The sequence below is a fragment of the Prosopis cineraria genome, unplaced genomic scaffold, assembly GCF_029017545.1.
Source record: "Prosopis cineraria cultivar Desert tree isolate PC_DT_omini unplaced genomic scaffold, ASM2901754v1 PC5, whole genome shotgun sequence".
Taxonomy (NCBI): Eukaryota; Viridiplantae; Streptophyta; class Magnoliopsida; order Fabales; family Fabaceae; genus Prosopis; species Prosopis cineraria.
The window spans coordinates 40728352-40783056 of NW_026555336.1; the positions used below are offsets into that span (position 1 = coordinate 40728352).

Sequence of the window (54705 nt, forward strand, 5' to 3'; positions counted from 1 at the left end):
AACGAGATATCCTCCAAGTGATTTTCGATCATCCAGGCAGGTAGCTCAATCAGCATCAGAGTAAGCAACAAAGTCCAGAAAATTTGAGCTTTTTATATGAAGACTCAAAGTAGTTGTCTATTGTAAATATCGCAGCAATCTTTTAGGTGCTTGCCATTGTAAAACGGTTAGCCTTAATAAGAATTGACTTAATTTACTCACAACAAATGCAATGTCTAGCCTTATATTAGCCAGATATTGAAGAGAACCCACTATTCATCTATATGAAACACTATCATCATCAGACAAGACATTGCTATCTATAAGAGACAAAGTATAACCAGTTTACATGAGAGTTTTACATGCTGAAGAGGAAGTCACATTCCATTATTGTAACAAATCATTTATGTATTTTCCTTGGTTGAGACAAAAACCATTAGCATCTCTTGTAATTTCGACAACAAGGAAATAATGAATTAGACTAAGATTCTTTAGAGCAAAAATTTCATTTAACTTCATAGTAAACTTATACATGCTCTTTTGATTACTTTCAATAAAAAGTATATCATCAACATATGCAAGAATAATCAAATTTGGTCATGATTCTAAAAAAAAAAAAGTAGGGATGTATCACTCTTACTATTCTAAAACTCCTAAGAAACAAGTGTTGATTGCAAGCGCTCAAAACCAAGCTTGTAGAGCTTGTTTTAAAACCACATAATGCTTTCATAGTCAAAAAAACATAAAAAGGTTTAGACAAATCAACAAAACCTTCTGGTTGAGACATATAAACTATTTCTATGAGAAAACCATTAAGGAAGGCATTGTTGATGCCTAATTGCTTCACATCCTAATTTTTAGAAGCTGCCAAGGCTAAAATAACTCGGATGACATAGCTAAAAGTTTCCTCGCAATCAATTCCTAGAGATTAAAGATATCCTTTTGCTACAAGTCAGCCTTTATAGTGAGCCATAGTATTAGCTGGATTTAACTTGATCTTAAAGATCTAGTGACACCCAACAACATCATACACAAGACAAATAGGAACTAGATCCCACATATGATTCTTGATAAGAGCGTTATATTTTGCCAACATCGCACTTTTCCAATGATCAAGTTTGAGTGGTTGAGAAACAAATGTAGATTCCACCCAATAACACATTAGATCTACTTGAACATAACCAATATAAGGTCTTTTTAGTTTCACAATAACATGTTTAGACCTAGTAATCATAGGATGAGCATTTATTGGCCCAGCAATAGGAAAAGACTCAATTGTGATGCTCTGTTTTATTGTATGTGAATCATTTAGAGCAAACAAGCATTCGTCAAATGGCCTTGAATCACTGTGGACAAAAAGGCTTAAAGAAGTTAAGCTTTGAACCAGTAAATATATGACATTGTGTTCAAGCCCATGCTGTGTGGAAGGTAACGACATCGTTTTATTAAACAACTCACAATGTTGACCATGCGTCTCTTCCATTTCATTTTCTGAATGTGCATGCTCTATTTCTTCATTATCAGAGCAAAGTATAATAGAGGGTATCAATGATTGCATTTCTGATTGTGAATTCTAGCCAGCATCTGTCTTGGCTTGTTGAGGGCATCTTGTGAAGGGAAAATCATTCTCATTGAATACAACATGCCGTGAAATAAAAACATGACTAGAGGGATTAAGGCAGTTGTATCCTTTATAGGTTAGACTGAGATCTAGATAAGTACATCTCTCACTTTGGAACTTAAGCTTGTACTTGTTATAGGACCTCAAACATGAGAAATAAGCACAGGTAAAAATTTTAAAACCCCCATAAATTGGCTTGGTTTCAAACAAAACCTCAAATAGTGATTGATTATCAACACAGGTGTTGGTAACCGATTGATTGTGAAAATTGAATTCATAAAGGCCTCCCACCAATAATACAATGGCATAAAAGCTTGGCCAAACATTACTAAACCAACCAATACTATATGTCTATGTTTATGTTCTTCTTAACCATTTCGTTTTGAAGTGTGTGGGCAAGCATGCCGAAATTGAATTCCAAGACATATCAAGACAAATGAAAAACTTTTAAACTCACCACCCAGTCACTTTGTACAGCTTTAATCTTCTTATCAAATTAATTTTCAACAAGTTTCTTAAATTAGATAAATGCTAGAAAAGCTTCTGCATTGAAGAGGATAAAGCCAAGTAAATTGATTGTAGTCATCCATAAAATTAATGTAATATTTGAAACTAGATTTAGAATTAATGGGAGCCAGTCCCCACCAATCAATAAAAATAAGATCCAGTGGTGTTTTGGAATGTGATTTAAATAACAGAAGTAGTTGTTTATACATCTCTCCATATTGGCATGCATCATAAAAATCAACATTATCATTATTATCTAATTGAATATTACAACTCTTCAATACATTTTTGACAATATTAAAAGAAGCATGACATAATCGTCTATGCCATGTGTTTAATGCAGTTAGAAGAGCTACAGATTTAGTATTATTTGACTGAAAAAGTTGATAGATCTAAGGGTGCCATCTGTAATGTCCCAAAAAATTTACCTTTAATTAACTAAGCTTAATTAGGATGATTAAGTAAATTAATGTGGTGTGTAGCCAGAGAGTTTTAATAAATGTGCTTGATTGTGATTTCAACCATAAATATGAGTTCGAAATAAAGTAGGGCTACCTAAGTATTAAAAAGTAAGAAAAGTTGAAGAAGGAATCGTTGTGCCCATGCCACAATGTATAGCATGTCCACCACGATGCATAAAGGTAGCGGATAGTGCATGCACCATAGCATATGGTTAGTTTTTCTAATAAATGACTCAACAAACGGTTCAAAAATCATAAGATAATAAGAAGGAGAGAATGAGGGCACACTATTTGCTATGCTAAGCCATGATTTTGGGGACTATTAGAGATAACTTGGAGCTTTCTGATATTAAATATAAGTCCTATATGCCATCTACTTCCTTTTTCTTCTATTTCTTGAAGGTTTGAGTTAGGGTTTAAATGAAAAAAGTGATTTTTAATCTATAAGAGTTATGAGTCTTAACATTAACATACTGGCTAAAATAGTATTAACTGGAGTTGTTTACGTTATTTAAATATAGTATAAATGGTTTTGAGTTGTTAGTTGGTGAGAGCCATTAATGGATAAATTTTACATTTATGAGAGTTGTTGGGAGTGTTCAATGGCTATTAAAGGTGGTTTAACAGTTCATTAATGACAATGTGAGTTAAAAAAACTTAGCAGACCCAATGGACATGATTAGGAGTGAATTTGTGATTTTGGTAAAAGAAGATTGTTGAGTTGAAGGATATAAATTATTTGAATAAGGATATTAATGATTATTCTTGTGATTGGATTGTAGATTAACCAACTTAGCACCATTCAAGCTTGAGGACAAGCTTTGAAAGTTTGTATTTTAAGGGATAAACTTTTGACCTTTCATAAGTTTGAGGTAACTGAGGAAAGATTTAATATGTATAATTGTTTGTTAATTAATTAAGTGTTGAATTAAATTGTTTGAAAACTCATTATTATTGTAAGCTTATGTTTGATGCAAAGCTTAGCAAGTTGTTATGATATGTATGGTTATATGTTGACAAAATGACAAATGTGATTTATGTATCTTGCATGTGTTAATCATGCCATTCAATAGAAACATGCTTGTGATGTATAATGAACAAGGCCACAGTTAAAGTTATACAATTACAAACAAATCATGCATAATGAATTTGAAGGTAAAAAATTTCTTAAACCAACTGAAAGTAGTTTGTTAAAAGTTATAATATTAAAACTATTATTATCCACTTATGTACCAACCGAATAATGTAATGAATAGCCTTTCCATCTAACCCTTACTTGTCTACTCTTTTCTATTATTGTTCCCTGTATGTTATATCTCTCTCATTTCAAACTTATTATGACCTTTTATTATTGATGACTTTCAATATTTTATTAAATTTATTAAAGTTTTTAATGTAATTGAAATATAATTGATGATATATGTTGCATGCTTAGTCTAATGGTTACTATTTGTGTGGTCGAGCTGTATTTGATATTTATGCATATAATGAATTAATGATTGTGTGTTGCCATTCGCATTTAAATTTAATTGATATAAAACTGTATAGGTTAGGTTGACCTTAGTTACTTAGTGGTTGTATTCACCCTTCATTCTTCAATATTTCAAAGCCTAGCTCATCGGACTATAATTGGGAAATACAATTGGAGGCATAGGATTCTAAGTAAATCTTACTTGAAAGCCTCTTAGTTTTAATTATGTGTATTGATTATTGTTAATTTATCAACTAAGATTTTATTCCATTATTTTGACTACTTGCATTATAGTTGAGAAAATGTTTATAGTGTTTTTTGTGCCATGAGCTATTGATATGAAATTGTAGAGAGTGCAAGTAAGATATGATGCATTTGATTATCATGAGATGAATATTTGAGATTTTATGCAAAGTAATCTCCTCCTTGTGTTTTTGTGAATCAAGGGGTTGAGTGGTGAATATATGATATATATGTATTGGAATGGCTGTGATGCATTGCACGAGTTCTAAATAGTCCATTGAATATGGTCTAAAGGTAGTTATAATTTGGGCACCCTAGTTGCGAGTTTTTATGGAAAAGGAGTAAATTTTGTTAAGGGTATCCAACTTTTAATAGAAAAATAATTTGATTGTAAAACTCGTGTCATTAGCTAGAAATAGAAAAAAGCTCTTTATAGATGCCCATATCACTTTAATCAAACATCAAATGGAGAAATAAGACATGTTGAAAGTTCGTCCCAAGTATTGCGATTCAATAGCAAAATTGCTGTTAAATTCATGCAATGCACCTGTAGTAAGATGCGGCGCAAGTGCCTTTTGGAAGAAAATGAATTCTAATTTCTTCTACAAATGCTTTTACCTATTTTGAAATCTCATGCTTTCACACATGTTTTACTCTCTGACTTGTGCATGTTTGAAAGTTTATGGGAGTATTTTACATTATGAAAACTTGATATCCCCATTTGTGTAATTTGACAAACTTGATAATTCTTATTAGGTTTAGATCCTTAGTTACCTTGGATTTGGTAGTTAATTATGTTTAAATAGGCAGAAGTTATAGAAAAGATGAAGAGACAAATACAGGTGAGCTAGATATGGAAAGGACGAGGAAGGTCACCATGAATTGTTGCTTCTCTGATACCAAGAAGGAATGCGGAGGAAATGTAGTCACTCTCACAATGCGTGAGGTGAGGAGCAAACACAATAATCATTTATAGTTCAAAAAGGGTTACAACAACCTACCATATCATAAGAGAGGGAATGCAACATGATAAGCTCAAAACAATGCAAAATAAGCAAAAGAAAATACATCAAAAAATGTATACAACTATGACTTATTGGGCCTGTGTGGTTTTATATCAAACAGTGAGAATCACTCCTTATGTTTTGGCTTAGAACCATTCTTTTTAATCTTGATAGACTTTGTTTAACCTCCACTACTATTGGACTTGGTTTTATCTTTATCAATTATAAGCATGAATGTGAATGTTGTATTTTCTCTTGATGATTATTTGCAAGTCTAGCATGGATTTGTCCCTCGCACAGAAATATATAGTCCATATGTTTTATTTTCTATGATTGTTATTTTGAACTTTTCATTTTATATCTCTCTCTGTTTTTTTTAATAAATTATAAGAGTATCTCTTGTTTCTATTTTTTACTATTTGAACGTGAGTTTTAACCTTATCATATAAAATTTATTAAAAATAAATATATTATAATTCAATAAAATAATTTATGATCTACTCATTACCCCTTATCATATTTATATGGTAGTGAAGGGAAACAAATTATCCTAATTATAAGGCATATTATTAATTTTTCATAACAAGTCTTTTCTTTTACCTTATTATAATTTAATGAGAAAAATATATTATTAAAATATATGTACTTAATAAAATTAAAATTAAATATTTATTGAATTTTTAGACCCAATCAATAAATTTTAATTTTTTTATTTCTAATAAAAAATATTGAAACTAACTTATAAATATCATGTAAAGAATTATTATGTATAAAAATAAGTAAAACATAACTTTAAATCCTTGCATCTTGCTCGAATTTTGTTATTAATCCCTACACTTTCTTTTCATTGTTCTAAATCTCTAGACTTTATTCTGTCTATACTTTAGGTCTCTACACTTTATTTTCATTGTTTTAAATCCTTAGATTTTATTTCATTTACACTTTAAGTCTCTATACTTTCGAAGGATTGTTGACGTGGCACTAATGGTGTTACTCATGTTGTATAGATAATAACATTATTAATTATATAGTGACGTGTCATTTAGTAGCTGATGTGTTTTTTTTTACGGGAAAAAAAAGATTATGTGTATTTTTAATAATCAAAAAATGAAAAAAAAAAATCCCATCCAAGTGTGCGAACAAAACTATCTGCATTTCCAACCATCCACCTCTTTGATTATTGCACTTCTTTATCCCACCTTTTGCAGAGTCATGGACACATAATGCACTCATCTTGGTGCTTCTCAACCTTCACACTATTTTCAGTAAATGTGGGTCTCCAAATGGTTTTGTTGGCATTCATGGGTGGAATTTTTTTTATTTTTTGATTATTAAAAAATACACATTTTTTTCTCACAAAAAAAAAATACACATCAATCACTAAATGATCCATCATCATATAATTAACAATATTATTGTCTACATCAACATAATTAACACCATCAACACTATATCAACACCTCTTCAAAAGTGTAAGAATTTAAAGTGCAAATAGAGTAAAATTTAAGAATTTACAATAAAATACAAAGATTTAAAGTTGTGTTTTTTTAAAATCTAAATAGCTAAATGGATTACAAATAGTGGCGCAGTACCCATTAATCTTCTCTCATGCCCCATGCCTAAGTGCTTTCCAATTTGTTCAGCAATTACCCCTTTACAATTTTGCACAAGTGTATGCATTTAGAACTCCGAAAGGTTGAAACCTTGACACAAAACACTGACCTTTGTTTTCATCAGCTCTCACGGGTACGAACTCAACCACACCCTGGGTCCTACTTTTCATTTACCTCTCAACAGCTTTGGTCATTTTTTAATCGGCAGACGGTCTGATCATTGGTAAATTATATCAAGTCCAGACAAAGTGACAAAGGCTTTTCTTAATAAGTGCATCGCTAGGAAGAAGAACTTGGTGGATCAGCGAAAGTAAATGCGAGAACTCGGCGCCCAGTACTGCATATACCTTATCTCCAAGACAAAAACAAAGCAGCAATATCTCATTGAAGAAAGAGACACACACTGGCAGACGCGGGACAGACAAAACACTATAATTGAAAAACAACATAAACTCTGCCCCGGCCTTGTCACTCGCCTGCATACGTTAATAGTAGTTCCCAACAGTGGAAAGGAAAGATAGGCGTGGAGTCACATTCCTGCCAAAAACCCATCTCATCCTATTCTTCACGAAACAGAACAGGTTCTCTGGTATGGATGGGGGAGACAGTTTATGAGCACTGGGCAGTAGTAACACACTAAAGAGGGAATTCAATATTAATCTCGGTCTCCCTAACTCATACACGAAAGCGCGTTCGTGTCAACCAAGAAAAAGAAAGCAGGAAAGTGAACAATGGAGGGAAAACGGAAAGAAATAAGTGGGACTAGACTGCTGGAGCTCAACTGTAGCGGGTAGGCTAGTGTAAGTTCATCCCGTGTCCTGAGAGGAGCAGTCAGCAGAAGAAGCCAAAATTGCCATTGTCGAAGTTGAGGGAGTAACTAAAAGGATCGTAGTGGAAGTTAAAGTTCTTCTTGGTGCGATAGCAGCCAGGCTTGATTTGCCTCTTGATCTCCGCTCGAAGCTTCCAAAACAAGCTCCGGAGCTTCCTCTTCCCACGAGCAAGCACGGAGGGAGCTTCAAAGTAGCAGCAGCAAGTCATCACATCCACACCCATCATGAATTGAAGCACGCAGGTGGGTGGATATGAGGCGAGTGAGAAGGGGTTTTAATGGATGGATGGATGGCTTGAAGAAGAAGAGTGGAGGGGTGGCTTTATGGGTGTTTCTCCGGAAAGGCTATTATAGGAAGTGAGAGAGAGAGGGGGGGGGTTAGGTGAGGAGTGGCAGGAAACGAGGGAGGCAATGGCGCAGCTAGGCTTGCTCTCTCCATTGTGCTGTCGCTGCTGTGGGGGCATACGGCGCTCTCAGAGAATCGCCCCAAACAAGGGCATTCTCACACCCCAACTCACATGCCAACGCCCCCACTCTCTCTCTCTCTCTCTCTCTCTACTCTTCTGAACGTCATGTGATAACAAGCTTTGCTGAAAAATTTTATTTATCACCTCTTTAAAAACAACGGACTCCGTTTTTTATCATTTATCTTTAAACTATTGTCTTCACTGTGGTCCAATCATGATTAAACCTGATCCGCTTTTTAGTACTTTGTTCTCAAGTCAAAATCAAATTTAGATAAAACAGGGTTCCATGCGCTATGTCCCTTAATCAACATTGAATTGATCTATTGACGGAGAGGTGCAAGTTTTCCGTTATCTCCTCTGTTCAAGTCCGGCTTATGTGGGTTGCTTCATATTTATTTCCTTTTTCCCGTCCTCCGCGGGGATACTTTGAGTATATATACACGGGTCCTTCTGCTGAGAACATGAACAGAAAACTAGATCAGTGTACCGTGGCCATTTACTATCAAATCAAGGGTTTTAATCGATTCTTTCCACCTTTCTTCTTGGAAAAATCTTTAAAAAAGGCTGGAACGGATCTGAGAAATAACAATGGTTATCATTGCCCATCTTCGTCGGTGATTCGATTGATAGATTCTCCTGCTTGAGATCTGATGGACGGATGATTATATCACACGGGATTCGATTTTCTCTCCTAATATATGTCCTTTTTTTGTTTTTTCTTGACATTCATGGTTTAATAGTAGACTCGATAGTTAACAAAATTGTCTGGCTCGCGAACAATGTTTTTTTTTTTTTAAGTGAATAGTGTAATTAAAGGACGCTGAATTTTGGTGGGGCTCAGATCACCCGTTTTAAACTTTAAATGGAGAAGGGTTAATGTAAATAGAGTACATAGAAGTTTGCGTTTCTATGTTTCTATATCATAGCCAGAATAGTATTTGTATTTTTTTTCCAACATATCAAATTCCATACTACTTACAATTTTTTATACATATTATTTAATTTAATATATAAAAATTACATTTTTAATTATGTAATTCATTCCTCGTATTAAAGTTTATTTTTTTTAACAAATAAAGTCTTGTATAACAAATTTTTTTGCCACCTGCATGACAAAATTTAATGACGTAAAATTCATGTCTTTTTTATAATTGTACAATTAGGAGTACTCTTTAATGATATATCTTTCGGACGATATTTTAAAAATGTACTCAAATGTAAAACTTGCAATGACTATTAACTTTTACAGGATAAATTTTTGGCAAATGAATGTGGAATTTTAGAAATATGATTAATTATTTAATTATAATGATGTTGAAGGCAGGGGTTTGTTGACGTGTTGGTCATGGATCGAAGAGCCCGCTGATGGAAGGTCCACGACCGACGACAAGTCTTGGAGACCAGTGGGGCCCGCTCCAGCCTCCACATTCTTCCTCCCTGACTCTCTCGATTCCCCCGCAACCCTACCTGCTTGGCTACATTCAAGTGCCACGCCCCACTATTCCCTCCCTTCTTCCCTCTTCTAATCCTAACCTCTAATATTTTTAAAACATTATCTATTTATTCCTTAAAACATCTTTGATTTCTTAAAGATTCACAGTTTATTCGCTGTCATTTTATTTCAATATTTTTAAAATTGTATTTGTCAAACAAATAAAGTTAAAATTCTATTATATTTCTTATTGAGTTCCCTAAATCTAATAAAACCTTAACAAACATGGTTATCATTTTTTTAACTTCAATAAAAATTTTACTAAAATAGTCGTCAAGCCTGTAATAACATATTGAATGACAAAAAAAAAAAATTTGTCTCTCTGATACACGTGACAGGTAAGTTTAATTTCTCATATTTTTGTTGCTTAAATTTTGAACAAAATTTTTATAAAAAATTCTAAAAACATATCTAAATGTTAAAAATAGGAGGGGAGAAGAAAAGAGGCAATGTGAAAATTATTAAACTTTCCCTATTTTCCTATATGATATTTTGGGGGAAAAATCACTATTCAACTCTGTTTATGAAACTTTTTTGTATAGATGCACTAAAATAGCATGTCTCCAAAATATATGATATTTCTGACTTTTAAAATTAAGTTGTGAGTTTTTGGGATTTTTTATCACAATTTTTTTGATACAAATGTTTAAAAATAAATTGAATAAAGAAATAAATATGGAGAAGCATGTTAGGATTGCATGGTGAGAGTAGCTGTGATATTGATAATGATAAAAAGGATACTACAAGAAATAAAAGATAAAAAAACTACAAATAAAAACATTGGCATGCTGTTATTACTATTCTACTAAAAGTTGGCATTTTGCTGGTTGCTAAAAAATTCGTTGCCCTTTGCCAAGTATGTGGCACCATTGTGTTAAATGATAAAAAAAATCACATTGAGTGGAGTAAAGGACAACGCAAGAAAGGTTTTTGCATTTGTCGCACCCGAAAAAATGCGACGCAGACGGCGCGCGAGCGGAGGTCCCGGCCTTCACGGCGGGAACCGGATAGAATGAGGAGTCGCCACCAAGATTTTGAGGTAAATCTCGAGAAACCGATTAAAAGGAGGATAAGGGTGATCTGCGAAATCAGAGAATAGGTTCGGGAGTCGGTTGAATGTGGGGAAGGTGTTAGGCACCCCACAACACCCGTTCGTGAGAACGGTTACCTAAAGTTTGTTGTGCTCTATTAATATGGTTTTAAAATTATTTTAATTATCCCTTTTACATTCACGTGTCTGATATAAAAATGATGATAATTGAGTGAGAAATGTTTATTTATTTACGAGGGAGGACGGACTTGACTCAGAATCTAACTCTGAGGCCTACGTACCCTGTGATGGGGATCAAAGTCCACGTAGTTCAGGCTCAAAAGTTTGTTGATGAAAATATTTTTTGAAGAGAAATTAATTAGAAATAATTCACCATTTTGCAAATAAAACCATTTCTGAAATTTTGATATGTGTGTTTTAAATTACAAAAGGTAATTTAATTTTAATTATTTTCTCCATTTTTGAATTTTTGGAATAAAAAAAGAAAATGGTTTAAAATTATTTTTCTTTATGATTGAGGATTTAATCGCAGTACCTGCAGAACCTAATTGGTTCATACGATAATGCAATTGCTCTAAATATCTGCGGAGATTCTAAAATCTCACACGATAAAAGAGTTTGGCAATTTAATTTATTGATTTATATTCTTGTGTATATTTTAAGTGTTAAAAAAATATATTTTAAGTGTCTATATACATATTTTAAAGGTTCTTAATCATCATACCTGCAAAGCCTTATTAACTTATACGGTAATATGATTATCCTAAATATCTGCGGAGATTCCAAGATCTCACTCGATAAAGGAATTAAATTTATTTAAATTTTTAATGTGATTATATTAATATATAATTTATACGTATTTTAAAAACTTAATCGTTATATCTGCAGAGTCTTATCGACTCATACGATAATACGATTATCTTATAAGTCTACAGAGATTCAAAAATCTCTCATGACTAAAAGATATAATTGATAAATATGATTACCATTTAAACATATTAATTTGGTTAATTAATTTTTCTAAATTGTGTATTATATGATTATTTACAAAAAATATTTATTTATTATAGAAATTGATAATCACTACATCTGCAGGGACTTATTATCCCCACGATGAGGTGATTAATTCAAGTCTCTACGGAGATTCTTGAAACATCACATGAGACTTAAATAAATTATTAATTTGAATTATAAAAGGAGAGTTAATTTAATGGTGGGCCTTTAGAACCCATATTAACATATAAGTTTTACTCTCGTATCTGTGAAATCTCATTGATTTGCACGATACGAGATTATCCTGAATATCTGTAGAGATTCAAAGTCTCACACGATAAAATGATTAAATAATATTCACTTTGAATATATTTTAATGTGTAATTATATAACACATATATATTTTTTTTATTATAGAAATCTTATAACCTGCGAAGTCTTATTGACTTACACGGTAGTACGATTATCTTAAAGGTCTACAGAGTTTCAAAAACCTCACATGACCAAAAGATCTAATTAGAAAATGTGATTATAATTCAAATTTATTAATTTAATTAATTAAAATCATAAAAACATTTATTATTTTATTTACAAAATTTTTTTATGTAATATATACAAATTGAGAATCACGATATCTACGGGGATATATTATCCCACACGATAATATGATTAATTTAAGTCTCTACGAAGATTCTTAAAATCTCACATGAGACTTAAATATTTATTATAAGATTGATCCTCATGCCTGTGAAATCTTATTGATTTACACGGTATAAAATCATTCTAATGCCTACGGAGATTCTTAAAATCTCACACGACAAATAGATAACCAAAATATTTGTATTTGCAATCGGTGCATAATATTATAGTTGGCTAAACAATTTATGCAATAAAGGCAATGGAAAGAATAAATTAATTTGATAATTTGTTATTCTTTTGACTTGAGGATATATTCTAAAAAAAATTAGATTTGGCATAAACTTTTAGCAAGATCATAACCACAACAGATATGGCTCCAAACCCCAATCAACCTCACAAATTATCAATATTTTCACAGGCTCTTTTTTTTTTATTTTGGCCACATAATCTTAGATATTTGGCTTAATGTTTCAAAGATATTCAAAAGGAAGAAAAATAAATAAATGAAGCAGCAACATTCTTCCTTTAAAACAACAATCACATAAACTTAAAGGGAAGCAAGGTGGATCACACATAAGGCAACTAGTCACTTTAATGTTTCCATTTTTCAATTTGTGAACATTAATCATAGCCCACGTAGCTTGACAAGGCATAAAATAAAATAGGATAATTCTAGAATCATAAGTAAAGATAGAAAACACGTTACCAGGTGCTTATCAGGAAGAGGAGAGGCAGACCCAGGGAAATAGTTTCACAAAATTCTTTGATGCCCTCTCTGGTTCTCTCATGTTCTATCCCAGAAATATTTCACAATCTCTCTCTCTAAGCTCTCCTAAATCTCTTCAGATTATCCAGCCCCCCTCAATCTCTTTCCCATTCTCTCGGTCTCTTCCCTTCTACGTCTCCCAGTCAATGGACCAATCACCTAACAGCTCTTATGGGTGTCCGCCAGAAGACTCTTTCAAAGTTCTCTCCCTCTGATCTCAGTCTCTTCTTTCTCTCGATCTCGTTTTTGGCTCTCTTTCTCAGTACCTCTCTTCTCTTCCTCGGTCTCTTTTATGCTCTATTTTTTTTTTCAGTTTTCCTTCTGTGCCTCGTACTCTCTTCCTCCTCTAGTTTCGGTCCTTCGTATGGTTTTCTGCATTTTCTTTGTTCTACTTCTTCTTCGCTGGTATTTTCTCTTTAGTTTCTGCCTCCGCCTCATTCTCGTTCATTCTCGCCTCCCATGCTCTGTTTTTCCTTCAATTTTTCTCCTCTCTCCTTTTCTACTGTCATCTCATGTGTACATCTCCAGCTCTCTCTTTTTTTTCAGTCTCCTTCCTGTTTCTCGTGCTCTCTGTGCTCCAGTTTTTTTCTTTTTCTCCGTCTGGTTTTTTGCATCTGCGGTCACGTCTTGGTGCTCTGTTTTTTCTTCTGTCCTCTTTCCTTTTCCTCCTCTCTCAGACTCGCTCCGTTTATTGCTTCTGGTTCTCTCTCTTTCTTCTTTTCTTGCTCTTCCTCTCAGCGTCTTCTCCTTCTTGCATCTCTGGCTCTCTTTTTCTGCTATGTGGCCGAAGTTTTGGGGCTGTCCTTGTTTGCTCTGTGTCTCTCTCTTTTTATGCTGCATGTTCGCGTGTTCTCTCTGTGAAGCTTTTCTGCTCTGTTTCATCTCACTTTTTCCTTGCTGTAACGTCTGCTTTCTCTGCTATTTTATGTACGTGAGTGCATGGCTACCTTTCTGTGTGTTTTAGTTTTTTCAGCGCACGCCTCTGCTTCTTCTATTTCTGTCTCTGTGTGTGTGCTTCTTCAGCGTGCCTGACTATGTTTTTTTGCTCTATTTTTTTCCTGCTACGCATGCTGCTTTGCTGGTGTTTCATGTCCCTGTTTCTGCTGTTTCTGTTGTATGGCCGAAAGTATATGTGCGTGCATGTCTGCGTCTGGCTGTGTTCTACTTTCATGTTCTTTCTTCCTTCTGATGCGCCGAGTAAACTTTTCCCACTGCTTTTCCTTTCTCTGCCAGCAGCTGAAAGCAAATTTGGGCTGGGTGAAGATTTTCACCCGCCCCATTTCTCCCTCTCTTTCTTTTATGCCTCTTTTGTCCCCCTTTTTTTTCAGATTAGAGGAGAGAAAAAAAAATCTAATTTTGTAAATATTTTTTAAAAAAATGAAAAAAATAAATTTAAAAAGAAAAATTTAACCTTTAGAAAATTAGGACTCCTAATATTTTTGAATGATAGGATAATTTGGGAGAGATTTTAAAAGATTTAAAAAGATTTTTATTTTTGAAAAATAAAAAAAGGATTAATTTTATTTTTTTATATTTTTTTATATTTTTGATTATTCATTATTAAATAAAAAAAATACCGGACAAAATACAGTGTTCACAGCATTGAGTAAGTAAATTTTGAAGTGTTCAAAAAAATTGTTGCAAGGATAAGTGTAGAGTTGAAGAAAAGCATATGTGCATGGCTTCCTTCTTTTTATAGATATCAAGTGACAGTTTTTTTCATGGTTCATTCTCTTCTTTTGTAAGGCCACTAATAGACTAACTATAATTTTCCTAAGGCTATATTTGGTAATCTAGAATTGGTCAAAATGAAACACACTTGGGAAGGGAATCATGAAGTTGAGACATTTGGTATACATCAATTCAAAATCCCAATAATTTGAATTCAACCAAAATGCCTTGAGTTTAATTCCATCAATTCCATAATGAAATTGGTCTAATTCCATGAAATTCTCATCATTGCCCTTCTTTGCTATCTCTCATCATTGTTGATAAGGATGTCTCTATCTTTTCTTACTTTATGTACATATATTTATTAAAATTATATTAAAAATTTTATTTTCATATCAAGCATACTTTTAAAACTCAATTTTATTATAATTTTAATTCAATCAAAAAACTCTATAATTATACCAAATATGGCCTCAGTTTCTTCACTTTTGTCTCCTTGTTGAAGTAATGTGTGCTTTATCAAGTTTTTTTTTTTCATAATTTCCTTCTTTTTAAAAGACTTTGGTGAACTCAAGCCAAAATTACTCCTTAAGTCAAATAATTGTGCTTGGGATGACAATTATATTTCAACTTAAACAAATAGTTATACATCGTCTGAATATTAAAAAAGCATTATTATAGCTTCCCAATTTTTTCATACAGGTATTTGACGTTATACTAACTCATTTTAGCTTGTGATTCGGACAAGGGTCTACTTTATAGGATAGGAGCATTAAAAGCTATGCACACAGTTGGGCAAAAAAAAGTAAGAGAGTAAAATGAGTAATTATTGTACATTGATTGACGGAATTAAATTATTCTACTTTGCCGTTGATTTTGATTTTGATTTATTTTACCCCCTGTATCGGTTTTAATAAGGAAAATTGCTAAAACCAACCTCATCACAATTTTAATTGTGGAAAGAAACCTTGAAACTTGTATGATAGGAGGTCCTTTGGTGGCATAAAATGAGACGAGCAAAAGATGAAAATGCCCTTTTCCCTTAGCATTGATTGCCATTCACCCGTCCTCTCCCTCATGTCATTGACCGTTCGCTCATCCACATGTTTAAGAAATTGCATGTTTCATTGCATCCACTGTTTCAAGTTCACGTGCATGATTCTAGTTTTTGTTTATAGTTCTTTTGCAATATGGTGGTGAGGATTTTTCATGTCAACAGGTTGTGTCAATTTCCTGGCCTTCCACAAATCCGTTTGCTGAATAAAGATTAAAAAAAGCATCAAATACAGAAGAAAAGGCACAACACAAACAATGCCTCACCTTTGATAAATTATAAGAAAATATAACTTTAAATCTTTACATTTTACTCACATTTTATTATAAATCTTTACACTTTTTTAATATTTTAAATCCTTATATTTTTATTTTTTAGTATTCTAAATCCCTTTACTTTGTTCATTTGAGACTTAGAACATCGAAAAATAAAAATATAAGGATCTAAAATGTCAAAAAAGTATAAAAACTTATAACAAAATGTAAGCAGAGTATAGAGACCAAAGTCATGTTTTTCCTAAATTATACAAGCGAGAGTAGGAAGATCATATGCTCATGGTAACTCAGTTTCATTGTTGTATTCTGAATCAAATCTTGCATTACCTTTTCATTTCATTTAGTAGAATGAACATTGCATTTTTAAAATATTCATTAATATTTTCACGAGAAATGAGGAATTTTTTAGAATATCCACTTGTGTTTTAATGAAAATTGAAGAAATAGAGGCTATGATTCCTTTTTTGTCTATGCTTTTTCCCCATAATATGCATTGGCATTTCCATGGAAATTGGAAAAAAATATAGAATATTCATTTATGTTTTCATAAAAATTGTGAAAAATTTCAAGATATCCATTTTCATTTTCATGATATCTATTTGCGTTTTCATGAAATTTGAAAAAGCAGGTGCAATGATTCCTTTTTATTCATATATAATAAGTTTTTATGACATGCAAGATCTCTCTCATCATATGCAACAGTTTCTTACATGTGTAAATTTCTTTCACAATATACAGTGTTTATTCCATTATATGCAACCACTATCTCACATATGCAACATTTTTTGTATTTGCAACACTCTCTTACAAATGCAAATTCTTTTACAATATACAGTGTTTTTGTTATATGCAATCCCTCTTATGAATATGCAACACTCTATCGTCACATGTAAGTTTTTTCCATGATATGTAATGATTCTCCTGTCATATGCCATATTTTACCGCAAATGCAAATTTATTTCATGATATACAATAATCTCTCACCACATGCAGCACTCTCCATCAAATGCAATAATCTTTTGCAGATGGAGATTTTTTTTCATAATATACAATGTTTCTTCTGCCATCTTTCATTATATACAACAAATTTCCATAAGTGCACATTTAGGTGTAGACATATTAATATTGAAGGACATTATGTGATATATTGACACTAAAGAACTTTGTTTAATATATTAATATTAAAGGACCTTATGCTTTAATGTTCAATGAATTGTCACCAAAGAATTTTGTCTGGCATGTTAACAGTGAAGGACCTTACTTAATCTTCTCTCTCTATTCTTTTTACTGTTAAGGGCATTGAAGTCATTTGGCTCCTAAAATTATTGACAGCCAAGGGTCTAGTATCCCAAGTCTTTTTCAACAATAAAAACCGTGGTCAAGTCTTTTTGAAAAATTTTCCTTTTTAATATAATTTAACATTATCATTACTCGTACCTGTGGATTTAGTAGCGGGACATAGAAGTGACCAACCAATAACAGTTAAACCTTTATAAGTTCTCTGTGGTGAGCAAAATACTTGACAAGTGAAATTCCTGATGGAGAAGCACCAGTGAACTGGTTAACAGGGCATCTAATTTAAAAGAAAAATGGTTAAATAATGAAAATCAATGACACGATCATGATGAGGCACTACCGGTACATGGAATAACACCGAATAGTAATGAATAATGATAATTAAAAAGGAATCAAACATTTATAAAAAGGCACAGGAAGGGCAGTTACAGTGGGCACAAACAGGGGTAAATAATTGGTTAATTATAAAAAGGAATCAAACATTTACTATCCCTTGACATAACTCTTCCCTTGCCTGCTATTGCCCCTTACTGACACCATAGCCTTCCCATGCTAGAGGAATCCCAAGCTGCCAGCTGCAACTGCAATTGTTGTTACTATTACTATCATACTATTCAATATTAATTATTTAACACCATTACCTGCCAGTATTATTATTAGTTTGACTTGGATGTTCCGCTAACACCTGATGGTAACCACTAAGAACGGCTCTATCATCTTACATCTTAATCGAACTAACAATCAAGCAAATTGTTGGATTCATCAGTCGTCAAATACTCAAAGTTTTAAAAAGAACAACACTGTTACATCGCGTTGCAATTAGGGCTGTTGCATGATCTCATATATAGTACTTATCCAGAAGCCAAGATTAAAGCGAGAAATAGTTGGCAGATAAATATTGTGTAGTGAATATCAGAGGCTCGAGTAGTCGAATTGATAGCTACGGAGGCTTTCGAAAATCGAAGCAGAGGGATGGAAGTGTGTGAGAAATTGCCCAAAACATAACTCCATATTGTCCGCTTACTTTTCTTTAAGGATTGGGACAAAAAGGTTGGTTACAGTTAGAAGAAGATGGTCAGGTAGCTTTCAACGAAGTAAATGCGGCCACAGATTCACACAGAAGCGTGTCCTCAGGAGGATGAGGCGTCGCTGTAGGCGCTTTGTCCGTTTGAGTTTGCAATAAAGTTGGCGGAGGTTTCAGCCTTTTACATGTGCACCCCAAAAACAGTCGTCCTCATCCACGTAAGAATCCATAAAACACGAGCTTTTGTTTTTGCTCTTTTCAACGTTCGAAGCTGAAAAGAGTGTGGAGACAAACACTAATTTGGCAAGTGTGGAAAGACACACCATTGCTCGCAAAGCTGATCCTCATAGCAAAGTGATGTATGACGTATCGCGGCTGGCCTCAAATTTCACTATCACTTGGACCTAGACTCATGGAAACGAGATACCTTTAGATATCTTTTCTAGTTTTCTGTTTTTGTTTTTGTGCTTGTATAAGGTTCTGTGATGCCTTTTTATGCAGCAGCACTATGCACGAACCTCGGCTTTACAGTGAACGAAATTTTCAAATTGGCCGTGGTGATTTGGTGATTGGCTTGCTTGGAGTGTCTTTTCTGACCAGGCATGTTGGCTATATGCTTCAATTGAAGTTTATTTGCACGCCAAGTCTTTCTTCGTTTTAAAATTAAAATCATATGTCATGGCAATTTTGTCTCTCCAATGTACATTACATTGTCACATGATTCTCCTTCATTGTCACGTTGAGCATTAAGCCAACCTTTACCAGCAAAAGCTGAGGTGGTTTGCGTTTGCATTGGGCCACCCCTCGTTTGATGAAAAATGAGGAGGTGTGCACGTTAATTTTTGGATTTGTTCAGAGAAGATTAATCAGTCATCAAATCAAATCAAATATACTTTTAAAACGTATTTTGCATCCAAATCCAACGCTGAAGAGGCCACATTTTATTATTAACGATTAACTAATCAAGAATTTTATGAAGGAGACATCTTTAGTGTTCCTTCAAGCACCATTGATGAAATTTGGACCATCAAGTGATTTAATTTGGATATTCTAAATTTAAAGTTTTAAGTTTATATTAAAAGTGTATAAGATTATAAATTTTTTTAGTAAATATATTTATTGGCAACCACAGCTTAGATTGGCCAATTTGAACATTAAATTTTTATAAACGGACTATTTAAATTTATTCAGAATACTCTACACTTAAAATTTTAAATTAATAAATTTTTTAAAAATATTTTTCAAAAGAAAAGTACTAGTTAAGATATTATATTTATTTTTAATATCATATTTATTAAAATAAAAATTTTTAAGATAATTTATAAAAATTATAAAAATATTAAAATTAAATTGGATAATTCAAATTAAAGCTATAGTATCTCAATTGATGATAAATTACTTATTAAAACACCTTGTGAATTTTTATTTTAATAAATATAAAATAAAATAAAAATAAAAATTTTAAAACTTTAAATTTGAACCTAATAAAAATTTAAATAATCTAGATCTAAGGCCCATTTTTTTAGCTTAAAAAATAAGTAAGTTTTAAGTAATTTAAACTTTTTTATAAAAAATATTTATTTTATAGAGATTTTATAAACTGCAGACATTATTTTATATTTATTTACAATAATTAAAAATAATTATTAATTAATTTTTTTTGAATTTTATAATTCTTTTTTATAAAAATAATTTATTATCATGTTATTTTAAAATTTTTATAACATCTATGTGTATACTATCTCTTTAAAACACTATTTCATCCACCAATTATTTTTAGAAATTACTTATTTTTTTGACTAGTTAGAAATTACTTGAAGTCATTTTTTAATATAATTATTTTTTTTAGATTCTGGTTATCTTTAAAAACTTAAAAAAATATAATAAAAACTCATCAAATAATTTTTTTTAAATAAATAATTCTTTTATGAAATAAGCCAATGCAAGCTAACCAAATCAAAGTGATGGCCACCGGCTAAGCACCGGATACACAACGTAAGTATTGGAGATTAGAGGGTATATCTGATATCTAATCTTTATATAAACATTTATTTCCACCCTGTCTCTCTGATTCTCGCTGTTGCTTGCTTCGGCGTCAACTCTTCACCATCCCCCCCCCCCCCCAACCTCCCGGGGGGGAGTCTCTCCTGCCGGCGGTTAGTCTCGCGTTCTCCTTTATTCCATGATAAAGAACAAGCAGGCCTTATTATCCTAGACATGTCCAAAAATGGCTCATCTGTTCATCGAAGACCAGAGTGTGAAGAACTGGAAATTTCCCACCTGCGCATTCCCGGCCCATCAAGAGGATGAGATACGAACTACAGTGCAATGTCTATCCCAGTGAAAAGAAAAGGGGTTGAGATAGCACTATACCAACGGCTGAGATTCACCCTGAATGATACAGGACGACGTCGTTCCCATTACTATTACATGACATCGCCCATCCTTTACAGTGGATGAAACGACCCGACGGAGTAATGGGGGAGATGAAACGGACGGACAGATTAATAGGGAAGTGCACCGCGATATGCACTTGATCTAGACGCCGTCTTCCCTCTTGCCTGCCACGGTGATCGCCTTTTGGCGGGAAAGTGGAGGAAACCCTAGTCTCGACTCTTGACTCTCGAGTGCCTGGTTTTGCTTGCTGTTCATCTCACAAATTACTCTCTTTCGACGATTCTGTAACATTTGCTAAATTATAATGTAATTCTCAACTATTAGTTGGAAATTCTTCATTTTCTGTTTTTCAGGAGCTACCCGGGCTACCCTGGTTGTAATTTATGTTTTTTTCACGATTGTCATTGTCCTTTCGATTTGATGCCAATGCATGCACCTAATTTTACAGGGATAACCATATTTGTGCTTCTGTGTTGATTTGGAGACATGTAGTTAGTTTTACTAGACACGATGATTGACTGCGGGTTGATAAAAAATAAATATTGGCAGGCAGTTACCCATGTACCTGACCTTACTGCCGCCGAGGTTATTAGATTCTTTTGACTCTATTGAGAGGAGGATTTCTTCCGGGGTTGGGCCTCTCCTCTCCTCTGAGATGGGACGAACTAATCGGAGCATTTCGGCTTATGGAAAGGGGAGGAGGCTCCAGGCGTTGATGGGTTTACTGTCGTCAAAGTAACATATTAGTAGTACGTAAATGGAGCTAACAATATATCGAAACAGATGTGACTTGAAAGACAGTTTCAGTAATTTTGTATATTTAGGCAATGATCACAATGGACCCAAAGTAAATCTTTTAATTGTCTTTGCATGATCACGATGTAATATTTAGAGATAGAGGTCGGTGTTGTACGCTTACTGTCATCCATTCTTTCAATCATACATTTTGTTTTCTCCCTTCCCCCTTCCCCTTTCTCCCCAACGAGCTCTTCACTTGTACTGGAATTTTAGTCGATATTTTCTTTCACTTTCATTTACGCTTTTCCTACCTATATTGATGAGTAGTTCACTTAATGAAGGAGCTGGAATGTGGTTCAAGCTGCAAATCGATGCTCCACAATTTGGATCATGTCCATGAATTCCTCAACTCAGCTTGGAGAGTTTGTTCTCTTGTAGGTGGTTGGGTTTCTAGCTTAATATCACAACCCTATAGAGACTTGGTGAGTAAGGGCATTTTTGTTTGAAGAAGATCTTCCATCTTGTTTTGTTGTCAAGTCAGGAGATATTCTTGATGGTTTCTGACAGCAACATGGATTAATAGTTGATGGTTTTCTTTCTTGGTTGGTTAAGGAAAGAGGAGGTTATTTAGATTTCATGGCTCAACTGGACTCTGTATATATTATTTCATCGGATGATGACCAGGAGCTGGAGGAGACAGAAACCTCTAACTATAGGAACCTCCCAAGATGGGCTGCTGGAGGAAGTAATGCTGGTGGGTGATTCCCTCGTGAAAGCTGTCCCATAATGAAATTTCAAGATCATTCTTTAGATTTGAATGTGTATGTAATTTTATCTGCAGGCTATGGTGGAGGGCTTAAGCAGGGTAGTTCTTCTAAATGGGAAAATAATTCTTCGAATGCAAGCTCTTCAGGAGCTTATAGTCATTCACAGGTCAAGCACAGCGCTAAACCTTGGTCCAGCAACAATATGTCGAATCGCAGAGTAGCACAAAGAGATGAGTCTTTCAATTCTTTAGAGAATGGAAAAACAAACCAGCATCAGACAGTTGTTTCACAAATTGCTAATGCTGGTGCTGATTATGGAAAAATGCCATGCCAACAAGCATCAAAGAGGATGCTTCCGTCATATCTTCAGCCATCTACTGAAAAGCCTCTTCCATCTCTCAAGTCATTTTCACCAGATACTCGGTCGAACAGTTTAAAAGATAACATGAGCAGTAGCCAGATTCATGATACCCATGGAAATCATCGTAATGGGGCAAGTAGGATTCTTCCTCCAACTTTGATGCACGGAAGAAACACCTCTGTTTTGCAGTTGCCTAGTTCGAGTGAATCTACATATCATTCTGGAGCAGGCGAAGGAAGGGCTGCTGAAACTGATGAAAGGCTAATTTATCAGGCAGCATTGGAGGTACTACCTGCTGCCTGGTTTTTTTAAATTTTATTTAGTTGACACTAAGTTGTATGGAATATCTAAAGTGCAAGCATACCTTATATAATCATGGCTTATGACAATTTATACGTTCTCAATGAGTAAACTTCTTTAGTTGTGGATATTGATTTGGGTGCTGTGTTTCTGTGTTATTAGGTTGTTAGAATCTTAATTTTTCATAAAAAAGAGTATTAGTTTTAGGAGAATGAGATGCGTTGTGTTTCTTAAAAATGAACTTGATTGTTGCAGGACCTCAATCAGCCAAAGGTTGAAGCTACTTTACCTGATGGTTTATTGTCTGTATCACTTTTGAGACATCAGGTTTTATGTCTTGTCTATTTGTTTGTTAGTTTGCCATGTTGTTTACATGTTTTCAATCTTTAACTGTTGTATATTGCAGAAAATTGCATTGGCTTGGATGCTTCAGAAGGAAAACAGAAGTTTGCATTGTTTGGGAGGAATTCTGGCTGATGATCAGGTGAGCTTTTTTTATTTCTTTTGTGCTTATATTATTTTTTTGTTTTGTGGAGATCTGTTTTTGCTTTAACATCAAACCATGGTGCAAATAGGGCCTTGGAAAGACAATTTCAATGATTGCCCTCATACAAATGCAGAGATCATTTCAGTCAAAATCAAAAACAGATGAGATGTGCAATCATAAAGCTGAAGCATTTAATTTGGATGAGGATGATGACAATGATAAGTGCGATTGTACTGTAGAACACTCTAAAAAGAATGAAGAAGTTGATGGTTTAAAACCTTCTAAATCAGTTAGTTCATCTTCAAGAGAGGTGCTTGGGAGGAAAAGACCAGCTGCTGGTACACTGGTTGTCTGCCCTGCTAGTGTTCTCCGACAGTGGGCAAGGGAACTGGAAGACAAAGTTGGAGATGAAGCTAAGCTCTCTGTGTTGGTTTATCATGGGGGTAATAGGACAAAGGATCCTGTTGAACTTGCTAATTATGATGTTGTTCTCACAACATATTCTATTGTGACTACTGAAGTTCCAAAGCAACCTTTAGTTGAAGAGGATGAAATTGACGAAAAAAATGAAGAAAAATTTTGGTTATCCTCTGAGTTTTCTTTTGGTAAAAAGAGGAAAAAGACTCATAACGGAAGTAAAAAGAATAAAAAGGGTAAAAAGGGGATTTGACAGTTCCTTTGATTGTGCTTCTGGCCCTCTAGCACAAGTGGGTTGGTTCAGGGTTATTCTAGATGAAGCTCAAATGATAAAGAATCATAGGACTCAGGTGGCTAGAGCTTGCTGCAGCCTTCGAGCCAAAAGAAGGTGGTGTTTATCTGGTACACCAATTCAAAATACTGTAGATGATTTGTATAGCTACTTCAGATTCTTGAAGTATGATCCTTATGCTGAATACAAGTCTTTCTACAATACAATAAAGGTACCAATATCCAAAAATTCTATCCAGGGTTACAAGAAGCTTCAAGCTGTTTTGAGGGCTATAATGCTGCGTCGTACAAAAGGTGAATGATCTTATCTCTGGTTTTTGATTTTGCTGTTTGATAGATTCTACACATAAATATTTTTGCCGATCTTCTCTTAACTGAATGGGTACATGTGAAATGCATTTAATTTGACATTTGTTTTTTTTTTTCCCAAATGTTTTTCAAGACACTTTATTTTGCGGGGGTGGACTGAAATACAATTTCATCCATTAAGGTTTTGTTTTGTTGACATGATCTAGATTTTCCATGAACTTGGAGTCACATATACCTTAGGGTGGTGAATGTTGGCCTATTTTGTTTTATGAATTACATTTCTTGCCTGTCTAGGAACATTGATCGATGGGGAGCCTATAGTTAATTTGCCCCCTAAAACAGTTCAGCTGAATAAGGTGGATTTCTCCATTGAGGAGCGGGCCTTCTACACCAAGTTGGAAGCAGATTCACGAACTCAATTTAAGGTCTATCTTTTCTACATTATTTATCTTGCACTAAAATTAGCTTTTTGAATTGCAAATAAAATGTTTCATCGGTGAAATGGTCATATCATCTAATGCAATATTTTGGACAGTTTTCCTGTGCTTGAACATAATCTTGAAATAACATGCTTGTACACTGCAGGCATACGCTGCTGCTGGTACAGTCAATCAAAACTATGCAAACATTCTTTTAATGCTTTTACGCCTTCGTCAAGCTTGTGACCACCCATTTCTTGTTAAAGATCATTGTTCTGATGTTGTTGGGGGAAATTCAGTTGAAATGGCAAAAATGCTTCCAAGGGAGATGCTGATTAACCTCTTTAATTGCTTGGAAACCTCCTTTGCCATATGTGGTGTTTGCAGTGTGAGTTGCTTACTGACGTGAGAGTTTCTTTTTGTCATAGCTATTACTCTTTTTATCATTTTTTGCTTTGGATTTTTTAGTTATTTTGTCATAGCTTAGTAAACAGTGCAAAAAAAAAGGGGAGAATGATATTGGAGTCCCAAAACAATGAATATATGACAGTTGTTAATATTTATTCGGGTAGTCATAAATTCAAGAGTTCTAACTATAAATAAGATGTTTAAATTTTAAATATAACTTTTAGTTTACAGTTGAGATTCCTGTTTACAATTGTTTGAATCAATACTTGCAAATTATTTTTTAGAAAATTTTGTTGAGGACTTGATTATCATAAATTACAAGTTTTGAGACATTATTGTCGTTCTCCTGAAAAAAGAGACTTGGCTGATTCTTCTAGTACTGTTTTTTCTACAGGATCCACCTGAAAATCCAGTTGTTACTATGTGTGGTCATGTTTTCTGTTATCAGTGTGTATCAGAATATTTGACAGGTTACCAGAATATCTGCCCTGCAGTTGATTGCAAAGAAAAAATCGGTGATGACGTTGTTTTCTCCAAATCTACTTTAAGAAGCGGCATATCTGGTGGCCTTGGTGATGCTAGTTCTGCAAGTTATCATCATGTTGATTATTCAGTAGTACAGCAGGGAAATTACAGTTCATCTAAAATCAAAGCAGTCCTTGAGATTCTGCAGTTATATTGTAAAGTAAAGAATCCAGGTTCTGACCAACCGAGTTCCTCAGGATGCAGTAGAAATTCATCTTCTGAAACTTCAGATGATGAAGATTTCTATTCAGAAGTTAGTCCTACAAAACATTCAAGAAAATATTCAGAGTGCTCAACTGAAGGGCCAATAAAAGCTATTGTATTTTCCCAGTGGACTGGCATGTTGGACTTAGTTGAACGTGCACTGGAAGAATTCTCTATTCCGTACAGGAGACTTGATGGAACCATGACGCTGGTTGCAAGAGATAAAGCTGTTAAGGATTTCACTGCTAATCCTAAGGTTAGCAATCCCTGACCTTTTTGAAGTTGACTTTTTTATTTAAATAACAGCTGTATGATAATGCTTGATGCACTTTGAAGTCGCATGCTGTATAGCTGTTTCCCCCCCCCCCTTTTCCATCTATATGATATCTGATTAAACTGGATCAGATTTGAACATTAATCGGTTTGATTCGGGGTAGGTCTACTGATGTGATTCTTCACACTGCCTAATTACACACGTTCCTTTTCCTAGTGTTTCAGTTAGGATTGTCTTCAACTCTTTGATGCCTTACTCACTGGCATTGGTTTCAGGTAATTGTCATGCTGATGTCTTTAAAAGCAGGAAACCTTGGTTTAAACATGGCTGCTGCATGTCATGTTATTCTTTTGGATCTTTGGTGGAATCCAACAACTGAAGATCAAGCTGTTGATCGAGCTCATAGAATTGGACAGATCCGTCCTGTTACTGTGACACGGCTCACCATAAAAGATACAGTTGAGGATAGAATATTGGCTCTCCAGGTATGCATCTCTAGTTAGCTAAATTTTGGTTTCTTTTTCAAAATGTGGCTAAATTTCGGGGGCAAATGGGGATCATCTGAGAAGCTTAGAAGCCAATGTGAAACTTGAGGTGATTTGAAGCTAAGAGTTATTCTCTCTTTTGCTTTTTCTATCCCCATTCTTTCTTACTATCTCTTTCTTTTATATCTATTGAACGAAATTATACAAAATGGAATAGCCATTGTCGTTGAAGTGATATATAGAATGTGGGATGATCATTAAGTCCTTCGGATGACACATAACTGGTTAGGATTTTTATCTATCACAACTTGTATGCTCTGGAAAAGTCAAGTTTGTTGGCTAGTTTGACTTGGTATATATCAGTTCGATATTTGTTCTATTGTGGTCCAAGTTTGAGGGCCCATTGACAAAACAATAACAACAATAAGCCTTATCCCACTAGATGAGGTTGGCTACATAGATAGTACTATATCATTTTACTGTATCATCGATCAAATTTTTAGGAATATTGTTCAACAATTTTCATAAGTGTTCTCTTTGATCTTTCTTTACCCTTTTTAACAAAAGCTCAAGATTATCTGCCTTACTTTCCTCACCGGTATTTCTCCTAGCCTTATTTGTATATATCCAAACTATCTCATTTGATTTTCTACTATTTTTTCCTCAATAAATGCCATGCTTGTTTTTTTGCATATGCTCATTTTGAATTTTATATTTTTGTGTATGCTCGCATATCTATCTTTACATTTTTATCTTTGCTATTCCAACTTTGTACTTTTGTTGTCCCTTTAAAGCCCATTACTCATTACCATATAATACGGCTGGTTTTATAGCAAGTTAATAAAATTTTGTTAAGTTTATTAAGTACGTTTCGATCATAAATAAATCATCTAGTCTTTCTCTATTTAAACCACTTAGTTTGTATTTTATGTGCAATATCTCCATCAATTTTTCCATCACGTTAAATACTTGCTTCCAATTATCTAAACTTTTTCACTTGAAATATGATCTAATTTTTCAATTTCACTTTTAAATTACTAGTGATTGACCTCTTATCAAAATTAGGCGGAAATCTTTCAACTCCAAGGTCCACCTCTATAATTCAAGTTTGTAGTAAATATTTTTTTTTTTTTACAATAAGAATTATATCATCTGCAAAAACATCTAGCATTAGGTCAAACATATAAGGGCTTAAGGATGATTCTTGACGTAATCCAATCCATAGGAAAGTCCTTTGTCTCACTTCCAGATGTTCTTATACTGGTTTGGCCCCATTCATATAGACAACCCAAACTCCTTTCATTTCCAAGGCTTTCCAAAAAACTTATCTTGATATACGATCACAAGTTTTTATCAAATCAATGAAAATCATGTATAAATCTCTACTGCTGCTACAATACTTTTCTATTAATATTGTAGATAAATTCCCCCAGACCATTGACAAGTAAAGTTTTTTCTTTTTCTTTTTTCAATTGAATAAATCTGTACCTTTAGCTAGGGTTATAAACACTAAAAGTTGACAAGATAGCAGTCGAGTGAGAACAAGGTCATTGTGGCTTCTACTATTTGTTAAGGTCAATGAACTTAACCCCACAGCACTTGAAAACTTTTTATGTTGCCTATCCTTTGTGATGAAGCTCACTGTAAGTCTGTAATGGATACAGAAGTGATAAATTCTGCTTATGTCTGTGTTTGGGCAGGAAGAAAAGAGAAAAATGGTTGCATCTGCTTTTGGTGAAGATCAAGGCGGGGGTTCTGCAGCTCGCCTTACAGTGGACGATCTAAAATATCTTTTCATGGTCTAAAATACTCCTCATTTTGATTTAACAGCAACATATACCGGCTGCATATTTTGTTCCTGCTGACATGTTTTGCTCATATTGGCTTGTGGGGTTTCGTTTATCTTAGTTGTTGCCAATAGGTTATGACGCCCCCAAGGCCATCTTTTGTACCTGTAACTGTGTAACTGTAACATTCATGCAGCGTAGGGCTGCCTGTAAATATTCCAATGTTCATCTGTGAAATTTCTTCGTAGGCAACAGTTCTTTACTTCTTTTTGTATTATTTCCTTGACCTTCTGAAGCGTGGCATGAAAATCCTGGATTGCACGGTGACTCCAGCCCATGGCTAGGTTCCGGAACCTTATAATAAATTTATATACTTATCCTAAAATAATATTACCAATAAAATATACTTCTTTTGTTAAAAATAAAATGTATTTTTAATTAAATTTTATTTCTCAATAAAATAATTATCTACTTTCAAATTAACTCTATTTTTTTATATTCACTTTTATTAATTATATTATAATAAATATAAAGTCATTATTAATAGGGATATTTTGAAAAAAAAGACGATGATTACATCTTAAAAGATTAAAAATGTATTATATTTTTGAATATCTAACTTTTTAAAAAATGTATTATATTTTTTAGCAGAGTGAGTATTTATTTGTAGATTACTTATACATGTATAGCTATTTTATTTTGTTTTTGTTTTTTCTTGACTATGTCTATGTTGTTGGATTGCTATGTCAACAGTGCATGGAATCAATCGGGGGTGATGACTAGATGAGCAATAATATTGAATAATTAAATGATAAGTTTCTGTACTTTATTTCATATAAATTTTGAAACCTTTTTGAAATAGTTGAATGTAATGTCCATGCAATTAGTTTTGACGAAAACCATTTTGATGATATTTATATTTTTTTTTCAATTTTTAATTTGGTACCTATATTATTTTTGCTTTTATTTCCCTTATGTTTCATCCATTATGTGTTACCCTTTTTACATTTGGAAATCACTTGAGGTTTTTACAGGACACAAATGACGTTAACTTTGAACCCTATAACGAATGAAAACACACGAGTGTTTTTGAAGGTAGCATCCGACATCTTCTATTTTCTTTGCATCCTCTATTCTCTTCAAAAAAAGTTCCATTTTGATCACACTACATTAGGGCTTCCAACGCATTCTCTATTACATTGAGCGTCGATTTTGATCACTCTTTACTGCTTCTATTCAATTATGAAATTCAAGAAGAGCTTTGTCTTCTATTCTTGGCTGTATTTTCTGTCATACTCTTTGTTACAGTATACATGTGTATATACGCGTCTTCTTTGAGTTGTCTTCCTCTTTTGCATTTTTTCTTATGTGATTTCATTTTGTAGCTACCTTACTTTGTTTATGAGTTTATATCTTTGTTTCATTTAGGTTACAATATGAAATGATATAATGCATCAAGACAGGAAGTGAGGATGATTGAGGGAGATCACAAAGAGGAGAATCATATGTTGAGGAGCTACTGTAAAGAAGTTAAAAAAGAGATGCCAAATTCAATATTTTGTCTCATGACTGATAGGCCATATATAGTTTGCATATTTGTATTTAGGAGATTATATCAATGTCTTGAATTGGTGAAAAGAGATTTTAAATTAGCTTGTAGACTTATCACTGAATTGAATGGATGCTTGTTGAAGGGTTAATTTGGATGTATATTGTTAGTGGCTATATCTTGTGACTCCAATGATTAATATTTTCCATCAGCTGTGGCCGTGTTTGAAAGCGAGAATAGGAATTCTTGGGCAAACAAAGATTTGAATCTCTATTGAAAGAGATGTCTATATTTAGTATATGATTGTGCCCTAAACATAATTATCTTTAATAGGAGGATACTTGTAAAAAATCCTTATAAAAGGATTGGGTAAAGTGTATGTTTAGTCTTTTAAAATTTTATTTTGGTTCATTAATTTTATAAAATATATTTTTAGTCCTATAACTCAAACACTGTTAGCTTTATTAATAACAAATATCAAGTTTATTTTTTTAAGGACAAGATCTATGTATTTAATTTTATATACTTGATATACTTTTATTCAATTAAATCAAAATAAATAGTTTTTAATGTGTTAATAACATTACTAACAATAATTTTTTATATAAAGGATCTATATAATAAATAAATATATATAGTTAAGTATATAAGTTTTTCTATTTTTTAAATAATCATGATTAGTATAAAAAATAATCATTTAAAATTAAAGGGTGTGATTTTTAAATAATTGTAAAAATACTTTATAAAATTAAGAGACCAAACTAAAATTTTATATAAAATTAGAAAAGGAAATTTATATTTTAGCTAAGGCATATTTGATGTACTCTATTATGTTTTAGTTTTTGCATTTGTTATACTCTAACATGGATATTTAATATTAATGATGATAATTATTCAAGTTCTTTATAGATAGAATGATATGGAGAAAGTGTATGCTATAAGTTATTTTTTGAAAAAAATATTTTCTTACAAAATTGACACCAATTTAAATTACTTTTATATATGATTTGAGCATTTTGAAGTACTCATTCCATTCTCTTTATCAATCATTTTTACCAATCATATTAATACTAATGTAAAAAAGTGTCAGGAATAAAAGTATGTTAAATTTTAAATATGCTCCTATATAATAAATTTAAAAAATAATGTTATATTATTTTTTTATAAAAAATATTTAAAAATATTTTTTAATTATTACTTAAAAAGCTACATTGTGATTTATAAATGCGATTAAACAATATTTTAAAATGTGTTTTATAATAGTACTTCACTAATTGAAATGAAACTGTGGGTTAAAAAACAAAAAATCAAACTAATACAGTGTGGGTGCTTCTTTGTTTATTTAAATGCATAAAAAAGAAATATATATATTTAAAATTTAAAATATTACAAAAAAATAGGATTGACAAAATCTGGAAAATAGCGGACAACGGAAACTGATGCATTCTGTTCTGTCCTTCTTGGTTCTGATTCGCCCTCATCGTTCTTTACGAAAGTTCAATCATTTTCTTAATTGCTTAATCCCTTGAGAAAAATCATATTTTGGGCGGGTCAACTCGATCAAGCGCGTGATTTGTTTGCTCCTCTGTATATTGACTGCTGTTTGAAGTAAAAGTGGGGGGAACCCTAGGCTCAAGTGTATGGTCTAGTGATGCAGCCTGCCATTTGCTCTGTAAAGGATCGATCTTTCTGCCACATTTGGTAAATCATAAGGTAATTCTCAAGCATTCACTGTAAATGTTCCCTTGTACCCATTGGTTTTCCATGCTCTATCAGAGTTTTTCCCCCTTTTTTCTTTTATTGTTTAATATGAAATATGGGATTATGTGGTTTCCCCCACTCCCTTGGGAAGTACGCTTTAGTGAAAGTGCTCGTGGTGTCTGTGTGATATGAAGTACACAATGATATATAATTTCGTTTTCTTGACTGCCATTTTCATTTGGAATATGAATGCCCTTCATTAGTGCAATGCATGTATATAACGCATGATTTGAGAACTATCATTATTTATGTAATTTTTACTGAAGTGGATGATAGATTAGCCGGTTGGCAGCTGAGGAAAGGAAAAATAATTTGAACTAGGAGTTTGATTGAGGAATGTCAGGTGGATATTGGGTGTGTTATGCAGGAACCTGACTTCATTGGTGCTCAGGTAACTTTGTTTTTTGGACTCTTTATTGTGAGGAGCGTTTCGGCAGGCCTTTTATTGGAATTTTGGTCGGGTGCTCCACTTCATTGAAAAGTAAATTGTCTGGAAAATGTGCTTCTAAGGAGGATGAGTTCACCAGATGAATCAATCAATTTAACAATTTTTTTTTGGTTTTTTTTTGGGGGGGGGGGTTTCCCAGCATTGATGGACTATTGCCCTTGTCCCTGGTAAAATCTTGAGGGAGATCATATGCAGGTGTTTTTTGAGTTTTGTGATTATTCAAGGTGTTACCGAAAATTAGGAACTAGTAAAGGAAGGAAATGAAGCAGAATAATGACGTAATTAACCCCTAAAGTTTAGTTCCATATATGTGAGTTAATCAGCTCCATAAATGTGAGATACCAATACTCCTCAACCTGGTGAATTAATATTGAATTCCCAACTTGTTATTTAGATCTTCAAATTTCACCCTAGTCAAGGCTTTGGTCTAAATGTCAGCTACCTGGAATTTTGAAGGAATAATTAAGTTTGATAATTTTGGAGACTAACTTCTCCTTGATAAAGTTCTGGTCAAGCTCCACTTACTTGGCCTATCAATGATGTATGGGATTTTAATAATAGTTATAGCCTTATTGTCGCATAACCTTTGTTGTAACATTTAGTGCATCAAGAAGCCATTTCAGCACAGCCACATGCTCTTCAAAATGCCATGAGATAAAGCTAGGCACTTGGCTTTAACATTACTAGCCATACCAGCTTGCTTTTTGCTTATCCATGAAACCAAATTTTCCCAAATGTACGTGCAATTGCCTAATGTTGATCTCTTGCCAATTACAGATCCGTTTCAATAAACATCAATAGAGGTCTAATTACCTCTTGTGCTTCCTTTCTTGAAATATATGTCTTTAATCTTTACTAGGAGTCGTGTCATCTCAAGATCCTTGAGAATTTTGAAGACAACTTTCATGTGTTCTTCAATGGGCTTGACATGTACTGGCTAACAACACTAACAGAAAAACATGTCAAGTCTTGTGTGAGATAAGAATATTAGCTTGCCAACCAATCTTTGATATGTTTTAGTGACCTCATGAGTAATGAGCTAGCTTTTGGGTTATGGCTCCAATGGGTATTTAAGTGGGCTAAGAAATCCTCCCAATAAGTTAGTTGTTGAGGTGGGAGAGCCTCTCCAATACCTCAATGAGTGTCCTATACTAATCAATATGGGACTTAAGCATCCCATCCTACCTAAGTCCTCATCAATTGACTCCCTTGGAGAGCTTAACTGTACTTTGTGACATTTCATTTAGTGACACTTCATTTAACTTCCTTATTGGTTAGATTTCTATGATTGGATTTAAAATCTCCCCCCATCCTTTCACTGGGTAATAGTAATAGAGCTTCTCTTGTCTCTGTGGATGCCAATTGGTGGAGCGTGTGACTGTGTCTAAATGTTATGATCCATATGGTATGGAACTTGAGTCTCATCAGAAGGTTGGGATTTTGATGTGAGATTTATGGAGATGTTTGGCTTTCCAACATCATGAGCCAGTTTTTGGGGTATGACTCTTCCAAAGATTCCTATCAGGGTGGCTGCCATTATATATGTGCAAGCCTGCCTCCGCTTGCTTTATATTTCTATGTTAACCTTAAGTTTTAACTGTGTGAACAAGGTTTAAGAGGTCAACTTTAAAAATTCTGTTATGTCTTCCAATTGTATATTTTGTTTGACCGTATGCTTTTCTCTCAATTTTTGCTCTCCCTATTACCTCTTTGAATCTTTAGCAAGGAAAAAATAGCATATAATCATTTCATTTGTAGTTGATTTGTTACATGAGATCTGCTTTCTATTCAATTTTTTTTTTTGGAGTTTTACTCTGACCTCTAGTGATGAATAGGTAGCTTAATAAAAGGGAGCTGGATCATAGTTTAGGCTCCAGACAAATGCTTGACTTGTGGACCATTTTCATCATTCCATCAACTTGACTTGGAGAGTTTGTTTTGTTATAGATGGTTCAGTTTCTAGCCTAATATTAAAACCTAATAGAGACGGAGTGTGTAGCAAGGACATTTTTGTATGTAGAAGCTTTCTGTCCTTTCCTTTTGTTGTCATGTCCAGGGATATTCTTGATGCTTTTGACAGCTGATTGATATAGTATTTGACAATTCTCTTTCTGGTTGGCCAAGGAAAGAAAAGGCATTCAGATTTCATGGCTCAGCTAGAGTTCATATGTATTAGTTCATCAGATGATGACTTGGAGCTGGAGGAGATAGAAAATCCAAATTATGGAAATCGTTCTGGTTGGCCTGCTCATGAAAGCAATGCTGGTTGGTAGAAATCTAGTGATTTTTTTATTTTGGGGATAAGTCAGAAAAAAGAAGTCTAGTGAAAGCTTTCTTGTAATGAAATTGTTCTTTAAATCATTTAATTTTCATGGTGTATTTAATCTCATTTGCAGGTTATGGTGGAGGGCTTGTGCTTGATAATTCTTTGAGATGGGCAAATACTTCAAATGCAAGCTCTTCTAGTGTTTATAATCACTATACTGAACCTGGGTCCAGCAGTTATATGCCAAACATGCATGGAGATGGATCTTTCAATTTTTTGAAGAATGGAAACACAAGTCAGTTTCAGACAGTAAATTCCCGAATTGCTAAATCTTCTGATGCTGATTATGAGAAAATACCATTCCAACAAGCTTTGAAGAGGACCTTTTCATCATCGCCTCAGCCAGCTGCAACAAAGCCACTTCCATCTCTTCAGTCATTTGCACCTGGTACTTGATCAATCAACTTGAACTTGTGAGCAGAAGTCAGATATATGATGCTCATCAAAATCCTCCTCATGTTGTAGGAAGTAATACGAACAGTGACAAGGGCGCTTTGCGTGATAACTATGGCAGGGGCAATGATGAACGCATGATGTATCAAAATGGTGGGATTAGGATTCTTCCTCCACCTATGATTCATGGAAAGTCTATCTCTAACACAGTGTTAGCTAGCTCAAGTGAAGCTGTTTCGTACTGGGGCAGAAGAAAGGGCTTCAGAAAATGATGAGAGACTAATTTATCAGGCAGCACTGGAGGTACTATCACTGTTTGTTGCTGTCAAGTTTATCAATTGGCTATCAATACTCTTAAGTTGTATGCAGATATTCCGACTATTACGTTATGTAGAAATATATTAAAACACATAATCTCTTCTGAAAATGTGTCAACTAAACTTCTTTTTAAATGAGCCCCATTTTGTTACAATACGTCATACATGATCAAAGATGATCAAGATTTACTGAAGGGAATTCCTGGATATAACAAAGGGTAATGTGGATCACTTTGCTATGTTCTTTTGTCCCATTCTTTGGATATCAATTGCCACTTTTATTGCTTGAAAGGTGTTGAAATTCTTATATATGCCTGACATTAGGTTGCCAGAGTAAGAACCAATGGTCATCAAGATTCTTAGATCTGTTAGATTATGATGGCATTTCAGGACATGTTTATTTTTCTTAATCTTGAATGTCAACTAACATGTTTTACAAATCTTTTTGGTGTTGAGGTTTTTGAGGACCTTGCTTGTTTTTCTTTTGTCATACTTTGTACTTGGGTACCTGTTAAGTTATAGTAATAATGAATCAGAGGCATGCATAAATTTGGCTCTTTAGACGTGTCATGATTGAATCACTGCCATGCATCAAGATTGATAATGTCAGAAGCCAAAAATGAAAACTAAATGTTGACTCTTTTTAATTTATTTTTATAAATGAAGTAATGAAGATGGACTAGGTATTATATTTCAATGCTCTCTTGTGGGGTTTTACAGGTATTTTTAATTCTAATATCTACAGGCACTTGAGATACCTTGTTTTTCTTAAGAATGAATTTGGTTGTTACAGGATCTCAATCAGCCAAAAGTTGAAGCTAATTTACCTGATGGTTTATTGTCTGTGTCACTTCTGAGACATCAGGTTTTCTGTCTTGTCTACTCTGATTCATTAGTTTGTCAGGCTGCTTATATGTTTTAGAGCTTTAACAGTTGTATGCTGCAGAAAATTGCATTGGCTTGGATGCTTCAGAGGGAAACCAGAAGCTTGCATTGCTTGGGGGGAATTCTGGCTGATGATCAGGTGGGCATTTTTACATCTTGTGTTTTTATTGTTTGTTTGATTAGCATCACTTGACATGTATATCTAAGTGTTTTTGCTTAACATAAAAGCGTTGTTCAAATAGGGCCTTGGAAAGACAATTTCGATGATTGCCCTCATACAAATGCAGAGATCATTGCAGTCAAAATCGAAAGCAGATGAGATGTGCAATCATAAAGCTGAAGCATTAAATTTGGATGAGGATGATGAAAATGATAATGCTGGTGGTACTGTGGAAAAATCTAAAAAGAATGAAGATGATATAAAGCCTGTTCCTGAATCAGTTAGTTCATCTTCAACAAGGGTGCTTGGCAGGAAAAGACCAGCTGCTGGTACACTGGTTGTCTGCCCTGCTAGTGTTCTCCGACAGTGGGCAAGGGAATTGGATGACAAAGTAGGAGATGAAGCTAAGCTCTCTGTGTTGATTTATCATGGGGGTAATAGGACGAAGGATCCTGTTGAACTTGCAAAATATGATGTCGTCCTCACAACATATTCTATTGTAACTAATGAGGTTCCAAAGCAACCTTTAGTTGAAGAGGATGAAATTGATGAAAAAATGGGGGAAAAATTTGGGTTGTCCTCTGAGTTTGCTTTTGGTAAAAAGAGGAAAAAGGCTAATAATGCAAATAAAAAGTGTAAAAAAGGTAAAAAGGGAATTGACAGTTCTTTTGATTGTGCATCTGGTGCCCTCGCAAAAGTTGGCTGGTTCAGGGTCATTCTAGATGAAGCTCAAACAATAAAGAATCATAGAACTCAGGTGGCTAGAGCTTGCTGCAGTCTTCGAGCCAAAAGAAGGTGGTGCTTATCTGGAACACCTATTCAAAACGCTATTGAAGATCTCTATAGCTACTTCAGATTCCTGAAGTATGATCCTTATGCTGTATATAAATCATTCTACAATACAATAAAAGTGCCAATATCCAAAAATTCTATTCAAGGTTACAAGAAGCTTCAAGCAGTTCTTAGGGCTATAATGCTACGTCGTACTAAAGGTGAATGACCAGTTCTTAGCTGTCTGATTTTGGATGGATTATATTCATGGATAGGTTCAGGTCCTTGATAATATCTTGCCGTTCTCCTCTTAACTAAAGCAATTTATTATGAATTTTAAAAATTAGTTCTGTCTTGATGGCTGAAGTACATTTCAGCCCATCAAGATTTTGGTTTTACATTTGATATGAATTTGCCATGGACTTGGAGTCCCATAAACTGTATGGTAGGGGGCACTGTCCTTTTTTTTTTAATATTTTTTTATTTTAATTTCTGCGTGTCTAGGAACACTGATTGATGGACAGCCTATAATCACTTTGCCCCCTAAAACTATTCAGCTGAATAAGGTGGATTTCTCCATTGAGGAGCGGGCCTTCTACACCAAGTTGGAAGCAGATTCACGTACTCAATTTAAGGTTGATTTTTCTAATTAGTTTTTATCTTAGCATGCACTATTTGAAACGGGCTGCTACTACTTCTATTACTACAACTGCTACGAATTAATTATGAATGGCAACCAGTAAATGTTATTTTGCTGACAAGATTTTAAACTCACTATGGATATTTTTGTGAATGCCATTTGTGTATTCAAACATCAAAATCTTGAAATAACAAGCTTGTACATTGCAGGCATACGCTGCTGCTGGTACAGTCAATCAAAATTATGCAAACATTCTTTTAATGCTTTTACGTCTCCGTCAGGCTTGCAACCACCCACGTCTTGTTAAAGATTATAGTTCTGATTTCGTCGGGGAAAGTTCGATAGAAATGGCGAGAACACTTCCAAGGGAGATGCTACTTAATCTTTTCAATTGTTTGGAAACATCCTTTGCAATTTGCAAAGTTTGCAATGTGAGTTTATTACAGATATGAGATGTTCTTATGTTGTTTCCTTCTTTGCCAATAATTGCTTGAAGAAATTGATTTACTGTTTATTGTGATTTTTTCATGAGTTTCAATTTTCCCATGGCACGTCTAAGGTTTTAAGTGGAAAGTGTGACTTTTCTTTTTGGGATGCTATATATTTCTTAAATGGTGAGGATACCAGTATACTAGGATGTCCACTTGGGGAAGGCTTGAACGCACAGGTTTAAGTGTAACTTTGCTGTTTTTTAATTCATGAGTTAAGTATCTGATAGTTGCTTTAATAAAAGCCTCTATCTTTTTTGGTACAGTATTTTTACTGTTTAAAAAGTTCAAAAGCTGTATATTCTTGTTGCATCAATATTCTGCTTTTGTTATTCTCCAAAAAAACATATTCTGCTTTTGTTTTGGGTGTGTTTATATGTTAGATCATGCACGTGATCTTAATCCTTTACATAACGGTTTAGTACCACTTGGTTTTTTCCATTTTGGGATTATGTTATCTATTTTTTTGGCAATAGATTATGTTCTGTATTTTTCTACCATTTGATTGCCCAGCTCATTTTGGGATCATATACTTAAACCCTTTTTGTTTTGCTGTAATTGATTATTCAAAGCGTGGTAGACAGAATAAATGTGTTTAGCAAGAGACTGAGCTAATTGTTCTTGTACTATGGTTTCTACAGGATACGCCTGAAGATCCAGTTGTTACCATGTGTGGCCATGTTTTCTGTTATCAGTGTGTATCAGAACATTTGACGGGTTATGAAAATATGTGCCCAGCTGCTGATTGTAGAGAACAAATTGGTGATGATGTCATCTTCTCCAAAGCTACATTAAGAAGTTGCATCTCTGGTGATCTTGGTGATAGCAGTTCCTCAAATTCTCGACTCATTGATTATTCAGTCGTGCAGCAGAGTAATTACAGTTCATCTAAAATCAAGGCACTCCTCGAGATTCTGGAGCTACATTTGAGTCCCTCTGGTCGTTCTAGAAATTCACTGCCTTCTGAAACTTCAGATGTTGACAACTTGGATTCAGATGTGATTATTACAAGGCACACAAGAAAATATTCAGAGAGCACAACTGACGGACCAATGAAGGCTATTGTTTTTTCCCAGTGGACTAGCATGTTGGACTTAGCTGAAGATTCACTGAAGGACTCTGGTATTCGATACAGGAGACTTGATGGTACCATGACGTTGGCCGCAAGGGACAAGTCTGTTAAAGATTTCAACACTGATCCTGAGGTCTGCCCTCCTTAAGAGTTTTACAGCTGTTTAATATTTTGACCAAACCTAGAAGTTGGTTGATAAGAGAGCCTGATTTTTAGTTACTGAAGTTCTGTGGAATGCAAGGGCATTCCGTTAACAACTTTATGAAAATGCTTGATGCACTTTGAAGTAGGATTTTATGTGACTGCCTATAAACGTTGCCAAATGACTCTTTGATATCTGACTAACTGAAATTTGTTTCAGGTAACTGTCATGCTGATGTCACTAAAAGCAGGAAATCTTGGTTTGAACTTGGTTGCTGCTTGTCATGTCGTTCTTTTAGATCTTTGGTGGAATCCAACAACTGAAGACCAAGCTGTTGATCGAGCTCACAGGATTGGACAGACGCGTCCTGTTACTGTGACACGGCTCACTATAAGAGATACGGTTGAAGATAGAATCTTGGCTCTCCAGGTATCATTCTCTAGTTGTTTGATTTGAGGTTCAGAATTGTTTGCTCCTTTTCTTCTTTCCTCTTCCTTTTTCTACTATATATATATATATATATTTTAAGTTTTTTATGTTTATCGAATATATGCAAGAGAAAAGGTTTATTGTGGCCCAAGTTGCCATCATAGATGTAATTTGCAAGTTCAACTCTGTGTCCAATCACCTTGTTGGCGTTGCTTTCATATGCAGTGCCTTTTGGAGTTTTATTATATTTGTTTTTTTCTTTTTTTTTTTTTATCTTCACCAAAATATGAAAGAGGAATTCTGTCTCTTTGGAGACATCCTATGAAATAGGAACAATTCTAGTTTGTGTCATGGGATGTGTGAGACAACTGGAAATTAAATTATTGTCCAAGGTATTTAACATGCAAATCTGCACTCCTAAAGAATAAAAGCTGACTTGATGACGGCTGATTGAGAAGCTGCTCTTGGGTCTTCTGGTATCTGCTTCAAAACTCTGGAGACCTTTTCTATATTGCCTATCCCTTCTAGTCTTCCACCTTTTGCCCGTCCTCACTGCGATATCACTGTTATTTAAGAACTCATTTTCTACCACTGAGCTCCTTCTGTTGGATCATGTTTTCAGGAAGACAAGAGAAAAATGGTGGCGTCTGCTTTTGGTGAAGATCAAGCTGGCGGGACGGCAACTCGCCTGACAGTGGATGACCTAAAATATCTTTTCATGGTCTGAAGAAATGGTGCTTACTTTGTGTTCCCATGATGTTGGATGATCTGAATCAGTCCAATCTTTGTTCTGGGCTGCTCAGTTATGTATTGCTGCATTTTTTGGTGCCCCTTCATATGTGTTGCTCATATTGGGTAGGGAAGGCTGGTTTATTTTCGGTGTACCTTAATAGGTTATGAAGCCCTCAAGGGCATTTTTGTTCCCCTGCAACAGCTATGTAGTATAAAGAAGTCTGTAAATATACTAGTTAGATTCTCTCTGTGGAAAATTTCCTTGAGCAGCCGACCTTTTTCTTCTTTTATATTCCCAGAATTATCTCTACCTTGGACACTGCATGGATTGCCAAATGTTCTTCAATGGCTGTTGTATTTCCCATGCTCAACTGTGTCAAGGATGGTTTTTTTTCTTCCAAGGAATTAGGTCACATGTACTATATATATTTCATTGGAGTAAAATTTGTACAATACTCCCTCCGGGTTAAAATATATGACATTACTATATATATTTCATTGGAGTAAAATTTGTACAATACTCCCTCTGGGTTAAAATATATGACATTAATAATTAATTCATACTCCTTTTTTTAAAAAAATATAAGGCATTTTAATTGAATTTTACTTTTAATAAAGTAGTTATTTGTTTTCAAATTAATATTATTTTTTTATATTTATTTTATTTAATAATGTTTTACTCTAAAATAAATGTAAAGTGATTTATTTATTAAGGGTATTTTTGAAAAAAGCATAATGATTAATTCTAAAAAAAATATTAGGCGTACCTTGAAATACTAAAAATGCATTATATTTTTAATATATAATTTTTTTACAAAATATCTTACATTTGTGAACGGAGGCAGTGATTCTAAAAAATGTTAGTTAAAATTTTAAATTTTTTTTAAAAATTTATATCTTTTCAATTATACATTTATTAAATGTCTTATAAATATCTTGATAATAATAATAAAATTTTAATTATCATTTTTCATAAAGGGTAATAAATGAATTAGGAGTATAACTAGAAAGATAAGTATAAAAGTTACCTAAAGTCTTGCATTTTGAATTAAATAAGGCTTTTAGAAGATGTCATATATTGTGATATAGAGAAAGTGATGATAAAATTATAACATATAAAAAGCTAATTTTTTTTTTTTTGAGAGGCGTAAAGAAGGAAATATAGGTGATCTATGATGGGATAAAGGGCATGAGCCATGTGCACGAGAAATATTTGGTATGCACAAAAACAAAAGTTTCTATTTACTTGTATAACTCTGTTTCTTTTGTTTATCCAAAGGTTCGATGCTTGATGTGGGTATCTTGTTTATCGCAACTGTTTGTTAAAAAAAAAAAAGGAATTAAACATATTTTCATTTATTGGTTAACTATTGAAGCACAATTTGAAATAATTTCTCAAACATTTTTCTGGTTAATTAACAATTCAATTTCTGAAATTTCTTCAACATGGAGTTCCTGATTTTCTTAAAAGAAATACTAGTAAATAAAAAAAAAATTGATACTATTTCCAATACTCTGTTCAAACTTCAGAATATGTGACGGCTGAAAAAACTAAGAAATAAGAATACTTACAGTTACAGATAAACTGTATTCAAGAATTCAGGGAGAAATTCTGGCAAAAAAAAAATCAGGGAGACAGATACTGGTTTCCCCACTTTTATCATCGCATTAAAAGGAAAAAAAAAAAAAAAAGATCCACAGTTTGGATTGCTTTTATTGTTTGTTTGTCTTTGTTAGATTCACATGCAAATTGTGCAGATCCAACAATTAGAACAGTAAAGTGTTTGTGTCAACCAAGAAAAGAATCAAAGATGAAACGCCATACCTAGCCGCTTTAATCCATGTCCGCTTTCCATTCATTCTTAATTATTTTCATTATGGCGATCACAGAAAGGGAATCTGAGAAAGGGTTAAAATGAAGAGTGTCTTGTTTCCGGAAAAGATTTGATTATAGAAGGGGCTCTCACTGTGCAGACTTTGAATTCACGATCATGTGTCATTTTAATTTGGCCTCGACATGGGCAAAAGTCAAGAAAAATAAAATAAAATATGAACGACAATACACAAAATAAAGCAATGATCCTATATATCCGCTAATCTTGTACCCACCCATTAATAAACCCTTGAGCATATTTCACCGAAAAAAAAAAACAAGACTTATAATGTATTTAGATTAATGAGATTTAGATTTATATCTGAATTTGAACCAAATCTTTCATTTGAATACACAAACAACTATGAATCTATTTTAAATTATATTTTTTTATATTTTAAATTTTTTTCTACACCCCAATTATTTATAAATCTTTGTTTTTTTTACTATTTCTTTACCACTCTCCTATAATAGAAATAAGCTCATCATTTTTAATTTTTATTTTTTTAAATCTTAACCCATCTCTCCTTTTCATTTTAAAATTTTCAAATAATCCAAATAAAATTTTTTAAATACATAAATTATAAAGAAATTTAAATCTAAAATTTAAATTCAAATCCATCAATTTAAAATTTTTTTAAATAACTCTCTCTCTCTCTAGTGGAACTGTCCATTTTATCAAATTATTATTTTATTTATTCATAGTATTTTTTTAATTTGATCATTTATAAAATTCTTCTAATTTCTTTACAAATAAAATTAACAGATATAATAACATATTATGTAATTTTGCAACTTGTAATTATTGATTAAAATAAATTGTGAAAAGTATTTTATTTGTTAGGGACTAAATAAAAAGAAGGTCTGGTTTCATTTTTCAATCACAACTTTTATTCTTTAAAGTACAAAAATTGAATGAAAAATCATAACTTCTCACATAAAATTTCTTTTATGATTTATAAATAAATTTTAAAAGTAACAAATTTCAATAAAAACTTTTGTTTAAGCAATTATAACTTTGATTATGTAAATCGTAAAATTTTACCAAGAAATCACAACTTCCCACAAGAAATTTCTTACTTTGAAGTATAAGTTTTAAAAATAATCAATCACAACTTTTATTCTGTAAATCACAAGAATTGAATAAAAAATTATAACTTCTCACATGAAGCCATTATTTTTTTTATTTTAAAAAAATAAGTTAATTATTTAACCTAAAATCATTAATGTTAGAAAGGTATCAACGGACTTTAGAGAAATTATGTCATTTCAAAAGACTTAATTATAATTTATATATTTTGGTAAGATTTTATAGTCATTTTTCCAAAATTATTAAAAACATTGAGAGAGTTATCCTTGAATTACATTGACAGTGTAATAACCTATTTTATCATGCAAAAGTATCAAAAACAATATGAACAAGTGAGAGGTGACTTAATATAAAATATAAATTCTTGAACAAGTCATAGTATTATATATAGTAAATTATTAATAGTTTGACTAATTTTTTTTAAACAATACAGGGAGTATTTTTTTTCCATGATGTGATATCAAGAGATGTGAAGATGGCAACGTCTAAAAAGTAGGTAGGTTAAGTAAAACAGGTACACAAGTGAGACCCATGACGCCCTCCTTCCTTCTCTTCTGAATTTCCTCATCCTTCAATCAAATCTTTTTACTCTCGTCATAAATAATATATTACTTCATTTACTAAAATTTAGTTAGATATTTTCTAAAAAAGTATATTCCAATCTATGCAGTAAAGCTTGAATCCACACACACTTGCCATCAATTTCTCTCTACTTTTCGGTGGGCCTAGCTCCTGCAAAAACCCTAGCAGCCCCCACATTTATTGACATCATACCCCATTCTTCACTGTTCAGACAGCCCCTCAACCCTTCCCTCCCTCCCTCCATCCACACACCAAAAAAAAAAAATCAAGAATTTTAAAAGGGAAGAAAACAGGCGCAAAAGTTATTTTCCGCCGTTGTTGTTCGTAACCTCATGTTCATGTCTGTGTCTTTCTTGACCTCTGAAAAGAAGCAAAATAGAAAAGCAAATGTTTCGCTTTGTAAAAGTGGTCACTTGAATGCACACGAATCGTCACTCAGCTACGCCACAAATTCCCTACTGATTCTTTCACATGTCCTCTATTGCTGTTTGGCCTCCATTCCCTTCCTCTAATTATTCACAAGATACCACTTTAGAGCCTGCGAGCGGATACCAATGGGTGTTGTTGGTTCTATGACTGCTCAAACACAAGATTGATATCAAAAAAAGAACAAGGGGAGTACGTATGTGTGTATGTAAATCGTGCATGGATTTGAATTTTAAAGGACAGTCTCATTGATGAGAAAGTGTGAGGGCCAGGCAGGCCTCCCCATATGTGCGTCCATGTGTGTTGAAGAAAGAAAAGCAAAGTTAATTAATTATATGGCCCCCTTGCCTCGGGCACTGAATCATTTCTATCTGCCACTAATACTATGAAAAAGCCTCCCTCTTGGATCCCTCTTATCATGGCTCCCTTCTCCTGCAACATCCCCTTTTCCATTAGTCTTTTTTGACTATCCCCTCCCTCATCTTCCTCCTCTCAATCTTTGACTCCCCTGACCCTCACATGCCTCACAATGTAAGCATCAATTCTCACGCACATTATCATACCCACTTAATTTCACGAGCCTGTATTACAATTTCCTCGTCGCTTTTAGCAACTCATCAAAAGCAACCCTCATACATGATACATCACTACAATAATTAATGCCGACAACCATGCCCCGCCCCGTCCCGCCCCCCATCTAGCTCAGTTCTATGTAAATGATACAACATATTATTATAATACACGTAGCGTTAACATCAAAAATTACTACGGCTACCAAAATTTACACACGTGGCTTGCAATCTAACAAACATTCGGTCCGAATCCGACGAACCCATTGGCTCCGTCCACTGAGATCTGAATCCCTTCTTGTTGAATGTTCCCTATGATGGAAAGCCCCGAAGGAGAAGCGGCAAATGCAAAGCAGAACGTCCCTTCATCGTCGACCGGTATCAGAAAATTACGGGCTGGCAGGGTGAGGATCGGTCCCCCCGAGAAGTAAAATGATACGGTAGGCACCCGAACCGTTACGAACCCGTTTAAGTCGTAGCATGTGTCGAATATGGATACTGCCGATGACCGGGGCAGGTTTGTTGTTTGCGAGACGAAAGCATCCCGGAATGCATTGTAGGCCGCCGTTGGAAGCCTTGTCACGGCCGTGCCGGTGTCCATGACAACGCCTCCGTCGCCAAATTCAGTGAGCCGGAATATGTCTTCGGAAATGGGCACCCGCTGGCCTCCGACTCCAAGACCGGAAAGCCCCACGTAGTAGAAACTCAAGGCTTGCGGGTTGCGGCTTAGGGGGACCCACGCGGCTCCGGCGGGCATGGCCTCGCGTCCGAATTCGAGCGACCCGGATGATCCAGAGCCCCGGCTCACTAAACAGTAACTGAAGGCACCGCCCGTCTGGCCTCCCAGCTGGCCAACGAAGGACATGGTCCCACTTCCGAGACCCAATAGGCCGGCGGCTCCGACAAACATGCCTTGATTCTTGTGTCCGCACCCGATCGCCACGTTCCGGATCAGGGTCCGACCGACGGTGAGAGTTTCGAGGGCTAGCGTCCCTTTGGTATAGGACCCGTCCCCATAAGAAACCTCATAACGGCACCTTCCTTCGCGGCAGCCGGCATTCTCGAGGCGGTCGCAGACGGAGGAAGTGCAGGGAACTCCGGAGAAGGTGGCGGAATCAGCGGGGTTGAAAACGGGGTCAGACTGACGGTAACATTGGCTACAAGGCTGACACTGGACCCATATGATATCACTCCCAGAGTCAATGACCACAAGCTGACTCTTGGGAGGGCTGCCAACTCCAATGGTAACAAAGTACTCGCCGCTGCCTTGATCCATACCGGAGACAACGTCGGAGCCGAAAGCCTCAGAGTGGAAAGAGGGAGAGAGGCGGCGAACGAGGGAGGCGACTCTTACGGAATCGCGGCGGATGCGGGCGTCGAATCGGGAGCGATGGTCGTGGGCGTCGCGGGAGACGATGTCTCTGTGAAGGAGGTTGAGCTTCCAAGCGTTGGAGTGGGTGTGGTTGAAGCTGGGGGGAAGGGAAGGTCGGGAAGCGTCGAGGAGGGACTGTTGAACGTGAAGTTGTTGGAAGTGAGGGAAGGAGAGGTTGAGGGGTGCGGGAGAGGGAGTGACGGAGGCGGTCGTGAGGGTAGGGCACAGCACGAGGAGGAGGAGGATGACGACGGAGCGGAGAAGGAGCACCATCATCATCATTGTGTGCTGTGCTGATCTGAGATGAACTGGGCAGGGAGCCCCGTTGCTATTTATTTGGTGGGCTTTCGTTTAATTTGTGCGGGAAAATATAAAATCAGGGCCACAAAATGTACTTTTCCTTCCCAATCTCATTTATTTAGTTTTTGACATGAGATGACTAAATAAAGATGAGACTCTTTAAACCTTAAAGAGCATAATAAATAAATAAATAAATAAAAAGATGGGACTGACTAGATATTTACATATCTTGTTTTTCTGTCTATTTATGCCTTTAGAGATTAAAAATAGAATGAATATTAGATAATGAAATTAATATTAATATTTTTCCTTCCAGTTCCACAAAGATGAGGGGATAATTTGTGTAAAAGCAAAGGAATTAAGGGGTGTGGTTAAAAGAGGGTACAGAAAAGGGAAGGAGCTCAAGGGGGTTGCATTGCATCAAATCAGCATTGTGGTTTCCAGCAATATATTAATTAATAATGACAATAAAGAATTTAATCTGGAGAGAGAGAGTGAGGTGTCATTCAGTCACCGGCACACGCCATCTTCATCATGCTTCTCAGCGATTCACATTTCACGCACCCTCCATTCGTATCTCTCCTCTCTTCCTGCGCAATCTTGCTTTTCTCCTCTTGTCATTCTCGACTCTCGTCCCATTCCCATGGGATTTTAATTTTTTACTCTTCTTTTCCTACTTACCATTCCCGTCTTTCAATCTCACTATATTAGTTCCGTGACGAATTATAGATGAAACAATTGAGTAAAGTATATGCCATATCAATATTTATTTGAAATCTTTCACAGAAATTTGTATTGATTTTTTCAAGGTTGATTATACATGATATTGATTGAATTCCGTGTGTTGCACGATTTGATTTCCCGCACTAAATTCTATTTTTTTATTTATAATTATTCATTATCTTAATTACAACTTTAATAATATAATCCCAATTATGATATGAGAGATAATTTTAGACTCATCATGTATCGATATTTACTTGGTGTTTTGGTCCAACCAAACACTATAAACAATAAATATAACAGGATTCAATTGAAAATAGCAGAATCCCGATTCAAAATTATGAGAATTAGTTTAAAATGATCCTTAATTGTGATTATCCTCGTGCAAAGCCCTTCATTTCCCCGCTTAACTACAAATGGCTATTTAAATGAAAAACTCTCCAAATATCTTTATACCATTGAATACGCAACAGATTTCAGCTTCTCTTTCTTTCCTTCTTTCCTCTTTCTTTTTGCTTAATTGGAATATTCAGTAGCTTCGGAGTAATGTGAGGTTCTAGAGAAAAAGTTAAAACGAGAAGGCCCCACCAAGGCAGCTTGTTGTGGGGTACTCATGTTTATTTGTTTATTTCACTTCTTATTTTAAAAAAATTACTAAAAAGACTTTATTACACATTTATTCTGCATAAAGACTTGGGCATATTTTAAAAAAGGTCATTCACTCTCAATAACTACTGCAGGCTAAATGATAAAAATGTTTTTATTAATTAAAAAAAAAGATACAAAAGTTGATAAAGATTTTTTTCTATCAATATTTCACACAAACTCTTTCACTGTTAATATGTCACAACATCCTTTGTTGTTAATATGTAAAATAAGGTTTTTTAATATTAATACGTTAAACAAGGTCTTGTAGTGTCAATGTGTAAAGCAAGTCTTTATTTTCACGATATCCAAAATTAATATTTAAATAGATGAAAGTCAATTGTATTTTCTTAAAGGGTGATCATATATCGTAGAAGAAGCTAAAGTGCATTTCCTTTAAAGGTTGCATATAATTGAATATACTTATATATAGTCTTAAAACATGATACTAAGTGTAAAATGTTAGGATATCCAAAATGGTTATTCTAACAAATGAAATTTAAATTGCATTTTCTTAAAGGGTGATCAAATATCACGGAAGAAATTTTACATATGATTGAAGATATCTACATATGGTCTTAAAACATGACATTAAGTATAAATTTTTAGGATAACCAAAATGGTCATTCGAATAAATGAAAGCTAAATTACATTTATTTCTTGAAGGGTACTTGCATATTGTGTCAAAAGGCTCACGTATGGTTGAACATTTATTCTTGAAGGGTCGCATATTGTCTTGAACATGACATTAAGTATAAATTTTTAGGATATCCAAAATGTATATTAAAATAAATGAAGGCTAAATTGCATTTTCAAGATATGCAATCTCAATTTAAATAAATTAAGGGTTAAAAGTAAAACACAGCCTCTATCACCTCAATTTTCAAGATGTCTTTTTGTGATATTCAAATAAAATGATGATGGAATGCACCTTATATTTGACTGTATTTTTTGCATAATCTAAGAGAAAATATATTGGTATCAAAATTTTAGATATAATACACCTTATATTCTAATATGCTTTTCGCATATTCTAAAAAGAATAATTTTGATGTCAAAATTCCACATCAAATGCACCTTATATTCAAATATACATTTTGCATATTCTAAAAATTGTATAATTTTTCATGAAAACACTTATGATTACCTCAATTTTTAGTATATGCTTTTTAATATTTTGAAAATATTTCTCATTTTTCATGAAAACATTTTTGATATTTTAAAAACCAAGTGTTAGAAATGAAAAAAAAAAGTCCTTGAATCATTAACTTTACAATGAAACTTATTAAATGTGGAACAACTCAAGTACTAAACAACTTGATTCCTTCACATTGAAATAATACATGATTCATGTTTTACATTTTACATTGAGTTTAAAATAAATGTATTTTACATTCTATATAGCAAATTTCATATGGAAAAATGATTCATCTATAAGAGATAAACCTATAAAAAAAAATTGTCTATACAAGCTTGGAGAATATAATTCAATTCAATGATACTAAGAAATGTAATTAAGAGTTGTTTTGCCTATTTGCTTTTGTTCAAATTCTTCAATGGGATTCTCTTCAAAAAATTCTTCTAATGATTCATAATGGTTGGATTGATGAATCCTCTTTTAAATGTTGTTGTTGGCACATATTCAAGCATGAACTTGACTTTTCATCTTTCCACATTCCTAAAATATTGCACATATTTCATGTATAAGGAAAAAAAAGAATGTATATATAAGGAAATTATTAAGAAAATCAACTTCCCACGAGTTATAAATAAGCCCAAACAAAATATGATTTTTAGAAGGACTTTTAGAAGGAAGAAAATTATGGAAAGACTTGGTTAAATATGCATCACTTAGGCAAGGAGACAAAAGTGAAGAAATATGAGAAAAATTATAGCTAGTGGCCTTAAGAAAGTAGAGTATGAACTATGGAGAAAACTGTCACTTGATGTCTATAAAAGGAGGAAGCCACACACATAGGGACTCTTTATCAACTTTTCAATAATCTATCTGAATACTTCAAAATCTACTTGCCCAATATAAAATTAAAACTTTAACCTTGTGCCATCCCTTACTTTGCCCTGCATAACTTTTTTTATCCTTTAAAAAAGAATGTATATATAAGGAAATTATTAAGAAAATCAACTTCCCACGAGTTATAAATAAGCCCAAACAAAATATGATTTTTTAGAAGGACTTTTGAAGGAAGAAAATTATGGAAAGACTTGGTTAAATATGCATCACTTAGGCAAGGAGACAAAAGTGAAGAAATATGAGAAAAAATTATAGCTAGTGCCTTAAGAAAGTAGAGTATGAACTATGGAGAAAACTGTCACTTGATGTCTATAAAAGGAGGAAGCCACACACATAGGGATTTTCAACTCTTAAACACTATACACAACTTTTCAATAATCTATCTGAATACTTCAAAATCTACTTGCCCAATATAAAATTAAAACTTTAACCTTGTGCCATCCCTTACTTTGCCCTGCATAACTTTTTTTATCCTTTAATAGATTCAACACAGCACCTTTAGAGTGCAATGATCTAACAAAGAATATTGAAGTTTTTAAGTAACTAGTAGATTGCTAGCTCCTAGTATAACAACAATAATAGTATGACCGTGCCTTTTACTTTTGATTTTCCATCTTTTATTTCATGTAATTTCTTTTTTATTCATGTTTGCTCTCAGCATGCAAGCTATAACATCCTGAAGAATTTAATCCTTATTTAGTTAAAAAAATGAAATTAATTAAATAAATTACTATGGTGTGTGTGATTATAAAGAGTTAACGAGCGTTTTGAATTGTGATTTCTGCCCTAAGATTGGGCCTGAAATAAACTAGGGCCACTTGAATATTAAAAAATGAGAAAAACAAAGTGAAATGACTTTTTGCCATATGTCTCGGTATACAACCCATCAAAATGCCAAAGTCTCCACATGTTGTGGCAATGCATGGCCACGATTATGCAAAAATAGGCTCGCATTATAAGCAAAACATAAAGAAAGCAAAAGATAAAAGAAGAAGGCATGAGGAGCTTTGTTAGAGCTTGAAGGATTGAAGCATTGAAAGTGTTTTACAACTTTTAAATACTAGAGGTAAGTTTCCTAAGTGTTTATTTTCCTTCCCCTTCCATTTTTCTTGAATTTAAAAGTTAGGCTTTAGTTGAGAAATATGATTTTTGATCCATAAATGTTACGGGCCAATTTGAATTGCCTCTTAATTTGGGCCCAAGTGGCCTAACACAATTGGGACCTAATCTAAAGGCTATCCCAAAATTAGTAGGTTTATCAGCCATCACTAACCATAATCAAACTAATTAATACCCAATTTTAACTAATTATACTTAATTATTTAACTTAATCCAGGAATGAAAATTTAAGATGTTACACAATAACTTGTTGTCGCAATCGAAACCACAGTTGCAACCCAAAACAATTTCAATGTTGCTACAAAAAATCATAGAGGAGCAAGAGAGGAGGGAGGGACAGAGTATTTGGTAAGGATAATCTTGTCATTTTCACCTCCAAATTAATAACACCAAAGTACCTCATTTGAAAAACTTTTCCAAGTCCTTCTGAGCAAATAAATATCTAGTGGAGTCTTTTTTAAAGACTTTCTCTTTTTTTCTCATTCTAACTTAAAATATCCCTTTTTTTATACAAGGCCAAATTGCAAAAAAGACAATTTAAATCATGTCAACATACGAAAATTTCTAAATGAAGTGGCAGGATATCAAAACTCATACACTTAGGGCTTATTTGGTATGCTTGAATTGAGGAAGGTGGAAATGAAATTAATTATAGAAATAAGATCTTAGCCTGTTTGGTATGATGTGGAGCCAATTCTATATGGAAGCCATTTTTACCAAAAATGAAGGAATTTATTTCCATAATAAAACTTTAGTTTTACAATTCCATGTTTCCTCTCTATTTGTATCTCTAACTCCTTCACCCTTTTCCTCTTCCACTTTGGGACTCTATAATCGATGTTGTCATAGTAAGAAGACCTAGTGTGGATGACTAACAGAAGATCGGTGAGAAGACTAGGTGTGCCATAGTCATGGTCATTGATGTTAGAGGTCAACGATTTTTGTTAGCTCTTGCTTCAACTTTTGTCAGCCACCTACCCTCTAACCAAGCACTGTCATCTAACCTCTGACATTCGATCTTCAACCTTCGTTACTCAGCCAATTGATCTCTATCCTCCACTTGCCATTGCTCATCCAAATCTCTACTTCCCCCTCTCGAGCTCCAGCAATATCAATCCTTAGTGTCAGCTTCCTCATCAGTGATGACTACGTCTAGTTCTCCTTCTTGACAATGACCTCTTCATTCAATCTCTAATTATCCCTCTTGATCCTAGATAGTATCTACCTTCACTCTTTACACACCCATTAGAGAGAGAGAGAGAGAGAGAGAGAACTGGGGAAGAAGGCATTTCCAATATTTGGTTGAATTTGAAGGCTAGTGTGGTGATTTTGATTTTCTAGTTTAGTCTAGTGATTGCTATGACTTTACCATTTTGATTTTGTTCATGATGGTTTGGTTTGGATTGTGATTTTTGATTTTGTTTTTGGTTTAGTGAAATCATGAAATCAAATGGCAGTGGATAGTAGTTCTAGGTTGAGCAAGATGCAAGGATGGGGCTGTTTTAGTCTTTTTCATATTTTAAATGGGGAAAAATAATCTTTTGCCCCTTGTATGAGGAGGTAAAGGAATTGAATTACAACTGAATTATAATGAGGCAAAGTTCAAGGATTTAGTTACAATCGAGTCAAAACTATAAGAATTAAGTTACAATGAGTTAAAATTCAAAGATTGAGTTATAATTTAGTCAAAAATTACAAAAAGCAAATGATTAGTTTTCCCTTTAAATATCAATATTAAATAAAAATAATCTCTTAATTCCATGAATATACCAAACATATTTTAAATCTCATATCCATCTCTATCTCCATATTTACTTCATATCCATTTTTATCAAAATTATTTTCAACATATCAAACGAGGCATTTTATAGAATGCTAATAAAATCTTCTCACCTAATGAATGTATCATCTAACATCATAGAAATAATCAATTTAATCCAACAACTATCAAAGACATAAACACAAGATATAGAAAGAGCATACAACAAATTAATTTTACCACCCTTCTTTTTGTGATGTCCTATACTTTGTTTTTTAGCAAGTACAAGGAGTAAGTTTCGCTAACAACAGAGATTATTTCCTCCACCATGATACTATTGGAAAATTATAGAAGACTTCTAATTAAGCTATTAGGGTTTAGATTCGAACTTCAACTGTTTAATTAAGCGATAAGAGCTCTTATTACTCACGTCAACTTTAATTGATCATTTTGTTTTATACTTTAATCCAACAATTCATATAACAAAGAATTTATTGAAATGTATTCTCATATAATTACTGTTTTAACTCATCATTTCATTTATTTTTGATCACGCATGAATTTTTAAAGGTTGATGAAATCTTCGATCAGCAACAATTTAAATGCTTGTTAGATAATAGGATTTGAGACTCATATATAGTCTAGATTATTCCTTTTTCCCATAGAATTCACAAGGCAACAACATTACTTGTAACCTTGGACGATGAACTAATTATACATGTCTCCGTGTGTATTACACTTTGTTCTAATTAAATTAATATTGGCCAGAAAACATTTTGTACATAAATTGACAAACGAGTAGATATTGGAAATTCAATTTGGGTGGCAAACAACATTAATTTTTTTTTATTACATATTTTGTTGTTATTTTTTAACATTATTATTTTTTCTTTGTTAAAATATAGACATGGATTACTTCATATGCTAAGCGAAAATGATAATGAATATGTTAAGCGAGGAAAGTGCAGTACAAATAACATGATCAACTCAGTAAAGACGTAGCTAACTAACTCTTAAAATTTTGGCCAAAAAAAAAACTAACTCTTAAAAAAATGGTCATAATATATATATATATATATATATATATTTCTTTCCATCTCCATTAACTAAAAATGCCAAATGTAGTGTGGTGTAGGTGAATATTTGTTGTGGATGGTACAAATTTAACTCTTCCCATAAAATAAAGGTAAAGTTGTGCAATTATTAACTTGTTGGGAAAGCGAAGCTTCATTTTCTTTCTTTCTTTTTCCTTTTTCAATGAATATACCTATTTATTGCGGACCCAAAATTTACATCAAAGTAGTTCTATGGGCTTTTAATTATAAAGCATCATCGACTCATATAAAGTGACTAGTGAGTATTAATTATTCTAGCTAATTATTTAGCTTGACACGCTATAATTCAGAAGAGGAAGGGGAATGAACGTCATTGAGACATATAAGCCAACTTGGTGGCCTTGTCTGATTAATTTCTAGAA

At 33.8% G+C, this 54705-nt stretch overlaps 3 protein-coding genes across 3 annotated transcripts; 2 read left to right on the forward strand and 1 right to left on the reverse strand.

Moving 5' to 3' along the window:
* The first annotated feature begins 20509 nt into the window (after positions 1-20509).
* Positions 20510-28877, forward strand: LOC129311325 (helicase-like transcription factor CHR28). Its single transcript, XM_054953556.1, is given in 13 exon segments — positions 20510-21159; positions 21933-22073; positions 22204-22345; positions 22433-23004; positions 23275-23346; positions 23426-23503; positions 23595-24172; positions 24174-24508; positions 24818-24948; positions 25109-25330; positions 25745-26335; positions 26629-26838; positions 28539-28877. Coding segments are annotated over 12 exon segments (3147 nt in total). The 5' UTR covers positions 20510-21159; positions 21933-21962; the 3' UTR covers positions 28644-28877.
* Positions 28878-31596: 2719 nt separating this feature from the next.
* Positions 31597-41258, forward strand: LOC129311326 (helicase-like transcription factor CHR28). Its single transcript, XM_054953557.1, is given in 14 exon segments — positions 31597-31887; positions 32202-32326; positions 34513-34648; positions 34780-35097; positions 35175-35331; positions 35333-35405; positions 36213-36284; positions 36366-36443; positions 36547-37456; positions 37740-37870; positions 38085-38306; positions 39005-39568; positions 39797-40006; positions 40629-41258. Coding segments are annotated over 13 exon segments (3006 nt in total). The 5' UTR covers positions 31597-31887; positions 32202-32296; the 3' UTR covers positions 40734-41258.
* A 3750-nt stretch (positions 41259-45008) lies between these two features.
* Positions 45009-46983, reverse strand: LOC129311598 (protein ASPARTIC PROTEASE IN GUARD CELL 2). The gene has a single exon (XM_054953948.1). The coding sequence runs from the start codon at positions 46930-46932 to the stop codon at positions 45511-45513; it is 1422 nt and encodes a 473-aa protein (XP_054809923.1). The 5' UTR covers positions 46933-46983; the 3' UTR covers positions 45009-45510.
* Between the last annotated feature and the right edge of the window lie 7722 nt (positions 46984-54705).

Coding starts and splice junctions, on each gene's coding strand:
- LOC129311598 (XM_054953948.1), bottom strand. CDS start 46,932: ATGATGATGATGGTGCTCCTTCTCCGCTCCGTCGTCATCCTCCTCCTC.